General features: G+C 52.0%; 4 protein-coding genes, 1 long non-coding RNA gene and 2 other non-coding genes across 11 annotated transcripts; 5 read left to right on the forward strand and 2 right to left on the reverse strand.

The window, feature by feature from the left end:
- Window positions 1-26,465: 26,465 nt before the first annotated feature.
- Window positions 26,466-39,649, forward strand: PPP1R26 (protein phosphatase 1 regulatory subunit 26). The gene is made up of 2 exons (XM_075056084.1): window positions 26,466-26,778; window positions 30,107-39,649. The coding sequence occupies exon 2, from the start codon at window positions 30,168-30,170 to the stop codon at window positions 34,218-34,220; it is 4,053 nt and encodes a 1,350-aa protein (XP_074912185.1). The 5' UTR covers window positions 26,466-26,778; window positions 30,107-30,167; the 3' UTR covers window positions 34,221-39,649.
- A 124-nt stretch (window positions 39,650-39,773) lies between these two features.
- Window positions 39,774-41,617, reverse strand: PIERCE1 (piercer of microtubule wall 1). The gene is made up of 3 exons (XM_075056086.1): window positions 41,378-41,617; window positions 41,222-41,300; window positions 39,774-40,980 (listed from the first exon to the last, which is right to left on the reverse strand). The coding sequence occupies exons 1-3, from the start codon at window positions 41,488-41,490 to the stop codon at window positions 40,795-40,797; spliced, it is 378 nt and encodes a 125-aa protein (XP_074912187.1). The 5' UTR covers window positions 41,491-41,617; the 3' UTR covers window positions 39,774-40,794.
- On the forward strand, window positions 41,618-43,585 carry MRPS2 (mitochondrial ribosomal protein S2). The gene is made up of 4 exons (XM_075056085.1): window positions 41,618-41,731; window positions 41,821-41,883; window positions 42,129-42,258; window positions 42,651-43,585. Exons 1-4 carry the CDS (start codon window positions 41,704-41,706, stop codon window positions 43,192-43,194), a joined length of 765 nt encoding a protein of 254 aa, XP_074912186.1. The 5' UTR covers window positions 41,618-41,703; the 3' UTR covers window positions 43,195-43,585.
- Window positions 43,586-44,117: 532 nt separating this feature from the next.
- LOC142043489 (uncharacterized) lies at window positions 44,118-49,693 on the forward strand. 3 transcript variants are annotated; one of them, XR_012654055.1, is made up of 6 exons: window positions 44,118-44,157; window positions 44,431-44,614; window positions 45,159-45,215; window positions 46,034-46,083; window positions 47,269-47,318; window positions 49,281-49,693. It is a non-coding gene; the product is annotated as an uncharacterized LOC142043489 (long non-coding RNA). The 3 variants fall into 3 exon arrangements; XR_012654057.1 differs by having other exon boundaries at window positions 44,431-44,602; XR_012654056.1 differs by having other exon boundaries at window positions 44,133-44,173.
- Window positions 45,413-45,545, forward strand: LOC142044101 (small nucleolar RNA SNORA17). The gene has a single exon (XR_012654203.1). It is a non-coding gene; the product is annotated as a small nucleolar RNA SNORA17 (small nucleolar RNA).
- On the forward strand, window positions 46,124-46,257 carry LOC142044102 (small nucleolar RNA SNORA17). Its single transcript, XR_012654204.1, has one exon. It is a non-coding gene; the product is annotated as a small nucleolar RNA SNORA17 (small nucleolar RNA).
- A 2,029-nt stretch (window positions 49,694-51,722) lies between the features above and the next one.
- DIPK1B (divergent protein kinase domain 1B) lies at window positions 51,723-59,649 on the reverse strand. 3 transcript variants are annotated; one of them, XM_075054716.1, is made up of 6 exons: window positions 59,455-59,649; window positions 56,963-57,085; window positions 56,377-56,511; window positions 54,052-54,159; window positions 53,680-53,856; window positions 51,723-53,050 (listed from the first exon to the last, which is right to left on the reverse strand). In XM_075054716.1, exons 1-6 carry the CDS (start codon window positions 59,515-59,517, stop codon window positions 52,238-52,240), a joined length of 1,419 nt encoding a protein of 472 aa, XP_074910817.1. In that variant the 5' UTR covers window positions 59,518-59,649; the 3' UTR covers window positions 51,723-52,237. The 3 variants fall into 3 exon arrangements, with proteins under 3 accessions (XP_074910817.1, XP_074910815.1, XP_074910816.1); XM_075054714.1 differs by lacking the exon at window positions 56,963-57,085; XM_075054715.1 differs by lacking the exons at window positions 56,377-56,511; window positions 56,963-57,085; window positions 59,455-59,649 and adding an exon at window positions 54,414-54,487.
- Window positions 59,650-65,416: the final 5,767 nt, after the last annotated feature.

A 65,416-nucleotide genomic window follows, 5' to 3' on the forward strand; every position in this document is an offset into this window, starting at 1 on the left:
ACAGGCAGCACCTGCGCACTGATTTGCACGTAGGATTAAAAACTGTTCCGAGGAACAAGAGAGAGAAGCACGTACAACCTAATTTCTTGTAGGGCGAGGGTAATAACATTGATTAATATTATTCTCCATAAATGGTTTTAATCAAGCCTCACAGAAACACTTGGCAGCGGCACCGTGTAACTTGTTACCGGTGATAAGTTGCCCTAACTCCATTCAAACTTTGGGAGCAGAAGCGGGATGGAGACCTTTACCGGGCGAGGAAGTCTGGTGGGACGAGCTGGTCTCTCCCCTGAAAACCAGTGCAGAGTCCGGCCCCGCTGTCTTGTGCTGGTCTGGAGGGAGCTGCAGGGATGGAGCAGAGGGGCTGAAATGATGTCTCCTTGGGGCAGACCCTTCTTAGGGCTGGCTGAAAGTGGGGGACTTTTTAATTTTAATGGCTGCATTACTCCAAAAATAAGTCTTTTTTCAAAGGCAATGACAAGCCCAGCCCAAATCCTTGGCTGCTCAGGCCAGCTTTTCAGCTCCTTGGCACTTTTTAACCTTTTTGAACCCAAATTTACGTTTCGATTGAAAGGAGTGAGGGATGTCGACCAGCTCAACATAAGCAAACCAGACCAGGAGGTTCAACAAACTGCTGTTCTCCTCTGGAATATATCAGAGTTAAGGGGGAGCGGGGTGTGCAGGGGAGCGAGGATGCCCCAGTACCGGGTGCACGCAGCTGATTTCTGCTCTGTATTTACATCCCGCTGCATCCCACAGCATCCATATGGAACAGGGCCACTAGTGAGGGAGACGTGAGCAACCAGAAAGTTATGGTTCAATTGGAGAGAATAAAGGAAACAACCAAGACGATAAATTAATTTCAAGAGGGAGAAAAATTCATATCTTTTACTGCTCTCCCAACAAAAACATAAAACAAACAAATCAAAGGGCTGGAAGTGCTTCCAGTCTGGGACATGACCTGACTGAACAACAGACTTTAATGTGGAGGGAGCTCCCACGAGGATTAAACCGCTGATAATAAATTATTGAGAAATATTAGGCGGCGAATAGGCCTGATGCCAGATTGATTCACAGCGACGTTCATGAAGAACAAATGTAAAAAAGCAAAAAAACCCTGAAAGCAAACAAAGTGCCAACAAGACCGTGAGCTTTGAGCCAAGAAAAAGGGAGCAAAAGCCTCACCCAAAGGCTGTTTTGGGGCATGAAAGGGACCTAGGCAGAGGCTTTTGTTCACATGGAGGATCTTCAAATCCCCAGGGACACAAATGGGCAGCAGAGCCCAGCTGGGAGCAACTCAATGGGGAGCAAATCGGGGATTTTCCCGCATCCTCATCCTCTCTACCTTGGGCAGCCCCAGCTTTCCTCCGTAGGAGGAACCGAGCCCTGGGCTCTGGGTTTTCCTCGGTTTGGCTGCAAAAGCTGCTGAGGAGCAAGAAACCTGCCGTGTACTCGCGCTGCCGTGCACGAGCATCCCGGGGACACAAGCATCCCAGGGGCACGGGAGCAATCCTGCCCACTTGCTGGCTGCCTTCCGTAATGAAGGGAACAAAGGAGCCACATGCAGACTCAGCCATTAAAGGTGGCTCGATGAATTTAATTTAATTTTTTTTTTGTTAATGCTGTTAATCACCATAGGCGCACGTCAGGAGCCTTATGCATATTTAAACTGGGCCAGGAGCCAGTGATTTCTTGTATGCAATTTCCTAATGTTAATAATGTTTCCATTAGACATATTCAGGAAATCTGCCATTTTTTGTCCCCTTCTGGCCCATACTTTTTACTTTTAATTATGACCCAGTGTCAGCTATTGAATAGGTTGACACATTTGAAGGGTCTGCAAAGATTTCTTTTTAATAATGCAATTTCTTCGCTGTAATAGCCCTATAACTCGAGTAATTAAAGAATCATGCAGGCAGTGTGCTCTCAGATGCTGCCCATTCATTCTCAGCAAAACTTGCTGGTGGAAAAGATGCTCCAAACCAGGAGAGATCCAGGAAAAATCCAACAGGGATTGTTGCTACCCCCTTCTTTGGAAAAGCGGAGGTGGGTGCCACTACTGCATCCTTGCAGATGATGCTCAAGCTGCAAAGGGGGGTCTCACCCCTCTCGCCACCACTTATTACCCCAAGGGATGACCCTGATTTACCTGCGGGTCTCTCTCCCCACTCCATCCCATTGCCCCTCAGTGCAGCTGCCCTGGCAGCATCGTGCCCCCACGGGGGATGGCCGGGGGGGGACAGAGCGGAGGGACACCCTGGCAGGGCTGCCTGAGTGGTTGGCAGTGGGCTGTGCTAAACGTGGAGCATCCCAAGGAGAAGGGAAGGGTGCTGGTCCTGCAGAACATCCCCCGGCTCGGGGGCACGAGCCCCTGCTGCTGTCCTGGGTGCAAGGGGAAGGTTTGAGCCATCGTCCTGTGTTGGTGGGACACTGGCAGCGCATGTCCCCTCCCTGGCAGCCACGGCGGGGAGGTGACAGATGTGCCAAGGGAGCCAGCCGGCCGGGTAATGTACCATCAGCCCCTGGCCAAGCAGTGTCCTTTCCTTCGCAGAGCTGCTTGGAAAAATTAACTTTGGGACATGAGGAGGCTCCGAAACAAGGACTCATCCTGCCTGCCCCATGCATGGCCCCACCAAGCGATGCTCTGAGCACTGCAGGAACAGGGGGGCTCATCTAGGGCTGCTGCCTCTGAGCTTTGGGTCCCCCCCAAATAGCCCCTCACACCTCGTGTCCCCTTGGGTCACCCCTCGCCTCGTGCTAGAGGCATCTCTGACTGTCACCAGCCCCACATGAGTGACTGAGGTGGGATTAAATGATGACAACAGTCCCTCCTGGTTTTAAAACCCATGGATCTGGGCTTCAGGGAATTATTCCCCAGGAGCTACGGGGGAATGTTTAATTCATTCCTGTGTCCCAGTTGTCTGTTTGTATTGCTTTGCATCACAGTCAGTGATACATGCTGAGATTTGGGGGAGAATTGGGTTTTTTATGTCAGTGCTCTCCTTCTCCAGCCTCAGTCGCTTCGAGCGCCGCTGTTTGTTGCTCTCAGTGCTGCTTGTTTCGGTGCTGGTTTACATTGCCCCAACAGAAGCTCTCACTGATGAAGTCATGTAAGGAACAGAGCGAAGGAAAATCTATTGCTGAACGTATTGATCTGCACATTTTTTTGAGTCGAGGCAGGCTGAGATGGTGGCAGCTGCTCTCGATGTCTGCAGTGCCGGGGGCTGCCGGGGAGGAGATGGGAGGGAGAGAGGGTCCGGCAGAAATAATAACCTGCGAGGAGGGCCGGGATGCTGAAATGCAGAATCCTGCTCTGGGCTGAGGAGCAGCGGGGGTCTGTGTCCCCATCCCCATCCCTGTCCCCTTCCTCCACTTTTATGTACAAAGCATCACAGAGGGTCTGCTGGGTACATTGCATCCTGGGCAGCCCCTAGCCCCGTAGCTTAAATGAGAACCTGAGACCACCTTCGCAACCCCCCACCACTCCAAAAATTAAGGGTCAAATAAAATATAGCAGCAGAAAAAGCAGAGAGTTCATTAGAAACTGACTCCCTCGTAGCAGGATCTATCATTTATTTTGTACTGATGTGGCAGTCCACTGTGCTGACAGGATACAAGGAATTTCACCTATCACTTTGCTACTTAGAAAAATATCTATGAAAGTAAGAAAAGGAAAAGGCCCGGGGGCTCGGCGGGGCTCCTGCTGTTCTGGGGGTGGGTTATGGGGCTGGGAGCTGCCAGCGCCGGTGCTCTCTGCAGTGTTAACACACCGGTTTTCTGCTTCCCCCATTTTTCTCCCGACTGCTCAGCCGTGTGAGACAGCTCATTAGAGCGGCCACAGATTTGAGCAGAAGAGATGATCAAGTTGTATGGGAAAAAAATAAACCATTTTAAGAGTGGCTGGTTTCGGTTCACAGCTGTCTGTGGCGTTAATAACATAATCGCCGCCCGCCTCCCCGCTGCCCCAGCGCGCTGGCTGGGTGGAGAGGAAAAGTTTGCTTTGCCCAACGTGGCGCAGCCACATCTGGGGCAGGAGCTGAAAGGAGCAGCTTTGGGGAATAACGCTGAGTTTTGACTGATGGAGAGGAAGATTTGGGCCAGGGCTCAGGATATAAAACCTTTCTTTCTCTCTAGGGCACCTTCGAGTCTGTGCAAGGGCTTGGGAACCGGAGCCTCAGCTGTACAGCTCAGACGAGGCTCCCAGCAGCAGGTACGAGCCGGCACGCTCGGTCCCCGGCTCCCGCGCTGCCAGGCACGGCTCGGTGCGGAGCCGGGCTCTGCCTTGGCAGGCAGCGATGCGGCATGTTTCTCGGCTGGCTGCCTGGGAAGCGCCGGAGAGCCAGGCTGGTGACACCTCTTGGCTGTCGCAAGAGGCTTGGATGTCCTGGATGAATTTTTAAAATGTGGGGGAGGAAATCAAACAGCTACTGTTGGCTCAGGACTTCTTCAACGCCTAGACACCACCGAAGTCCTGGGGACATTCAGCCAAGGCTTACACTGTCATCGTCACCAAAGTCGCCAACTGGGGGACACACAGCCACCAGCACCCGGTGCCATGGATGCCAACGCTCGTGGGCTGGTGCCTTGCCTGGCACTGCCCCCACATTGGCACCTGGAAATGCTGTCCTTTCCCAGACTGTCCCTCCTGCTAGCTCTGCTCCCAGCAGATGGGTAGAAAAACCCTGATAAAATACATCAGACATAGGGAGAGGCCGGGAGAGAGGCTGCTCCTGCACAGGGCTTGTGTAGTGCTGCACCGTGGCCGAGCATCCCGCTGGGCTCCCACATCCCACTGACCCCTGCATCCCACCAGGCCCCCGCATCTCGCCATCCCCAGCACCCAGCCCACATCCACAGGTCTGATGAAACGTGAGAGCGAACGTAAAATTAACCTTTGTGGAACCAAATAGGGATTTTGCAGCAAAGAGCCATGAATCAGCCTCCTTGTTCAGAGCTGTTAGTGTCTAACCTGCCCTAGCTTCAGATACTCCATGCTGAATTTCATGGCAAGAAACATGTCAAAGGGACCAAAAAGCATGTTAATAAATAAGCGATTATCCAGTCCTCCCACCTGGCTTATGTCTTAAAAAGGAGCTGGGTTTGCAGGGCTGGGGTGTGTAATAGAAGTCAATTCACCATGCTGAAGCTAATCACCTGATTCATTCAAATTTCTCAATGAGAAGAGGCCTGGACCTGCTGGGGAGAGTGCTCTGGCTCTGTCCTTCTGGGGCACAGCCCAGGGCGGCCACTGAGGCCACGGTGATGGGTGCAGGGCTGCGGGAAAAGGGGAAAAGTCTGCACTGGGGAGAATGGAGAGGCTGTTTCTGGGGAGTGCGGGTCCGGGTATCCCATGCCTCATGTTTGGTAAGAGGTTAATTTATCTGAAATGCGGGAAAAATGTAAGGCAGTCTTTTCTTTTTAGCAACCAAATTTCAAAGGGGAAATGTTTTACTGTAAGATAAAAAATACCCCCACCGCCTTGCCAGCACGGTGCCCGGGGAACACCGGCTGCACACAGCTCCAAGGACCGTCCTTCGCCGTGGCAGCATCTGATGCTCAGGGTGGAGAGGAGCGGGATAAATCCCAGCTTCGCCAAGCGGCTCGCTCTGCTCAGTGCTGATATTAAAAAAAGAGTGAGAAGAGAAATGAAGAGAGCCCTGAGAAGCCCGAAAGGTAATTAAGGTAAAACTCGTTAATATTTCAAGCCAGTGCTGTGCCTATTACAGCAAAAGGCCTGGCTGAAGCCAGGGAAGTGACGGGAAAGAGCTTGTCTCGTTGCGTAACGGCACATTATGGGATCAAAGCAATAAAACTTTAGAAACCTGCTGAAAGCCTTTGCAGGGCGTGGGGGGACGGCGCCTCTGGAAAAGCCTGGGAGAGCAGAAAATAAAAAAGCTGCCAGTTCTTGTTAGACATGAATAATCACGCAGAAAAATTCCCTGCGATCCTCTCAGCGCTTTGCTAAGTCTCCTCTGGCCGAGAGGAGCCGGTACAGCGAAGAAGGCTGCTGCTCCTGGGCTGTGATGGTTTTGGGGGCCACTGGGAAGGAGCTCAGCCCCGGCTGGTGCAGGGGGGTCCCCGAGGGTGGGCAGAGCCAGGGAACTCCCCGGGACCCTCTGTGCCCCCCAGCATCCCCCCCCGAACAAGGAGCTCCTTGGGCATCCCAGCCCTGAGCAGGGGTGGAGGAGTTCAGCTAAATATCAAGGTTGGAGGGGCTCGGCTAATTATTGGCGTTGGAGGGGCTCAGTTAATTATCAGGGTTGGAGGGGTTCAACTGATTATTGGCATTGGAGGGCCTCAGTCAATTATCGGGGTTGGAGGGGTTCAATTGATTATCAGGACCGGAGGAGCTCAACTAATTATCTCTCGCAGGCATTGCTATTCCAGCGGCGGCAGTGAGGGCGGTTCAGCTCTCTGGAAGGCTCAATCTCCGTTTTAATCTCCACGAGGAGGGGAGAGGAAACGTGGCTTTTCCTCTGCTTTAACATTTTCCAGCCATCTCCCGGTCACTGCTGTCGGCACAGGCTGCTCGGCTCCTCCGACACCCCCGGGAGGGGAGATGGCAGGAGGTCCTGAGCGTCCCCAGCCCACGGTCGGTGCCTGTTCCCAAGACTGAGCCCACCACTGTCCCTCCCCAGGGAAACCCCCTCTTCTTTGCAGAAGAGCAGAAAAGCCCACAGTAGCCCAGTGCCCTGGATTTCCCGAGGCCACCGCAGGGCCTTATGGCAGCAGAAGGTCCCATTGAAGGGTTGGAGCTGGCAGCAGAGCTCAGCATCTCCTGGGATGGGGCTTCCCCAGAGGCTTGTCCCGAAACTCGGTCTCAGCCTCCTCTGTGATGCTCTCGATGCGGGCTGTCCTCCAAGTATTGGATTAGCAGATATGAGAGCAGGGACTTGCCGAGGTGTGGAGTGGATTACAGGCACTCCAGTGCTCTGGTACCCAGTAATTATTGTCCTAGATTTGCCAAGAATACATCAGCAAATGTTTGCCTCTTAAGCAGACAAACTAAATAAATATTAATCCCCCATTTCACATGTCTCTGTGTGAGGGTCCCACCACGGATGGGCTGGGGTGAGGGATGCCCGCATCCATCCCACGCCATACAATGTGTTATGCAGAGCTCTGAAATTCCCATCTTGTCATGATTTATTGATGCCAGAGATCTCCACTCTTCTCCTCTGCGGTTTCTCCGAGCAGAATGATTCCCAAATCAAATTGCGACATTTTCTATAGCACCCGCTCCCCTAAATGCACAAGGCATGCGGGTTAGGCAAGGAAAATAACACAATCACAGCAGAGAAATTACAGGATGGCTTCTTTATTTGTGCTTCAAAACAAGGGGACAGTCTCTCCCAGCTTGTGAAAGCAGCACGGAGCTACGCAGATCAGTGCTGCCAGCCACAGGGAAAGAAATTCGGGAGGAAATCAGGCAGCTTGGAAGGGGCTGCGGAGGGCGGATTTTCTGAGGGAGTCTTTAGGATTGGACAGAAACTTAAAATACATTGAAAACATATGATATAAGCTTTAAGGGCTGGCAAAACAGTGTGAAGGAATTAAGTGATGATTGGGAGCCAGCGGCTGGCCAAGAGGGGAAGCCCCTGTACCCGGGGTCTCCTCCCAACTCCAGCCCAGGCAAAACAGGGTGAAGGATCTGGCCTCGCTGGCCCTCCCCACATTAGGCAAGGAAAGCAGGGAGCTCATTTTCCTGCTGGGCTGGAGATGATACCCAGAATATTCTACTTGGATCCCTCCAGCCTCTGTGAAAACCAATTTCCCTTGCACCAGCAAAAGAGGGTTTTATTAACAGCAATTTGAGCTCTCTGATAAATCTCGGCAAGGCATAATTTCTCCGCAAATGGCATGTCCGCATTGTTACTACCTCCACCGCTCCTCGCTCTGAACCATTTAGGACAATACTTACTTGATGGAGTCTATTAAGCGGGATATTTTGGGATGCGCAACAATCGCTGTCGTTAAGCCTTCTCAGGGCTGCTTATTTACCGCGCAATGGCCCCGCGCGCGGGGAGCCGGCGGAGAGGACACTCACCCATCCATCTTGGGTGAAACCACCTCTTTTGTGGGCTGGATGCTGCTACCACCATGTCTTCGTGTCCTGATCTCAGGAAAATGTAGTGAAACGAGGCGGGAGGTGCGGGGAGCATCGCCGGGACCTCGCGGCAACACGAGCATCGGGCAGGCAGGGGGATGTGGAAGAAGCTCTTGGGTCACCTGGGACCCATCATCAAGGGCGCTTCAGGTGGAGGAGAACTGAGACTGCTGCAAAAGTGAAGATTTCCACCCATTTATTCGCAAGCTGGAGGTTTAGGGCAGGGGCTGACTGCAGAAATGACACGGCAGGAGACCTGCTGCCTTGTGAAAGTGGGGAACGCAGCCAGGGCGGGATCCTGCAAACCCCGGCTCTGCAGCTGGCCCGTTCCCCTTTTCCCTTCCCCGGGTGGGTGTGCAACCCCTCGGACCGACCCGAGCTCCTGGGAGGTGACTGCTGCTGCTCAGCCCTTCCCCAGCAAAGCCAGCGCTTTCAGAGAACTTGCGGGCCGCTCCAGCAGCGCCCATATATCTTTTTTTAATTTGAAGAACGAACAGTTTCCAGGAACTGCTCCGAAGTTAGAAACAATATGATGCTGCTGGTGAATAAGTCATGAGGGCTGGAGCCTGAATCTACATATTTATGTGCACGCTCCCTCATCTGGGGGGATGATTTATATAATTTATACAAGTGAGAATACTCCGATGCCAAACCGCAGCTGTCAGAGCCGCTCTGCCAAGGGTCCCGCTCACCCCCAGGCTGGGCTGGGCTGTGCCCCACAAGAGCCAAGCTGCCACCCCAGGGTCCCGCTGCAAAGCTGGCACAGACCCCCTGGCTTCGACCCACTGCCCGGGTGGCTCCAGGGACACACGGTCCCTGTGAGCCCTGCCGTCAAGTCAGTGGTTTCCACCTCCCAGTGCTGGCAAAGACACCAACTGGAGCTCTCTTATTAGAAAAATTTAAAATATTGCCAGCTGACGATATCTCAGAGCAGGGAAGTCAGCAGAGATCTATTTTCATATACTTTCCATACCAACAGTTATTATTTTTCCTTTTTCCTTTTTTAATTATTGAAAGTTTCTGCTTCAAGAAGCTCTCCCGTTCTCAGGGGGGAAAAAATATTAAAAGGGCCTTTTGCTAATCTCTGCCTTTTAATGTGTGGTGGAGTTGTGCAGCTATCCTTGGGAAAGCTGACTGCAGAGCACTCTGCCACCTCCCCCCCTGTTTTCAGCAGCATCAGAAAGTCCCGTGCCTTCGGGGTTTGCCTGCCATGCTCCCTGCTATGAGAGAAAGCGAACCTAATTAAATCGCAAAATTGCAACTGGCACTTTTCCTTTATTTTTCCTTTTTTTCACTCAGTGCTTGGCTGTGCCTTTAATTACCACCTTCAATTATTTGTCACTTCAAGGCCCAAGTCCCACTTTTGAAAACCTTTTTGCTTCAGTCAAGGGAAAATACTGTGGAAAGCATCAGAGTGCGGGGGGAGGACAGCTCAGGTGCGGACCCCCCGGGCACCAACTTAACTTAAGCAAGTGCTTAAGTGCTTAAGTTAAGTGCTTTGTAAGGCTCAGAGCATCTCCGTGCCTCAGTTTCCCCCAACCACCCACAGCAGGCTCTGCCCCTGCTGCTCGGTTGGTCCTTTTCTCTAGGACTGAAGCCACCAGCATCGTCACCGCCCTGCGAGGACACGGGCATCCCCGCTCACTGCCCAGTGGCGACCAGCACAAGCACCTGGGGTCCTGGTTGGGGGGCACACAGAGACCCCCCCGGCCCCTCCTGCCCTCCCAGCTGTGCTGGAGCCAGTGGCAGCCCACCACCTCTGCCCTCCCACCATGGTGCCAGCAGCAGAAATGCCCCCAAAGACTTTTTCCCCCCTCCAAGCACTCCCCAGGACCCCGCCGTGAAGGCCAGCCTGCGAGAGGGGAGTTTAAAGCCAGCAGCGCCTGCGAGTCCCGGGGAAGGTTTTCTCCTGGAGAAAAGTTTCCCGAGCAGGAGGCTTGACAAGAGCCCCAGGCAAGAAGAGGTCTCACCACGATCACAAAAACATCGAGGACTTGGTTGGAGATCAAACGCCTTCCCAGTCTGCTTTCAAAGACCGCTGGGGTAGCACTAAGAGCCTGGGCTTTCTCTCCCAGCAAGCATCCTCCTCTCCTCCGTCCTTCTGAAGCACCTCCGCGCTTTCATGTATCCATCAGTGCCCCCTCCCTGCTGGCCAGAAAAATCCAAAACTGGAACTAAAACCTCTCTGAGATGCTCATGCGCTCTCGAGCCGAGCCCTGGCAGCTGCCAGACCTGCCCGCAGGCTGCCCGCCCCTGCACAGCAGAGGGAAGGATGGGGAAAAGCAACACGATGGCACATTTGGGGTAGCCCTTGCCGCTCCCCAGCAGCCGGTGCCCGGATGCTCGGGCATCACGGGATGCTGAGCAGCAAAGCCAGCGCTCGAGGACCACTGGGATCCCAAACTGCTGGGGTTCCCGGCTCGGAGCGGCACAGGGAGCTCCTGGGCAAGGTTTGCTTGTGCACAAGGAGCAGCCGGTGCCCGGCCCCTCGCTTGCCTGTGCTGGGGAGCGGGGCTGAGCACAGCCGGTGCCCATGGAGAAGCATCTGCCCCGATGCCCCTGATACAGATGCTCGGCGTGCTCAGATTTGGGGGGGTGTGAGCACAGCCCACCCGCTCAGCAACGAGCGGTGCCTCTGGGCTTGGCTTCCTCTTGGCTCCAGGCTCTGCAGCAGCGGGAGATGGGTTTTCCATCCCAACCGCCTTCCTATACCTCCTCCAGAAAGCTAACCCCCCCCCCGCCGACCTAACTCCCTGCCTTTGGGCCCTGTGGGTGGGCAGCTTCTACCTGCTCCATCTCTTTCTGTAAGATCTGGGGGGGAAAAAAGAAGGAAAAAAGAGCTTGTGGAAGGAGCAGAGAGGAGGAGGATGCATTTCCCGGTAATGAGTCCTTTGCATCAAGTGAGGAAGGGGAACTACGAAGGATTAGCACAGACATGAAAATTAAGAGTCAGAAGTAATTAGAAGAGCCTGGATCGCCGCTTAGCCCCAGAGGAACCCCTGATAATGGTGTGGGTGCTCATTAAAGAGATATAATTAGGACTCTGAAGCCACTGATGAGCCACTCTGCATCCCCAGCACCGCAGCCTCCGCACAGGCGGCTCCCACTCCCCCCTCTCCTCTCGCAGGACCCTTCGCTCCGCGGAGCTGAGGCACACGGCAAATCCCTCCACAGCCCAAATCCTGCAAAAGCCTCATCAGAGGCGATAGGAAACGAGGAGCAAACCTGAAGCATCAGCATGGCGGGCTGTCTCCCCGCCCCGCTCTGCCCCGCACGGCTGCAGGCAGCCAGCACCGAGGGGTCGCTGCCCCCATCCACATTTTGCTTTTTGCAATGAGATGCCAACACCCGTGCGATGGGTTTTTGGCCTGGGGCAGGCGCAGTAAGCAGCAGCAGGGGTTTGCAAGTTATTCCTCGACTTGTTTGCTACCAAACTGCGCTCAGCTGCAGCAGAGCAGGGCCCAGCTCATCTCCTCGGGCAGGATGCGACCCCAGCTTGCACGGCGTAAGGGACGGCTGGAGCTGGCCTTGATGATGCCAATGGGGGACTGTGTGGGTCATAAATCCCAAAATGCTGAAATACGAAAAGTCGCGTGTGTGGGGCTATTTTGGTACTTGCCGAGAGGCTCGGGCGACGCTGCACAGCCTCGGGGAGCTGCTGTGCTCTGGGTTCAGCCCATGTGGCTTTGAGATGCTTTTTGATGAGGCTCTAAGGACGGAGCATTAACCCCGGAGGGCAGCTCGAGCCCTGCAGGAGCAGGCGACACGTGGCAGCAATAATTGAACAGGCCCCGCTCACACCCCAGCTGGACGTGACCCTTGGGCTGCCGAAAACTGGCGACACAAAAATGCGATGAATTGTTTGAACACATGATGAAAACCCTTGAGGGAGCTTCAACTCAACAGGATGTTGTGAGGCTTAATTAATTTATGTCCAAAAGCACTTTGAGGGCATCAGATGAAAGAGGTTATTATAGGAGTGCAAAGAGATCCTTTATCCCACAAGATGGAAGCAGGAACAGCCCCGGCCACGCTCCTTCTTTAAAGAGCACGGGCTATTAGCACAAAGGCCGATGATGAATAGGAGCTATTTTATTTTTTTATCTTATGGAAATGATCCTGCAGCTTCTCGTGATGACACATCATCCTGGCACAAGAGGGCATGGAGGGGGAGAAGCTCCTGGTGAAAAACAGAGCTAATTATTTCTTCCTAAAAGGCTGCAATGAGCAAATGTTAGAGTTTGGATCAAAATTCCCCCTCTCCGCAATGCGCCTGGGAGCGCTCGCCTCTGCTCTGGTATCTCACTGAGCTGATTTAGGGCATCCTGGGGGTCCCCCACCACCGCCAGCTCTTTGAGGAGGGTGAAAAGAAACCCTCAAAAGATGACGGGGAGTTTGGTGGGGCTCTGCCTCGCCGGTGCTGGGCAGCCCAAGAGAGCCAGGCTTACATCTCGCCCTGGGGCATCCCGCCGTCCCCTGAGATCCCGCAGTCCCTCGCTGCCACGTGCTCTGCTGAGAACCCCCTGTCCCTGTCTCCTCCTTTGTTGTTTTGAGGCAGAGAGACATTTTGGGTACCCTGGGCCGGGGACAGAGGATGCCACCTCTTGGGAGGTGCCAGTAGGCATTTGTTGGGAGACAGCGAATGGCCAGAAATTGGGGCTTTCCTGCTGGGATAGGCAAAATGGGTTAGAAATCAGCCCTGGCCACACGTGCAGGGTTGTTTTTCCTGTCTCCTTCCTCAAGCCGGTGCCTCTCTGGCTGTCAGGGCAGGATCAAGCCCTTTTACATCTTACTTTTGTGGCTGTAGATCTAGGGAATTGCAACCTACAAGATAGATTCCTTCCCAATCACCCTCAGAAACCCCCTGGAGAATTAAAAACACCCCCACGCAGCAGCCTGAAGCACGCATAGCACCCCTGTGCAAGCCCTTGCACTGCTCGGAGGGGTCAGGAGCACCCATCCTGCCCCAGGTGAGGAGGACCAGGGAGCTCGGGGTTCGGGAGAGCTGGCACGGGGACAAGGATGGGGACAGGAGGCACCGTGGGGCGGGAGCTGCACAGGTTTCTCATTACACTGCTTTTGCAGCAGAGGCATGTTTAATTGCAGCTCCACGGCAGAGATAATTGGTAGGTATGTGTGTCGTCCTCGTGGGCGTTGATTTTCGTCGGCTGTTTATGTGAATGGGGCGAGCTTCTGCTCTTAGGGTGATGCTTCCCGGCTGCTGAGACACCGCGGGAAAGGCACACATCCAGCCGGGAACACCTCGCCTTCGCTGCGGGGAGACCCCCCCAGCCGCCCCTGCATCGCGGAGCCCACCGAGGCAGCAGCGCAGGGCATCTCCGGGATGGATCCTCCTGCTTCTGCCGCGTCGGTGGGAAAAGTCCCTCCAAGGGCAAGTCTTTCTGGCGCCCTGACCTCCTGCATTTGTAGGGCAGGTTCTCTGGCGGGGAGTGGGTCCTCCTCGGAACCCAGTTGGGTGCAGAGTGGCCCTCCAACACCCCTGCACAGCGTGGGTCCGTGGGTGGGGAGGTCTCGCGGATGCAGTTGCCATGGAAAAATAAAAGCCCTCGTCAAGATTCAGAGGAAGCTAATGAAATAATTAACAAGTAGCAAAAATGAAAGAGGAGGATCGTTGCGGTGCTTCTGCTCCGTTGCCCAGGGTGGGCAAGCTGTGGAGGGGAATTGACCCTGAAAGTAAAGCAATGGAAAAAGCAGGGAAATAAATCCCGCCTAAATCTGAGCAGGACCATCTTCTTGCTGGGGCTGGGATTTTCCAAATTTTGGTTTCTTTTCTGTCCAAATAGTAGAAATGAGAACTCCAGGAGAAACTGTCTCCACACAATAGAGAAAGCAATGGCACAGCCCGCTTCTGACCCAGGCTTGCAGTGCAGGCGGTGAGGGACACCAGCCTGGGATGGGCAGCCCTCATTCCCCCAGCACAGGCCCATGGGATGGAGGATCCATGTGGCTCCATCAGACCTTAAGCCACATCTGGGACAGGGCGTCCGTGAGGGTCCACGCAGCTGAGAGCCAGGGGGGACACTGGGAGAACCCCCAGTTGCATTCGTCTGAGGAGGCTGGGCACTGTCACGGCAAGACCAGGTTTTGGAAATCATGAACATCCCAATGGCAAAAGGCATCAATGGGAACACAAGTGCTCTGTCCCCCTGAGGGCTCGCTGCCGGCCTCGAGCAGGGCACTGGCTGGACACACCATCTCCACTGTCAGCCGAAAGCTTCTTTCCACCCTGCTATGTAATACAGCATCAGATATATCTCTGCACCAATTTATGCAGCATTGCAATGTGCTCCTTCCATCTCCTCTAGACACCATTTGGCAGATCTGTGCTGTGAATGTCACAGCAGTCTTTCATAATAACTTCTCCCACCATCCCATCAAGTGCAATGAGACGGGTGTACCATCTGCTGGAAGCCATGCCGCCATGTGCAGAGCCGCATCCCTCCCTCGCTAGAGAAACCCTGAAACCCTTTCCCTGGGCCCACTCGGCATGTCTCAGGGTGTAACAGATCTGCACTTAAGCAGTCCTTGCATCTCTCCTGGGGGGGGGCAAGTGGCTCCTTTTTGTCCCCCCCTGCAGATGCCCCTCGTGTCTGCAGCAATGGCCCCATGGGTCAGAAGGTGACCAGGTCCGTGGCTTAAAGAACCTTCTCATGTGTGTCTTTACCACTCAGCCCCAACATCATCTTCCAGGGTAAAACACCAACAGGATCATCTCTGTCCACAAGACTCCTTCCCTGAAACAAGTAAGCGGCAGTACTTCAAGCCGTCATGGGCAACAGACATTGTAATCTGATTTTCTCGGGCAGGAGCATGTCATTCACTAGGGCAGAAAGATTTGATCAACTTTGCTGAGACGGGTGCTCTGCACAGAGCGAGCAACCTCTGCAAAAGGGGAACTACAAACCTGGCAGTGCCAAGGAGAGGGCAGCTCGCCCGGAGACGAGCTCAACCCCGAGCCCATCGCCGTTTCGGACTGCTCTTGCAGCCACCTCTGCCAGCCCATGTCACCGCCGAGGCTGACATCCCCCAGGGACCAGGGGAGGGAAGGGGAAGGGTTTGAACCTCCGGCGGCTGAGGGTTTATCCCAACTTCGAAAGGCAGACAGGGCAGGGAGCAGCGAGAAGCACCCGGCATCCGCAGTTCTTGTTAGAAGGAAACCAGGTTTTGAAATGCTTTTCAAAAGCTGATTAAAAAGTGTTCCTTGAAGAAAGCACCTCAACAAGAAAGCGGCTCCTTGCAGGAGCATTAGGCATCGCCGGGGCGGTCTCCTTTTGCTTAGGCTGTACAAAGTAACAACAACAAGGTGATTTATACCTGCGTTTGCACTGGAGGTGGGAAGAGTCCAGGCTGGAAAGGCAATTAGTGCAGGAGAGAAAAATCTCAGGGCACTTTAATACAATTTTGTTGTTGATGTTGTTGCACTCAGCACGAGCTGGGAAAGGCCAGCGTGGTCCTTGCCCCCGAGGAGCACCCGCTTTCAGCAGTTTAGGTAATGAGAAAAAGTGTTTTCTGAGAGAAAAGAAGTGAAATGCTTTTTTTTCTTGTGAAGCACTTGCTTTCTCTAAGCTGCTTGCAGCATTTTTCATAATTAAAATACATCTATAATGTCACCCAGTGCTTTTTGATACTTGTTCTCTCTAAAAGTATGATTTGGATCAATGAAAATGTCCTAGGATCTTACGGCAGCAACCTTGCTCAGCATTTTTTTTTTCACTTGAAAGAAACCCAAGGGGAAGAAAGGTTCATGGTTGTGTGAGAAGAAGGATTTTCCAAAAGGGCTATTCCCCACCCTGGAAAAAAGAGTGATAACAACCTCACTCCAGAGTTTCCCACCAAGGCTGATTTGCATAATTAACACTAAAATTAGTCTTCATTCTGTCCCAATGATTAGGACAGCTTGCAAAGGGAGCCTGATGAGAGCAGACCTTCGCCCAAGGCAAACTGGGTCCCCACAGGGGACGTCCCCAGGTCCCCGACACTCAGCCACAGGTCCCTGGTGGAGCCGGGACCGACTTCATGCCTCGTGATCGTCAACCCCGAGCGCAGCCAAAGCCTGGCATGCCCAGGCACTCACACAGCGCCAAGAGCAATGATAATAGCAGTTAGATTTGATTTTGCCTTGAAAATACACTTTAATCAAACCTTATTGGATTAGCATTGAAATCCGAGCATTGCTGGAATGGAGAGCTGCCGCTTCTCCACCACAAAGTCCTCCTGGCTTTTCAGCTGGGTTCTGTTTTAAACATGCCTCCCACCCGCAGCAATTGTGCTCGGAGCTGAATAATTATGAAAAGGGACTTTAGTGCCAAAGTGAAAAAAAAAAAATACAACTCAACCCCAGCCCCCAAACCTGCGAAGACTCAGCCGCACTCGTGCTCCAGCGCACTCGGCATCACGAGGATTTTATTTTTTTTTCCCCCCTCTCAACAAAATGTCAAAAATGTACTTAATGAGAAGTTCTCCTCTTACAAATGAAGCAGTAATCTGTCAGAAGGGAAAATCTGCTGTAAACTTAAAGCTCATCCCCTGACTCCTTGCCAGCATGCATTACAGCTCGCTGGCAGCTGGGCAGGCGGCGGGGCCTGAGTGCCATCTACAGCGGTCGGGGAGAACTAAGAAATCCAAAATCCTCCTGCGGCTCCAGGCCCTTCCTTCCCTCTGCTCATCCTTCCCGCTGGGAGCACGCTCCCTGACCTGGCTGGAGACAGAAAAGCCTGGATGGGTTTTGGGGTGTTTCCCAAAAATTAGGATGAGAATGCAGCTGGCAGAGCTGCAGGAATCATGGCAGGGATGCGGAGCAGGTCGCCAGCAAGTTAATCAGCTCTCTGGCAAAAAAAAACCCTGACCTTTAATGATTTATTTTGCAACCCATGCTCACAGCGGAGACTTCATGAAACACACCGGTGCCCATGCCACGGGGCACGGCGAGTCCCGCACGTGGTTTCTTCACCGGTGCGAGGAGGAGTCGGGGCGCGGGGCTCTGCTCCAGCTTCGGCACCGTGGGCAGCACGGCAAAACACACCCAGGCAAGCTGCCGGCGTGGGGAGGAGGAGATCCAGTCGAGAGCCACGCTATAGCAGCTACCAGAAAGATCCATGGGAGAACATATGGTGTGTTTTTAAATGCACCCATAACGTTTATTTAAAATACAGTCTCTAAAGCTTGCCAGCAAAGCTTAATAGGAGGAAATCTTTCTTTATGCTGGAATCTCTCCTATTGTTTCACTCAAATCATTAACCTTGTATTTATTTGGGTTTAGCCTAAACAAATGGGGAGTATTGCAGGGAGAACTGTGCCTAGGATTCCCCTTAAGTCCGCAGGGTCCCAAATCCAATTTGCTCAGCTCGCCGATGGCTGTCCTCACCTGCTCACAGGGGCTGGCCAACCCAGCTGAGCCCACTCTCTCCTGACACAACCCCATAAGCCGTAAATGTCCTGCTGCTGCAAGGAGATGGCTCTCCTTCCTACAGTGGTGGCCCTGAAGGAGAAGAGCATCTGCGTGTGTGTGTGTGTCCCCTTCTTGCTGCCACGGGATGGGTGGAGAGGCTGAATTTCCAGGTGGGACGATGCGGTTCAGCGTGTACCAGCCTCGAGCTGCCCGTTGCAGGGGCTATTCTCCTGCCCGGTCCTGTGGTTTTGGCAGCCGCATCCCTCTTCGCCTGGAGATGAGTCAGGGGATGGCAGGCGAGCGGGGTTTCTAACAAAAGACTGTGATGGCATTGCGGCTTCTCCGGCCGGCTTAGCTCTGCACCCGGCATGAACGGAAAGAGCCTGACTGTGGCAAGGCACGGGGTCACCCCCAGGATCTGTGCCCCTCTCCTCTGCCTTCCGCTGAGCTCTGCCAGCATCTCCCCCGGGCACTGCCGGGATGTGCTCTGCCAAGGACAGAGATGCCAGGAATAGCAGGAGATGGATTTCTCATCCCCTCGGTTCCACGTAGCCCTGTGCCCACGGTTGGCAGAGCGATGATGCTCCACAGGTACCTGGCAGAGACCCTCGGGTGAGTAATCTGTGCGGGTCTGTGCCCCGCAGCACCCATCCTGCCAGTGGGAGAGACCTGGAAGGGGTCGTGGGGAGCTGGGAGCAGACCCCAGGGCTGGCTGCACCCCACATTCTGCTTCAGGGTTTGGGGTCTGGCTGCAGTTCGGTGCTTTTTTGGTGTTCAATGGCAGTTGCACCATCTAGAGGAGAAACGGGTAGCAGTCCCAGAGCAGAGGCCAAATCCAGGCAGGCAGAGGGGCTGTAGGAAAAAGATGAGCAGAGCAGCCTGGTCGTGAGCGAGAAGCAAATCCTTCTGCGAGGCACGGTGTGAGGGATTTCAGGGTCTCATGAAAGAGCCCAGATGGCCCATCTTTGCCAGAGAAAGGGAACAGGGGGAATAGGATTCAAAGATGCTGGCCCTAGCTGCTTCACATGTGACTGATCTCTGCTGGCTGCAAGGAGCAGGGCAAGGGAGAGGGGAAAAAAATAAATTAAAAATCCCCAGTCTGCAGTCAAGTTGACCGCACACCCCCGAGCTGGGAATCAACAGCCCTGAAAGCAATTTTGTCGCTCAGCTGGACCTGTATTACTCTTCTCTCTCTGAACAGATGTGCCAGTGACACTCATATGAATTACCACGGTGGAGAAGCGAGCGGGTGATGAAAAGGCCCCCCCTCATCCTCCCACCCTGGCAGCAGAGCTGCTCCTTTCTGCGTTCCCAGCTCCCCTTTCCGCAGGATGCTGAGGCCAAGCTGCTGCCCGGCGCTCCAAACAAGCAGCAGGTTTCTGCCAACGGCAGCTCTTCCCTTGCACTGGAGATCTCCCCAGAGAGAGATATGGGGACCAAACCATCAGGACCATACCCACAGGTATCCAGAGGAAAAGGAGGCTGCACGCCATGGGGTTGGCTGTGCCAGCAGCACCCACCAGCCATGCAGGCACCAGCTTGCAGGACCCAGGGGTTGTCCTCTGCTACCCACCAGCTCGCCCACCGCCTGCCCTGGGGCAGCCAGATGAGCCCACGCTCTGGCTTGCGTTGCCCTTGCACAGGGTGTGAGGGTTTCACCCTCCTGCAGCATAAGGGGATGTAGGAGCTCCATTCCCACTGATATTTTTTTTATATTTTTTTTTCGGTACCACTCAGGCCCCTGCAGATTGTGCAAGTCACAAGGAAACGTTGATCATATCCCAAATACAACCACTAACACATCTCAGCTCTCAATCTGCCTCGTTTGCTGACACCCAGTTTCCTCCTCCTCCTCCTCCCACGAGCTCCTCACAGCCGGTTCCTTCCTCCCGGTCTGCGGCACGTACGTCTGCAACCTGCTCCGGCTTTCCCGTCCCACGCACGGCTGCACGCACAGCTCGCCCGAGGCGGTGCTGGGAGCCTGGGACGCTGCCTCTGCTCCTTGCCTTCCATGCTTATGGATTTTCTGAGCCTCTGCCAAGCTGGATGGCAGGCAGGGAAGTCTGGCCAAGGGTCAGATCCAGCCTTTGCCCTGTACAGCGTAGGTACAGCAAGGAGCAAGCAAGATGCAAATGGGAATGGTTGGGGTTGTTTTTTTTTCTCCTCTGATTCTCCCAGGCCAGTCAGGGCAGCGCCAGGTATCAGTGCATCGTTAGACCTTCTCTGTGAGCCACATTTTGGGTGAAGGTTTGTAGCCCCATGCTGTCCTCTCAGCTTGGCAGCTCCCAGCCTCCTGGTGCCACGGAGCCAGCTGCCCTAGGGGTGCTGGACAGATGGGAGAGGGTTTGAGTCATTCTCCAAGGAGCTCAGACCACTGCCAGGGGATTCAAGACCAGGATGAGGAAACACTTCAAAAGGGCTGTCTGTTAATGCCATCCGCACAAGCCCCATCCAGGAGAAAGTGCCTCTCTAAATACCATGTTTTTCTTAAGGCTTACCAGAAGGACAGGATTTGATCTCCTCCTCTGTTTCCAAAGCTGTTATGGATTTGTTGCACTGAAGGCATTTGCAGCGCCCAGTCAATACTCCTCCATCCCTGACAGCTCTGCGGAATGGGAGGGTGAATCTGATGCTGCACTTAGTCCAAAATTACCGTCACTGGACATATGCCATGGCCCTAAAAGCCCCATGTAAAAGCAGGAGTGCACATGGGAGTGAATGTGGAGTGTGTGCAGCTGCAGCTAGCACAAAGTAAGGGTGGTCAGGGCTTCTGCCCTCCGCCTCTCTTGGCTGCAGCACTGGGAGGTGACTTTGGCCCACAGGGAGAGCAGAATGAGGACTGGGGAAAAATAAATACTTAAAATAACTTAGCGTGTTTGCCAAACGCTGTTTCAACCAGCCTGAAACTGCTCCTGGGAGGTCCCTTCACCCTGCAGAGCAGCACAGAGGCTTTCGCTCCGTATGGCTGCTCTGCTGAGGGTGATTTGCTCTGTGCTGGTTTGCTGGAGAAGAACCCAAGTCAAAGGATCGCACGGACTCTCTGGCCCAGCATGTTTTTTCAGTTTGAAGAAAATTCAAAACAGTGGTGATCTTTGGTTTGATCCAAAACTCATTTAAGGAAGCATTTTGACTGCTGAAACAAACAGCAGTTGTTTGCAAATCCTTAATCAAAGCCTACTTGCGCAAAGTGCATTTTGCAATTGCAAAAGCGTTGGTGAATGAGACTTGCTGCGCACTGCAGCCCCGGTCCCTGCCTTCCCCGCTGCCTCCCCCAGCGTAACCGGGCAGGCAGGGTCCCGTGGTGGTAGCGTGGACTCAACCCACTCCACAGGCACCTTGGGGACAAGTCGCTTCCTTTGTGCTGCTCTTCCATGGGAGACTTTGAACACCCGCCTGTTGCCCTGCTGTGAATTCACTGCAGAGAGGTTTCGCTTGTTTGCAGCCAAGAGAGTCCACGGATGCTAAAAATAGAGTACTCCTTGAAGGTGATCTGAAAAGCTTTCCTACGTGGGAAGATGCCTTTTAAAAACACTAGCTTAGAGCTAACAAGGGCTGGGACGGTGCTCGGGATGGCTCTGCCAGGAATCAGGAGTTGTTCCACAGAAGTCACCCGGCAGTCCCCTGCCTCACGGGTGGCTGCAGGGATGCTCCTGAGCAAGCAGCTGGTCAGGAAAGTCGCTCTGTAAAGGCAAGACATGGTAATTGCAGATGGACAAGTCCATGACTGTGCTGGGGCTTCTCAGCAGAAGTGTCGGAGGAGCAGTAATGAGGGGAGCTGGAGCGCAACGTGTTTTCTTTTCCTCCCCCAGCCCCCTAAAGCTCTCAGCAATTGCAGCGCAAAGTCAAAGCAGAACAGTTTGCTTTTGAAATACATAGCGAGTGAAGCATCTCAGTTTCATTATGGCTTTTCTTCGTGTAGCTGGGAAGGTATCTATCCCACTGTGCATCTTTGATCTTGCCCTTTAAACAGGCCATTTTAAAGCTCACAGACCCCTTTTCATCACCGTCCACCTTGGCTCATGGCACCTAATGCCTGTGTTTATATCCTGGCTTGTGGCTGAAATCAAAGTGTTGCCGTGGGAAACTCTGCACATGGCTCATTAAAAATAAAAAAAGGACTGACTTTCTGTCTCTGAATGAATCCCCCGTGTGTTCATCAGCGCTCCCAAGCCCTGAGATGCAGGAAATAGCTGAGATGTCCCGGCACCTTGCGCTCACTCTGCTGGCATGGCTTGGCACCAACCTTCAACACTCAACTTCAACTGCTCATCCCTAAGAGGATGATGGACGAGGTGGAAAGAGGCCCGTCACTGCTCTGGCAGCTCCTCAGTGACCCTGCAGATCCGTGAGCAGAAGGAAGGAGCTGACCTGAGGAATGCAATTACACGTGATCTACAATATAAACACACTGCAAAACCCTGCAGTATTGGGGCAGGAGTCGCTGCCGGTGAATGCTCAGCCTGAAGCCCCAGGATGAGCTGGCTGTGGCTCTGGAGGAACCGCAGCTGGTAAAGCATGGCCCAAGGCCAGAAAGTCCCCATTTGGTGGCCCAGTGAGCACCACACCACCCAGTCTGCCCTTTCTGGGTAGGACCCCCAGGTGAGCGGGCAGCCGGCACCCTAGACAAGCCACACCAGCTCCTGGCTTCTCATACTCTCTTCTCTTCGAAACCCCAGAAACTGGAGGAGACTGTGCCGATAACAGTCTGACACCTAATGGGCACAAGCAGAATTGTGACAAGAACAGGATCCAGCTGGAAATGTCCTCCCGGGAATACAGACAGCATTGCCTCAGAGCAAAGGCCACAGAGCTGGACGGAAAGGGAAGACTTGGGTGAAGAAAACTCTTAAGAGCCCATACAACACATTTCCGTGATTGTAAACATGAAAAACTTGTAATTTAACCTAGATAAGTATGAGTTGTATGAAAACTATTAAAAAGTTCTAGGTACAGAATATGAGAGAGGTGCTAGCATTTCCTTTGACATTTTACAGCTCTGTGCTAGCAAGGAAAGGTCAGGGTTGCAATCAAAGCACTTAGCACTAAATGGTATTTCTCAGGTTGTATTCTTATGCCAGATACACTGGGAGTTGCCACTGAGAAGGAACATCTTCAAAACCAGACAGTTGTGCTCCACAGAGACCTTCAGCTACGTTTTGTATAATGGTCGGTAATGAACGGGATTTGACTTAAAAACACTAAATGTATTCTGTAACTGTATCTCTGTGCGGTACTTTCCACTGGATGTGTTTCATGGAGCCAGTGGGTCTCGTCTTAAAAAAATCTGGCATCCAAAAGCAATTTATAGCAACGGTGTCTTCTAAGGCAAGACACGGCAGAGCTTCCCGGGACTGAGCTCCACTGAGAACTGCCCTCGGACCTCCTCCTGCCCTCGGACCTCCTCCTGCCCCAGATGCTGCTTCCCCGGGCAGCATCCAGCCCTGCTGTGAGGAAGCTCACACCAGCTCTGCTCCATTCAGAGGGTAAATAGAAATGTTCAATATCCAGCGCTGTTTGCCGGGCATCCCTGCTCCTTTTTTTCTAAATTAGATCTTTCTATTATAACTTCGAGGCCTCATGAGTCTCTTTGGCATTTATTAAATAACAACTAAACTCTTCAATTTACCGTGTTACTACATGATCCAGCTGTACTCCACCTAATATGCCACCTGCAATCAGACTGAAGGAGCTGGACAGGGCAGGAGGACGTAGGAGCAGGGCCACCACCGCGACCTGCTGCTCCAAGAGACCTGCTGCCACCCAGGACGTGCCCAGTGCTCACTGCAGCTCCTAGCATGAGCAAATTCATGCAAGAGGGAAACAAGTGCTCAAGCCACACCTGAGCCCTGTTTTGAAGCAGAGGTAAGAAGCCCACTTGATTTATTTTAAATGCTGGCACTACTTTTTCCAGAACAGTTTTGAGCCTCCTGAAGCTCAGTGGAGCTACAGGATATACGGACCCCAAATACTGACTGAGCTCAGGGTTTAGATTAGACTCCATCCACCTCCTTTCCCGCTGCTTCTTCCACCAAAAACTCAATGCCCACAGCAGGATTTCACTTTCATGGATTGGTTTTGCCCCAAAACCCAAAGACATGCTTGGGGAACGCAAAACTGCCAGCAGCAGAGGAAAGGGTTTGCAGAACCTGAGGTTACCGACTTCCCTCCTGTCCTAGACACGGCTGTGCCCTTGGCCAGCATCAGGTATGACTCATATTCCCAGTGAAACAGCAGCGTGGCAGAAATGCCTGGTGCTTTAACACGGCTCCATGTAGGAACTGTAATTGGCCATGAAGCCACAGGTTACCTGACAACAAGGAGCTGCAAGGTGAGTCCTTTTATTCTTACTATTTTGGTTTTAATCTTGCCCTTTTTCTTGCTGGGGAAAAAAAGAGTCATCACCTGAGCTCCGGTTTCAGCCTCTGATAACCCACAGCAGCTTTTACCTCTAATGTATCCAGAGCCACCCATAATGAGCGCCTGTTTCTACCCCCTGCAATAAGCTGCAAATGGGATGAGCAGATCCTGAAGTCAGGGAAGATGTTTCATTTTGATAACATGAATGTTTCCCTGCCATTCCAGCCATCCTAACAAGGGGTCCAATTAGTGCTCGTGACTTTGTCATCCGTCCAACGGGGACACAGGGACGGGGACCACTGCTCTCATTTCCACAAAGATCGTGGATCAGGAAGACAAATCATCCCTAATGGGACCTCGGGGAGAGGCTCTGCTCTTCTTTCAAGTCAAAGGCTGCACATGGAGGCAACTTGCTCAGCAGAGCCATAAAATGCCACCTCCACTGGTAACAGCAGAGCTCTCCAACAGCAGCCAGCCTCCCCCCTTCCAAGCAACTGCATGTGCACAAAAACATTTATCAGGCTTCTGGCCATAGCTTTGACTTTAATTTTATTTTTAAAAAGCATTCACATGTAAATTGACTTGGCCCGAGAGGATACATGAATACAAGAGCCCTTTCTTTGCTCTGGCGTGGCATTAGGAGGAACATGGTGAAAGGAGCAAAGTTTCCTCACCTCCGGGCTGCAATTCTGCAGCTAAGGAAAAGCAAGTTCATTGTTTCCTTCTGCACACAGATGCTGGCTGTGCTGTTTTCAGCAGTCTTGTTCAAGTGAGCCATTTCAGAATATAAAAGCATATTACATATCCCAGGGACAAGAACACACAGGCGAATGTCTTATCGGCTCTGTTTTATCTATTGTAAGAGCAGGAGATAAATTAATATGAGTCTATAACTGTGTCTGACGGTTTGAAGCATCATCCTGTCCCACATCCCCAGGGTCAGACCTGGTTTGGTAGGTAGAGGACTCCTGGGGAAACAAAAATTTAGAATGTGAGGTTGGAGTCCAGGAAAGGGCACAATTCCTCAGGGCATGAAAACCCACGTGCTCCCCAAAACAAGCATGTCTGTGGCAAAAGCAGGTGGAAATCCGTCCCACAGCACTCGGCATACATCAGCTCCATATCCTGTGATGTGTTGCCACAGAGAGAGCACAAAAACATCTGAAGAGCCTTGCAGCCCAGAGCCGCAGTGTCCGGCACCTACCCCGCACCGATAGCCGGGACGGGGACAGGGCAGGTTCAGTCTAGCCATGTTGCCAACTCCAGCAGCACCTTCTCTTTCTGCAAGGACAGAACAGATTCACCTTGGAGCCTGGCTAAATTCTCACCAGTGTTCAACACCGCATCAGAAAACTACCCTCTAACTCTTGAGTTAAACTTCTGAGCTATGCCGCGACGTGCTGTCAAAGCTGCGGCAGAAACGGCAACATCAGTCAAGTAAGGTGTCTGGAGCTTTGAATGAAAAGTGACACAGAAAATGAATAATTGTATGTGATAACACCTTTTAAGGGTAACGGGCCTGATTCTGACATCCACCACGTTCTCATGCACTGGCAATAATGCCCCTTATGGCAGAGGAGCCCAGTGGGGTGTGAGCACGGTGCCTCGTCTGCACTGCCACAAGCTGTCACCCCATTTTCACCGTGGGACCCTTCATACCTGCTGTTCTCCACTGCTGTTCACTTGACATCTAGCCTGAGCATTGCCCCTGTGATTTTGGCAATACCCAGCCAAAAGGCGCTGGTTTCCTCTATAGCATCAAAGGTGTTCAAGCACCACGGTGAGGGGGCGGGAAATGCACTGGCAAAGTGAAAATAGGCAGCACTTTGGGTTAAGGCACCAGGGTTTTGTTTGCCAGAAACTAGGAATGGAAATGCTTGTGAAGTTTTACAAACCGAGAGCTATGACTCATTCCACGCTTTTTAGTGAATGAGCAGGTCGAAGCGGGCGTCCCGAAAGGACGGATTCTGCAGCTTGGCTCCACTCAGGGAGCACAGGGCCGGTAGGACACGGCTGGTAGCACATTGTTGGGGAAAGCCTGCTCGCCAGCAAAACAAAGAAACAGAGCGCTAAAACTTTTCTGTTTCTCTACACAAAATCTCCAACGTCCTGGTAACTCCAGCAGCCAAAGCACCGACCGCTTCAGCGTCCGAAAAATCAGGCCTCGGCTCTCTTAGCCGCAGTTCTAGTTCTGCATCCCCAAACTTTGGGTTCGGGACAGTCAGTGGCGTGTTTTGCCGACGTTTTGAGTTTTTCCCACCCATCGCACCCCCATCGCACCGCGGAGGGGAGCGCGAGGAATTAATTCTCCTCCTGCGCGTTGTACTCGGCTCTTGTCTCAAAAGTAAACGGTAAGCGCGTTTTCAAAGTCCCTGCCGGGACAGAGCCGGTCAGCATTTGCAGGATCCGCGTTTGGGGCCCAAATCTTTGCCCTGGACTCCGCAAAAGGCCCCAGCTCCACAGGGCCGGCGGGGTGCCCCTTCCTCCCCGCGGCGGACCTTCCGCTGTCAATCGTTGAACGGGCTCCAGCCTCCCGCCCCTACCGCTCCGGCTCCCGGGCTCCGCCGGAGCTGCCGCGCCCGCCTTTGTGCCCCGGCGGCGGGGCCGACCGGCCCGGCCCGGCCCGGCCCGGCTCGTCCCCTCCCCGCCGCTCCCGCGGGCAGAGCCGGCGGCCGCCGAGGGCCGGGCGGTCGCCCCCGCCTCCCCGGCGGAGCCCTGCGGCGCATGCCTCCCGCTCCCCGGGGGCAGGGAAGGAAGCGCCGCCCGCCCCTGCACCAGCGCGGCGGGCAAGCGGCCGCGGCGGAGCGGAGCCCGGCAGGAGCGGCGAGACCGAGGGCCGGGCGCCGCCGCTACCACAACCCTTTCTCGGCCTTTCCCCCTCCCGCCCCGCGGCGGTCGGCGGCAGGTGAGCGCCGGGGAGGGGGGCGGACGGGGCGGGCAGCGGCGCGGCGGACGGGGCTCCGCCGAAGCTGACGCCGAGGCCCAGGTCCGGGCCCGGCGCGGCCGGCCGAGGGCGGCGGAAGGCGGGAAGGGGGAGCCATGGCGGCCGCGGGCAGGGCCCGGCTGGCCGCGGGCAGCGGGCGGGGCGCCCCGCGGCGGTGGCCCCGCGTACGCCGCCTCCGGGCGTCCCCCCCACCCGGGTGGGTGTCCCCTCAGAGCCCCTCTGCGGGCGCCCCCCGGGTGGGTGTCCTCTCATGTCCCCTCACGGCCCCTCTGCGGGCGCCCCGCGGGTGGGTGTCCCCTCAGAGCCCCTCTGCGGGCGCCCCGCGGGTGGGTGTCCCCTCATGGTCCCCCGGGTGGGTGCCCCCCAGGTGGGCGTCCCCTCACAGCCTCTCTGCGGGCGCCCCGCGGGTGGGCGTCCCCTCACGGCCCCTCTGCGGGCGCCCCGCGGGTGGGCGTCCCCTCACGGCCCCTCTGCGGGCGCCCCGCGGGTGGGCGTCCCCTCACGGCCCCTCTGCGGGCGCCCCGCGGGTGGGCGTCCCCTCACGGCCCCTCTGCGGGCGCCCCGCGGGTGGGCGTCCCCTCACGGCCCCTCTGCGGGCGCCCCCCGGGTGGGTGTCTCCTCAGAGCCCCTCTGCGGGTGCCCCCTGGGCGGGCATCCGCTAACGGCCCCTCTGCAGGCACCCCGTGGGTGGGTGTCCCCTCATGTCCCCTCACAGCCCCCCGGGTGGGTGCCCCGCGGGTGGGCGTCCCCTCAGAGCCCCTCTGTGGGCGCCCCCCGGGTGGCTGTCCCCTCACGGCCCCTCTGCGGGCGCCCCCCGGGTGGGTGTCTCCTCAGAGCCCCTCCGTGGGTGCCCCCCAGGTGGGTGTCCCCTCCCACCCTCCGTGGGTGCCCTCGGGTGGGTGCCCCCTCAGAGCCCGCACCCCCTGGGTAGGTGTCGTGGCCTGAAGCACTGCTGGGGCGGGAAAGTTCATCCCAGTCCCGTGTAATTCTTGCAGGGCGACTGCAATCCCAGTGTAGGATAACGAAGGCACCTGGCCCTTTCCTGGAAACGGTGGAAATAGGTTAATAGGAAATAAGTTGGGTTGGTTTTTTTTAATGAAGGTGGGAGCTTAAGTGTGTTAATTGCATTTCTTCAGGATAATTAGGTATTCTAATTTCTGTCTTTTTGATCCTTAGCTGCTTATTACAAGGAAAAATGGTTTTGATTTGTGTTTGCCCTAGTGAATGTGTTGGAGGCTACTTTAGAAATTGTGTATTCATTCACATGTTTCTGTTTGGGTTCTGACCCCTGTTGTGTCGGGCTGCTTGTGAAGGGCTTCCCCAGTTATGGTTCATGGCCAAATACACGAATGGTCAGGAGCACTGTGCTTTACTGGTGCACGTAGAGCAGGAGTCAGTCTAAACTCCCTTCAGTTGACTAAAAGGTGGAAGTTCCAGGTACCAGCCAGTGAGGAGGGATGTTCTTGGTTGCCACACTTAAAATTTTAATTCTGTTGGAATGATGTTTTGAAATGAATTACCACTGAGGAAAAGCAAAACAGAAATGGAGGTTCAGAGCTTGGGTTACAATGTATTCTGCTAAGATGTTCTGCGGCAGAGAATCGGCAAACAAAGCGGCAAAAGTGTTATCAGTGGTGTGTTCAGAGCTAACCGCTCTGCAGAGGTCATGTAAGGCATGTTCAGGCTGACCCTGCCTTGGTCAACAAGGCTTCAAGAATATTCTAGTCTACGAACAAGATGGCAATAAAACTGCTACCTGAGCACAGGTCCCAGAATAATTTTGACAAAAGCATTTGTCATGTTCTGTGTTGGAGCACCATGCTCTTTTTAAAAGTGATAAAGAATTTTCTTCCCTGGTTGTCTGTTACCTTATTCTCAGTAGAAAATATACTTACAAGTTTTAAAGAGTTTAGAATCACTAATTCTTTAAAATATTTATTGCCACTGATTAATTTGAAACCAGAACTAGAGAATAATTGACAAAGGCAAGGTCAGAGAGTATTCAGAGGCAGAAGCATGTCTCTGTAGGTCGGTAGAGTCCAATGCCACACTGCAGTCGGGGCTCGCTGGGTTTCTGTGGCTTGGAGAACCACGCTACTGCCGTAGTTTTTTGTTGGGGTTGCTGTATGCCTTGTGCCAGCCAGGTACTGTTTTGATCCTACCAAGTGATGCTGCAGGTGAAACCATCAGCCCTCTTGGGGCTGCATGGAAGTTGTGGACTCTTCGGGGTGTTATCTGGCATTTTCTGGATGACTTTTTTCACTATTCCACAAAACAGGGCTTCATTCTGTTTGTGTTTTCTACTATAATACGAAGAATAGTTCATAGTCTTTATCCTGCTTTTGCAAACTCCTAAAGATTTGTGTTTACCAAGAGCTTTTATCCTGCAGTGAGGCCAGAATGATTGGTGTCTCAGGGTTATTACTGTATAGTATGTTTCAGAAAGAAATAAGCTTCCTTTCATTCTCTTTGAGCTGCCCGAAGTCCCTCAGTTCTGTGTGCTTAATACCAGGCCAGAACTGGTAAAAGCTGTCTTGGGTTAGTGTGTGAGTCCAGGCATGCTAACACAGTTACTCTGCTCTTTGAATAAGAGTTGGTTTGTGTTCCACCATCTCACATCATGGGCAAGCTTGCTTCACATCCGCCCATTATATACCACGTGGACATAGCTAACATTGTTTTTGTTGTAAAACTGAAAAGCTGAGCTATGCATGGCGGGAGTTCTTTAAAAAGGGCAATTATGCCAAAGGAAACACAGGGAGCAGAATATTTTGCAGGGTTCTCCGCTCCCACCGATTCCACTTTATTATGAAAGACTCCCTTAAAATTCTTCTTTCTCTCTTGCCACAAAGTTCATTGCAAAAATATTCAGGCAACATCAGTGCAGAAGGGCATTGCACACGCCTGTGCACTGAATTATCATCAGAGTGATTCTTTGTGGGTCTTGACAATCCATGGGTATTTAGGAGCATGTGCAAAAGACAGCATGACCTTCAATGAAAAGGGCAGGAAGAGTTTCGGAAGTGAAGATAATTACCTGAATTGGATTATGGTTGTGCCAGAAAATACTGAAAACCACAAATGATGAGTGCTCTGTCTTGTCCTTAATGGCAGTAGTGACTGATTTACCCACTAAAGTGATGGTGAGGAGTAACTCTTGTGATTATCTGGCAGAGTAAGTCTGAGCGTTAATAATTTACAATTTATGTTGCCAGTATTATTACATGGAACTTCTAGAAGGTAAATGCGTAATAAAAAACATTTTCCTCTCTTTTTGTTGTTGTTGTAGGATGGAAGAGAGACCAGTCTGAAAAACTGTTCCGTTGTGGACTTTGCTGTTGTCTGCTAGAATGTTCCTTATGAATGCTTCTCCTTTGGTAGCTCTTCAAACAAAATGGGAGTCCTTTGGACCAGCAAGGAATTGTAGATACCCCGTTTGCTTCTCTGAATCTGAAGGGGACGTCACTAGAACCTCTGTAAGTGCAAAAGTTCAGATGATCATAAACAACCTGCAAAGTCAAGAGTCTCCCCTGGGTATGAACAATGAGTATGATTGTATTATGCAGAAGAAACAAAAGGGAGAAAAGGGCACTAGTAACAGAGTCGCATCTAGCACCACATTGCTACGGAAGCATCCTCAGTATACCAAGTGTGGATGCCCTGCTGATTCGGACGACACTGAAGTGGAAGAGAATGTGGGGTTTGGGACTCTCTTGCTTGATTCTGATAGCGACGATTCTGTTGACCGAGGTATAGAGGAAGCCATTCAAGAGTACTTGAAAGCAAAAAGCAAAAGTGACCAGTCGTTGCAAAGGAATGCAGAGTGTTCTGAGAATATAAGCAGAGACAAAAGGTTTAAGAGAGAATTCTCCCAGAACAAAATGGCTAGTAACCTTCTCCCTGTGAAATTTAAAGCTGAGATGCTCTCTGAAGAGTACCTGACTGACCACCTGGGAATTGGTAAAAGGCTACAGCCTGCTTCCCCTCAGAGCATCAGTAGCGATGACTCTTTTGAACAGAGCATACAAGCTGAAATAGTACAGTTCTTGAATGAGAAGAAGCAGCAAGAAATTAGTAGATGTGTAATTGGGGAGGATAAAAAAGATTCCCATGTGAGACCTGTCCTAAAATGCAACAAAGAAACAACAAACAAAACAAGCTGTGGTGCTATAAAGCAAGGTTGTAATGCGCTCCTCTTGAGACACCATCCCAAGCTGCAGAAAACCAGCACACAGTCCAAGTGTTTGCAGTCTAAAATCCAAGAAGAGCCTAGTGATTTCAGCCAAGTGAACCAAGCGTATCTAGAAATGGCCACTGCCAGCCAGCCCTGGTTAGTGGAGCAAAATGAAGAAAGCGGAGCTAATTACTGGGAGACAAGGGGAGCGCTTATCAACGAGAGCATGCACACATCTGACTCAAGTAGCGATGATGGCATTGAAGAAGCCATTCAGCTTTATCAGCGGGAGAAAATCAGGAAGGAGGCAGGTCACAAAAAAGACTGTGTCCCTTTGCAGAGGGAACAATTTGATACAAAGGGAATGGCAGACATTTCTGCAAGCCTGACAATTAGCTCAACAAAAAGTGCCTCACCAGAAATCCATAAAAGCCCTGTAAGCAACAAGAGAAAAGAAATTAATTCAAAGTCAACAGAGTTAGAAAGCACCAGCAGTGAATTTAACAACCTGTTTAAACCACTGAAAAAAGCCAGACATTTTGCACCTCCAGAAAACAAGATTGCTGCTTGTGAGCTCACATTGCAGGCTTCTTGCAGAGCAGACACATCTGCAGAACTCATGTGTGCGGAAGCTATCCTTGATATTTCCAAGACAATCATGCCATCCCAAATGGGAAGTGACAACAAATCACTCGCTGCAGACTCCTTCTTTTCTCCCCAGCTTCTCTCATCCTCTCGTTGTGAAAGTGACAGCAGCCTTGTGGACAGTGATGATAGTATAGAGCAAGAAATCAGGGCTTTTTTGGCTCTGAAAGCACAGTCAGGAAACCTTGGAACAAAGCCTCCCAGCCTGTCACACTCAATCCAGATGCCTTTGCCTTCTGATCAAAACAGCCTCACTGGTACCCTCGAGCCTTCACTTCCCAAAACACTGAAGCTATCACTGAGTCGTAAAAGGAGACTTAAAAGGGAAGACAGAATAGTGAAACAAGGTGCATCAAAAACACCTGAGCAGCTGGAGACAGGACTTTTCCAGCCAGGTAACTATTCAAAATTTCCTGTGCTCCAAGAGGAGTGTGCCCTGAGCAGTCCTGCAGAACTCTGTGATGCTCAAAGGCTCAGTACTAAAGAGACTAGGCAGCAGCAGCTGATGTCTTCCAAACTGTCTGGATCTGACGGCAGATGTGTGGCCTTGCACTCTGTAAACCCTTTTATGCAGGTTCAGAGTAGCACAAGAAAGCTTATGAAAAATACCATCCAAACTCAAGAGAGGGATGGTTCAGATGATGAGAGCAGTTCTCTAGATAGTGACGAAGACCTTGATAGCGCTATCAAGGACCTTTTACGGTCTAAAAGAAAATTAAAGAAGAAGTCCAAGGACCAGAAATCTCAGTGCAAGAAGAGAGTCAGATTTAGTGAGACTGAAACTCAGCTGCTAGATGAATTTAGTAGCCTCCAACAAAATGAGTGGAAATGTAAAACTCCCATGCTACTGAAAAGCTGCCTCTCAAAACCTAGAAAAGCTGTGAAAGAGAATGCAATCAGAAATCCTCCAGACAACATAAATGTCAAACTTACCAATGAAAAACCAGAAACCATGAAGAACTTAGAGTTTAACTTACAGCTTAAAAAAGGATATAAACCTAAAGCAATTTCAAACTCGAATAACCTGCGGGTAGCAAAAAATAAAAAATGTACTTTCACAGCTGCGTCAGATGCTGATGACAGCAGTTCAGTGGACAGCGATGACAGCATTGAACAAGAAATTAGGAAGTTTTTGGCAGAAAAGGCTAAAGACTCTGCAAGCAATTCAGAGGTACAAAAAGATGATGCAACTCTGGACCTATTGAGAGTGACCAAACAAACTGCTAATAAAGGAAAAGCAAAGCAACAGCCAGTTGAAAATGAGATTGACCTCATGCTGGGTCAGAGTAAAAAGACTGAGGTATCTCAGCAAGCTGATGAGTTGAAGGACTCTCAGAGAACGGAAGGGAAAAGTGCAATGTTACATGGCAGTGGGAAATCTGCTTCCTCTGCAGAGAATGTTACTCTTCATACTACTGGTCAGTCAAAAGCTAAGCAAGGAGTGGCAGGGGTTAAAGGTGTTGCTGGTGTTGAGTTATCTGGAAATGCAACAGGTAAAAAGGCTGTCCCTAACACAGACCCTGCGCAGAAAATGCTTCCACCTAAAACCAGCAAAAATGGAGGTTGTAAAGTACAAAAAGTAATTAATGCAAAGTCTAGATCTAAAAGAAAGAATACCTTTCACCTAAAAATCTCAAGTAAATTTATTGCAGGTCTAAAATATGCTCGGGACAGGAAGAAATCCATGCTTTTGAACAAAAAGCAGAAAGCAGAGCGTTTGCTTGCCCAGAGCAGTGTGTTAGGAATGGAGGTAGCTTCCCAGGATACAGATGTACTTAACCAGGGAAGTGGAGCCCCCTTGCCAAAAGGTGAATTTAGTGAGGAGACTATGACAGCAATAAAAGAATCCAGTTCTCAGAAGCTCACTGTGGAAGTGCCAAGTCCCGGTGTAGCAGAAACATGTGAAAGGCAGGAGGCTGCTCCTTTGTATATCAAAGAGGAAGCAGAGGGTTGCAGAAAGGCTAATGCTTCAGGAGATCAGTTGGATTCACACTCGAGTCTCCCCTTGCAGGAACAGAGTGTGGCAGCAGTAAAAGTAGATAAGGTTTGCAGAGGAATATCCAAAGCTGAGAACACACAGATGTGGATTGAGGAAGGAGATATCCACAAAGAGAGCAGGGCTGATTCAAATTTAGATCACCCATGCCCTGAACACAGTACGGCAGTGGTAAAAGCAGATAAAGTCAGCAGAGATGCATCTCAGCAGAGTATACATGCATGCAGTAAGGGAGAGGATAACCAGCAGGACAAGAGGCCAGATCCAAGTTTAGGTTGCCCACTGCAAGAACTAAATGTGACAGCAGTAACAGTGGATAAAACTAGTGGAGGAGCATGTACAGATAACAGTATGCAGATGGGCGTTAAAAAGGAAAATGTTACATGCCAGGACAGTAACAGGCAGGAAGAAATTCAGGTATCCAGCTCCAGTTTGGAAGGAAAAATACCTGTCCTGCAGAATAGGGAAATTGCTTGTGAAGTGGACCAAGGGCAAGAAGTTTTAGACAAAACCTGTGCAAAATTTACTGACGTACCTGCAGGGGACTGCCCAGATTCCCTCTTAAAAAGAAAGGTTTCAGATATGTAAGTACTCTTTTTTTTTTTTTTTTTTTTTTTTACAGTAACAGTCTTTTTGGAAAATAACTATCATTGTAATTACCTTGGTAAAACTTGAGACATGAAAAGATAGACAGTGGGAGAATGCTGATATCTGTATATCATATACACACTAATGTGAAAAATGCTTCTATTTAACAAGGATATCATGGATAAACATACATAGTTTTTCTAGAATTTTGTAAATTATTTAAAGTGCTCTAAGGAAATATTTTTTATAATGATTTTTAGGGCTTGCATTACTACAGGATGCTGTAGTTACTGTAGATAAGAAGATACTGGCTAATCACGCTTTAAATTATGAGGCCTCTAATCATATATCAAAACGAAACCTGTTTGCACACAGAATATATTTGGCAATCTGTTAAGAGATCCTAGGAAAACACAGCATTTGATAGCAATGCTGTGCTTTTGAAGCAGGTTATCTGACATCTGTTCACATTCAAGCTGCCTTAGGACAAGCCTATGTCGTGGTTTTATGCTGGGGTCTCAGTTCTCCCACCCCGAGGGCTGGTGGTCGAGTTCAGTAAGCAGAACTTCAGTGAAGTCAGCAGAGCTGTGGTGCGGAGATCCATCCTTGAAGATACAAATGCAAATTCAGGTAAATAAAGTGGATCAGTCTCTCTGCACGTCCTGTGTAAAGCGATCTCAGCAGCTGCTGAAAGTACCTTTTGAATACCCAAAACCTCCTGCTAGCAGATGATTTCAAGCACAATTGCAGTTCAAGAAAAGTGAAGGAGCGTGTCTGTTCAGACAACATGATTTCTGTGGATTTCGCTAGATTTACGTACTGTTGGGCCTGCAAGGCTGAAACAATTCCTCGTTATTCTCAAGTCTCATTTTGATGCCCTGCAGTTACCCAGAAATGGCTTTTGATTTCCTGAATGAACTTTCTTGAACCGAGTGCCCTTACGTCCCTTTTTGAAAAGTGGTTTCTAAAATGTTACATTTCTGTGAACTTTTATTTTCATTTACAATTTTTGTGCAATAGAACAAAGCTAGGTTTGCTGTAGGAAGTCCCTAATGTAAAACGCCAAGGATATTTTCAGCACTGTTCTTTCATACTGGTAACGCTTTCTCTGCCTCCATTTCCAGCAGCCAGAATAAAGCAATTTTTCACTACCATCTTTTTATTTGTACTAACTTTAAATGGGATTGAAGTAGCACATACTTATCACAAAAAAAAAGTGCCCCCACACTGGTTTCACGGAAAGATCCAAAAAGTGTGAATTTAAGCTGTTGGCTGGTTGTTTTCACTTGTGTATAGTGAAGTCCTTTGAGTAGTTTGTTCTTACATCTTGTCCCTGTGAATTGATCCGATATTCTCTTTATCTAGCCTTCTACAGAACTTCTCTCAGCCAAACTATCACTCAGTATCACTTTGTTTCTCAATCACTTCAGCAGTCTTCCTGGAGGCTGGCCTTAATATTGCAAAATGGAGCAAAAGCAGTCAAGAAAGGATCCAGTATCGCGTAGTATCCCCTGGTGTGATTGCGTTTGCAGAATGTTGGCAAACTACGATGTAGCATAGAGTAGAACAAGTAACTGTGGCATGTAGAGAAATAAACAGCATCCTTTGTGTGTTTATACTGTTGTGCAGTTACATTTTAAACATGTTTATAGTGGTCACTTGACATTTCTTACTGTCCGGCCACCTTTTTATAGTTCTTGGGTTGGTTGGTTGGTTGGTTTGTTTAAAAGATCAGTATGCTAGATCATCTCATTTTTGTGGTAGGATACTTTGGAAAAGTGTTTTTTACTTAGCTCACATGCCTGCAGTCAGTCTACACAGGCATATATTTTTGTCTGCCTTGATTCAGTTGCAGGATTTGGGCCTTTTGTTTGGAATAGGTAAATAGGCTGGTATTTTAAAATAGAAGTTTTCAGAGTACCTTGCTTTAAAAGGATTAAACTGTATACTTAATTTTAATAGAGATGATGGAAGCACTATGTACTGTTTGTATAAAATAAGCTGAATGTTTCTCCTCAAAAGTTTTCAGTAAATCAACGTTAAGACTTAAAAGGTGTCTTGTGCCCCTGTCGATGTATCTGTGTTCTCAATACTACTCGTGAACTGATTCGCTGTCAGTTTAGATGCAATTCTGATTACCATGTGCTTTAAATAAAACCTGAATTCAAACAGCACTTTTTTAAAATTGATAAACTTGATTTGTATATAGGAAATGGTGTACATTGATAAGTTTATAATGTTTAATAAATGGGGTTCTGACCATGGACCGTGAAACCAGAGTGCTCCTATGGTTTGTGTCATCATCTTTAGTGAGTAGTATTTTTGTGTTATCCTTTTTTCCCTCTTGACTGTAGTCAGAAGATGTAATGTAATTCGTTTGTGCCAGTAACGTTTGTGAGTGAAGGATGTCGCCCTTGCAGACGATCACAGCATTTGTGTTGGCCCAACCTAGCAACAGGATCTTGGTTCACCTGCTGCTCTTGCTTCTTGTCTCCTATTGTCTTCAGCCACTCACTGTCTGAGACTGTAATCTCCTATGTGACTATAGCATGTGATTTCCTTGTGACTGTGAAACAGAATTCAGATCTTTAAAGACATGTCTGTTTAAAGGAATGTTGTTCTTAATAACAAAAAATTAAGAAGGAGGGTCTACAAAGCACATAGGCAAAAAAAGTTGTGGGTATTCTAGCAGGTGAGAATGGTGCTTGTCATTTTAGCAAAACCCTAACAGCAGTTTTCTTTCCTCGTGTTTGTGGTCAAGAAGCGGAGTCTTTCCTTGAGCTTGCCCCTCTCCATTAGCAGCAAAAGGGTTAGCAAAAGGGGTTCCTTGTTTTTGAGGCAGAGGTTGGCAGGTGAGATCTGTGATTCAGTTGGAAAGCATTCAGTGTATTTCTAAATGGCATCCTCTGTAGCGCAGCTTCTGCAGCCTCCAGGATTAGCTCGTGATCCTTTCTGCCCCACTGTCAAAGACTGGTGGTGGAGAGTCTAGGAGCCCTCGATGGTGCAAGGAGAAGATGAGTGTGCTTTCTTGCTCACAGGTGACATTGTGACACCCAGCACTGAGGTTCTCCTAGAAGGCAAGGAGTCTCTGAGCTAGTCTTCAGGGTGCGAGGGAGGGAAGGAAAACTGTTGTTTTGACATGCAAACCTGCCTGTCACCCTTGGTGTTTCTGTACCAATATGCTGTGGGTATTCCCTTCTACCTCCAAGTCCTTCCAGTTGTCTTTGGTGTCAGCAAGTAATTTTTCCATACTTTGTCCCATGAGAATTGCTGACTTGCCAAGGAGGAGCGAGCACCCACAGGGGATGTAACTTAAATAGTTTAGTGTCAACGAACATCTCTGGAATTGGTGCCACAGCCATAAGAAAAGTGCCATAGCTCTGCTAGCAGTATGGTCATTCTGGGTACAGTTCTCATCACTCATTCAAAAAAAGAGAAGTCTGGTGTCTTGGAGGAATAAGAAATCGCTCTTACACATTACGGATTAACGGTTGAACAGCTGAGGAGTAGAAAGATTGTATTGAGTGAGAATAAATTAATGAGCAAGAGTCCCAGGCATGTGGTACCAAGTTTGGGACTGCAGTACAAATCTCTTGAGGTTGAATCTTGATTCATGCAGTACCAAAAGCATTTTTTTTTCTTCCTATTGATACTGATCATAACAGGCAGCCAAAAGTAGAGCAGGCACGGACTATAGGCCCCTCCTGGCCCTTTTCAGAACTCCAGTGATAGCTCTGGTAAGTGCCCAGAACAAGCTCCTTTTTCCATTATTTCAACCCTCCTGGGGCATTAACTTGATACTTTATCTATGACAGTAGATACATGCACGGAACCATGAACTCAAGTCTGCTCAAGCATGTAAAGAAGTTACTTTTTTTAACGAGTGCTGGTTTATATTTTTAAAAGATGCACAGTGATTTATTTTTTTTTCCTTTTTCAGTCAGAGCACAGGACTTGCTAATTTGGATGTTAAGTTACTAAACTACTCAGTATATTTTATTATGGTTACTTGTTAGTTACAGCATCCTGACTACAATACCAGAATTCTCAGACAACTCTGTGCTCGCTCAGGACTTTGAAAATAGGTGTATTGTTTTGTTTTTATCACAGTGACTATTCTTCTGTCCTTCAGGAAGGGCAATCTTCAAGGATCCTCAGGGGACCACAAGGACTACCTTAATTTTTTATAAACAGTTCTTTGCTGCTATTTTAGGAACATGTGTTTCAATGTGCAGCTGCTTTTTATACAAGGAAGGAACACACCATCTCTGCCCCCATTTTGTTTATTAATGTATATGCCTTTTAATTTTACAAACCTTTAAGAACTGCAGTTTCTCTCGGTTTGATAGTACAGCCTCACATAATTTTATCTGCAAATGTGAAAATCTTGTTTTCAAAATACAGAGTAGAAAGAGACTGTATCAGGTAGATTCTCTGCAGTAAAACATGCCATCTTTAGGATGGTATTTTGAATTTGTACAGTATCTCAGGACACAGTCTATATGAAGGTGACGTAAGGTACGCTGCATGCAAAACTGTTCAAGGGAACTGGTTTTAAGCTCAAGAATAAAACAAAAAGGGAAGAAATTAAGGCAAGGAAGAAAAGAGGTGGATGTTTTTAGATGAAGTATGAAAACAGGAGGAAAATATGTGACAAAAGCCACTAAATGTCTATTTTTAAGAGGCAGTCTTATCCCTAAATTATTCCACCTGCAGAAAAATCTGTGGATAAAAATATATGTAAAATTGTCACAACTATTTATATTAATTCAGCTCTTGATGTTATTTTTCATTTCAGGAGAAGAGAGGGAAGTTATGAGAAGCTCAAGGTATTGTGTAGAGTCTAATAGAAGAATAACAGTGAATGATAGAGGGTTGCTTATTTATTTTCTTAGGTTAAATATTAAAAAAGTTAGCTTTTCAGGCCCATTTCTGCTTGGTATATTTACTTGTTCCAATGTATTGGTGTGTTTTCAGCAAAGGTGAATTTAGGCAGCTATTCTTCTGTTTGAGATAACCAAATGCATTGCAGTGAAAACTGGAACTGTTTGGTAGGCGTGATTGAAATCTTGGGGGGGGAGGCCAGGAACATGTAGCTACGCTGGGGTTTGAATATTTAGAAAAAGCACAAGTACAGGCCTGCTCAGTTTTGGACTTGAGATTTTTGCTTAGTGACATTATTAACTAAACAGAACACCTCTACCTTGCAAGTATGTTTAAATATATCGTCGTCATGCTTCCTGTGCAGTTTATAAGACTATATAAAAATGACACAAACAGGGAATACTTCTAACATGAAGAATATCATTTGCAGGGGTACTTGGACATATTATTACACTCATTTTTTTATTTTCTTAGCAAACAGCTAGGATAGTATTATGCTCATTTTAATGTATGCTATCATTATGTTATACCTGTAAGGTAGGACCATTTCTCATCCATAAACAGGCAGACTAGTTTCTCTTCAAGACTAGTTTTTAAGCAGTTACTTTACTGTCTAAACGATGCAGTTTCACTGGCTGTGTAACTACAGTTGTTACAATAAAACTCAAGAATACATTTTCTTTTTGATTAGTTGTTTTTATTTGAATAATTTCTTAAAACATGTATATTTGAGAGGTAAGAGAGATGAACATGTTTTCAACAAGAAATCCAAAAGCTGGAAAACATGCAGTTTGGTTATTCATTAAATAGTACAGAAACAGTTTAGAAATTGTAAATTCTAATATGTGGTGCATGAGCCAAGAGTTTAAAGGATCATTAGTGACAGAGAAGAGGTTAAGGGAACATACATATATATGTAATGTGTATTGTTCTAGTGTTTATAACTATATGCTGCCTATAAATCAAGTAAAGTGGTTCATATGAGCTATTCAACTGACATTTAATCAGTCTTAAACTGCTTTTCCCCCAAAGCTAAATTTGTGACCTTAACTTGGTGGAAGTCCTGTTTAAAAAACAAAAACCCCAAAAACATGTAACAGTTTGTGTTGGGCAGGGGGGGTATTAGAAATGTACTGCTACATTTAACCTGCTAATTTTGTAGCTGTTCATCACATTGTAATAGCAAGTCTTGCATTACCAAGGTGAAAGATTTTTTTTCCCCTGTGTTCAGGAGAAAACTTCTCATTAAATCGTGACTTACATGGTTAATAGTGTGAAGCACGTGTGTTAATCTGCTGCCAATTAGTGGGCCACATGAATTCTTTTCCTGATGGTCTCTACGGTTTTACTCTCCTCAGTGATAACAACTGTGACATCCCAAGTCTGCGTTCAGGAGAGGTGACCTGAAGCCAAGGGTTCTAACAAGAGTGCCCTGTCCCCGCCTGATGGCACAGGGCACGACTATAATGGAAACCTGCCTTATTCTTGATGAAATAGCCATTTAGCAGCTACGGTGCAATGGTGTAGTGCCTGCTGTCATGCTTTCAGATGAGGCTTAGCAACAGATGTAGGGTAAGGTCAGCGGCGTTGTTTGCTTGCTCGTGGTTTTGTTTGGTTGGTTTTGGTTTTGATCTAGGCGGCCGGCAGTATATCGCAGCGGCCTCGTGCTGTTGTTGGTACTGCTGCAGATCTAACAGTGCGACGGGCCGCTTGGGTTGTAGCTGGGATGGAAGTTGAGGTGGTCGTAGGCGGTGATGAAGTTGTCTGGGCCGGTGACGTGGCTCTTCTCCAGGGAGGTGTTGAGCCCGTTATTTCTGTACATGCCACCCTGTGCCAGAGTATTCGAAAACGCATGCGAGGTGACGTGGAAGGAGGTCTGCGAGAGTGAGAAAAGGGGAGGAAGATGTTGTTAAATGCCAAAACAGCGGTAGCACCTGCCACACACAGAAGTTTGGATGCAACGATGATGGCATCTGCTCCGGGGGGGGGGGGGGGGGGGGGGGTGTTGCCAGGGGATGGTGCAGAGGCCAAAACTTTGAGGCGCTGTCCCCAAAACCCCCGGCTGAGCCCGGGGTGGGGTAGGGGGGTCCCCTCCCTCACCCCACACCCCTACCTACCGGCACCTCGTGCACCGTGGGGGCTTTGCTGCCGTAGACCCGGTTGGCGGTCCGGTACCGGGGGTGAGACTCCGGCTGCCTGCGGGAAGAGAGCAGATATGGGACCGGGGGTGCCGGGGGGGGTTGGAAAAACACCTCCGCGGGGTCCGCGCTCACCCGTAGCCACGGAAGCAGGCGGGCTGCTGGAAGCGGCCGGGCAGGCCGGGGCTGGTGCGGTAGAAATCGCTGGTGCGGGGACCGGGGCTGCCCGCCGCCGCCGGGCGGGACATGGGGAACGGGACGGGGCCGCTCGTTGCCCGGCGACGCGATGCTACGGGCGGGCACCGATCGCTCCGCGCACCGAACCCCGTCCCCGCCCCGGGGAGGAGGGCACACGGACCGGGCCCGGCCCCCGCTCCGCCGCGCAGGAAACGGAAGGCGCCGCTTGACCTTCCTCCTCCTCCTCCTCCTCCTGCTCGCCCTGCGGCCGCCGGGCACCGAGCATGGCGGTGCCGCGGCTCCTGCGGGCAGGTGAGCGGGTCTTTCCCTTCCCAGCCCGGCCCACCCGTGTGAGCCCCCTTCCCCGTGTGACCCCCCCCCCCGTGTTTCTCTTCCCGCAGCAGCCCCACGGCTCTACAGCAGCGTACCGGCCCCGGCGACGGCAGTGGCGGCCCAGCCCCGCGGTAAGTGCTGCCGCGCACCGGCCCCTTCCCCGGGGAAAAAGAGGGGGGGGCGTCCCCCGAGGCGGGCCCCTGCACCCCCGGCACCTGGGGCCGGGCGGTGAGGGGTGTCCTGGCTGGTATCGCCAGGCCCTTGTTGCGGTCAAGTGGCCGTGGGCGCATCAGGGTTCGTTCTCCAGTCCCGGCTCATCCCCTGCAAACGCAACAAGAGGAGACAATGATTTATTTTTTTTCTTTCCTTCTCTTAGCTATGGATGACAAGCTGCTGTCCGAGCCTCTCAGCCACCCCGACTTCTTCAACGTGAAGGAGCTCTTCTCACTGAAAGATCTCTTTGATGCTCGGGTGCACCTGGGGCACAAAAAGGGATGTCGGCATAGGTGAGTGACCCTGTTTCGCGATCCAGCGCTTGTTGACATCAGGAGTGTTTCCCTAGGCCGTGTCAGCCTTTGGGGGTTGCACTAGATGGGCCTGGGTCAGGAACTGCCCACACAGACCTGCATTTCTGCCTGGGCACAGTTACTGCCCTGCAAAAGTACAGGGACCCCGCTCAGGTGGGCACTGAGCGGGGTGTGAGACCTGCAGCCCCCTGAGGCCGGGTAGGACAGACGCTGTGCACAAGGGTTCTCTGCAGAGAGCACCTCTGGAATTGGCTGGGAGTTGGAGTGTGGGAAGGGTTCAGTGGGGCCACGCCACGTTCAGAAACACTGCTCGATGCCTGTAGCACCCTGTCCCTGCGTCCCCTTGTGTCGCCCTCCCTCTGCCGCCGCAGGTTCATGGAGCCCTACATCTTCGGCTGCCGCCTGGATCAGGACATCATCGACTTGGATCAAACGATGCAGCACCTCCAGCTGGCCCTCAACTTCACCGCCCACATCGCCTACCGCAAGGGCATCATCCTCTTCATCAGCCGCAAACGCCAGTTCTGCCACCTGGTTGAGAGCACGGCACGGGAGTGCGGGGAGTACGCCCACACCCGTTACTGGCAGGGTGGCCTGCTCACCAATGCTCACATCCAGTTCGGGCCCGGCGTCCGCCTGCCCGACCTCGTCATCTTCCTCAGCAGCCTCAACAATGTCTTTGAGCCCCACGTGGCCATCCGGGATGCTGCCAAGATGAACATCCCCACGGTGGGAGTGGTGGACACGAACTGCAACCCCTGTTTGATCACCTACCCCATCCCTGGGAATGACGACAGCCCCACCGCCATGGAGCTCTACTGCAAGCTCTTCAGGATGACCATCATCCGCGCCAAGGACAAGAGGAGACAGAGCGAGGTCTTCAGCGAGCTGCGGAGCAAAGCGGAGGGCAATTAGAGCCCTAGGGACAGGCTCGGCCGTGCCCAGCAGCTTGGTGATGGGCATCCTGCTTCGCTCCCGCGGGCGCTGTGGGACTGACCCTGCACCAAGAGCACCAGCTTTTGGCAGAGCTGGGCTGGTTGTGGAAGGGACCCCCGCCAGCTCTGCCACAGCACAGAGATCCCGCGGCGGTCACAGCTGTGGTGGGTGTCTAGCTCAAAATACAAATTGTCCAGAGCAATACAAGGGGAGACGGAGCCAGGCCAGACCCGGCTCCTGTCCTTGTGTTTATCCCTGTTGCAAGGAGGTGCCTCGGTCCTGTGGCCTTCCGACTCCCAAGCTGTGACCTCACGTGAAACCACTTGTATCTCGCGCCTCTTCTTGACAAATAAAGGCCCCTGTGATCCTTTTTCTTTCTTCCCTTGTGAAATGGGAAGCTACGGGGGAGTCTCTGGCAAATGTTTATGGTGATGGGATGGGGGGGTGAAGGGTATCCCCAGGCTGGGGACCCTCAGAACCTTGCAGACCAGGGTGGTGTGGGGGGATGCGAGGCTCGCCGGTGCCGGTGGGTCACAGGGTTGGAGGGTCCCTATTTTGTCCCAGCATCCAACCTCTGCTGTCACCGTGGGGCATAGGGGACCGCAGGGTGCAGCTGAGAAAAGGGAAATCCAGCCCCTAACACACCTTGTGTCTCTGGAGGAGGGCTCAGGGCAGTCCTACAGCGTTGGGGGTCAGGCCCAGCGTGGGGAAGAGGTCTGAGCCAGGGGTCCCGGTCCCGGGTCCGGTGCGGGTCCCGATCCCGGGTCCCGATCCTGGGTCCCGGCACTGGCCGCTCCCTGCTCTGCGCCCTCCCGCCCAGCAGGGGGAGCTCTCCGGAATCCGAGGCGCTGCGCGGATTGTCTCCGCGACGCTTCCGCCCGCCCGCCCTATATAAGCGGAAGGCGGGGAGGAGGCCGCCCTTTCGGCTGGGCGCCCGGCCGGGTGAGGAGCGGCGGCGGTGGGTCCCTCTGCGGGGAGCGGGGCCGGCCTCTCCCTCGGTCCCGCTCCGTCCCGGCTGGGTGACGGGAGGGTCTCTGGTTCCCCTCGGGTGGGGGAGGCCGCAACCGCCCGCGGGTTGGGGAGATGCTTTCGCCCCCTCAAGCGGGGAGGCTTGGGCCGACGGGGAGGCCTCGGGCGCGGGAAGCCGGTACCGGCCGAGGTAGGCCCCTTCTGGGCAGGGCTCCTGCCGCACTGACCGCCGGCTGCTCTCCCCAGGTCCTCCTTCCCGCGCAATGTTGCAGCGAAGCTTCTTGAAAGTGGCGGCGGCCGGTTCCTCTTCGCTTCTTCTCACCCGTCGCTGAACGAGGGAAAGCTGCGGCGTGAGGACATGGCTGCGGACCGCCAGGACACCCCCCCCCCCCCTCCTTTGTGCAGGAGGAGGAGGAAGGTGTGTGTGGAGGTACGGGTGGTTCCTGTGTCCAGCTGGGTGGGCTGCCTGGTCTAGCTGATCTGGGTGACACCCGCCAAGAAAATGAGGCTTTAGTCCCCAGTCTTGCCTGCTCCCCCTCCCCAGGTTTCTGGGCCTCAGACGGGACAAAACGGTGCAGCCACGTGGCTGGAGACAGTCAGGGAGAGACCCGTAGGTCCCCTGGGCCCCGTCCGGTGCTCAGTTTCCTTCAGGCACTGCGATATTCAGTGTATGTTATAAACTGATGTATAGGAAGGTACTAGGATTAAGGTGAATAAGGCAAAGGGATGTGCTTCCAGTGAAGGAGGGGAGAAAATAGAGGGCTGCCACCTTTCCAGGTTTTGAGGGAAATGTTTAAAAACCGATTTGAGTAACTAAAATGAAAATATTAAGCAAATTAATTTTTTTCTTATATTTTAATCTTACGGTTTTCTGCGAAGTGGTGCAGTTCACAAAGAAGCTTGTTATGCAATCAGCTGAGCACTTGTTTGTTATTAACTGCATTCTTCCTTTCTTCGTATTTGTCTCTCTTCAGCCTGGCAGAAGACAAAGGGTGAAGTGAAAAAAGATTCTGTGCCTTGAAAAATGAAGGGTAAGTGGTGCTTAACACGGAGGCTGTCCAAGTAAGCTTCAGCCACCTTGGTAACTCTTAAGAGGTGTGTTACATTTACTATCTACACGTGCACCAAATACCTTTGTAATACTACTCTCCGAGTAGGTGATATAATCTTGTTCTTATAAATACCTTTTAACTATCACCTTTTTCAGTCTTTGGGGGCTTTTTTTCAACCTGCCACAGGCGTTGCAAAGGTGGCTGCTGTGGCATCTTTGTGTCATTAGGTGGCAGAGAGAGACAGGCTGTATTCTACGCTCGTTTGTTCTGAAACCCGTGAGCATTCAGAGTGATTGATAGCCTGACATTATTTATAAATAGGGTGGTTAATAGGAGACTCCTGAGAAACTAAGCCTTCCCTATTATTTTTTTTTAAATTGCCTTAAATGTGGGGCTGTACATAATAGAACGGAAAGGTGTTCTGTTTGATCTGTAGTGGCTGTGCAGCAGAAAGGCTGTGCATGGCTTTCTGATTATTTAGCCTTGAAAACGGTAGGATCCTCTTGGTACATAGACTTGTATTACAACAGAATGAGTTGAAGTGATCTGTCTAAAGCCACTTGGCAAGTTGGTGACATCACTGGGAGCACATCCTGGGAGTTGCATGCTGCCAGCCCCGACCCTATTCCTCTCCGAAAGTAAAAATATGCCTGTGCTATGCATTTATTTCTTTACCTTCCCTCTCGTACTGGGCCTTTCAAATTTCTGTTGTCAGTGAAACAATAACCATATAACTAGGCTTTGAAGCGTGTCTAAATATATAAAATAAATGGTGTATGTATCTTCCACTTTTTCAGAGAAAGCCGTGTGACATGGCAGACCCAGGAGGTCTTCTCAAAGACCTGAGGTGAGCAGCAGCGGATGCAAGTTCCCCTGTTAAATAGCTCCATGCCCCAAGTCGTGTTGCAGATGTGGCTGTAGTGCCATGTTTGTGTCATTAGGTGGCAGAGAAGAAAAGGCAATGTCTTTGCTAGTGCTCTGAAACCTGTGAGCACTCGGGAATGATGAACAACCTGACAATTATTTCTTGCTTTTCCTGTTTTTTTTTCCTTTAATGTTAATCTTAAATCATGAAGGATGGACAGCTGTGGAGGGACAGGGTACAGAAGCTAGCCCTGTCCTTCAGTGTGGCAGACAGTCATTCTCTTAATGAATACCTTGTTTATGTGACAGATAAGAGATGTAACTGATTTTTCTGCCGTCATGTTCTATGTTTTAGAAGTGAAACTTCTATGTTTTACTAACACACTGTGTTAAAAGCTAATTCAGATTTCTCGCATATCATATCTTTTATTGTTATGGAGGAATGGCAAACTCCAGCATTATTTATTCTAATAGTCCTGAGTCCTTGGAGATTTGCTCTCCTGACACGTTAATATCATTAGAGGTCAGAGATGAAGAGGCTTCCTGTGCCCGCAACTCATTAACTGCTCAGAGATTAGTAGCTTGACAATGTTTCCATGTGTACCTCTTTCTCCAGAGAATCAGCGGAAGATGGAGCAATTTTAACAGCAGCAGGGGAACGTCCGTTCTTTTTTTTTGCAAGGACAAATAGAAGCGACAGCTCTATTCTTGAATTCTATTTTTGCCTTTAACAGTCCTTTATAGCCTGCAAGACATCCTTGCTGGCTGCCTGTTCTGTCTGTTAAAGGGCACCTCTTGAGTGTTGCAGGGTTTAGCATTACGTAGATGCCAAGAATCACACCAGGCAGTGGAGGAGATGGGGGGAAAAGGCACTCAAGTTTGTTGTTTCCAACATATTGGCATGATCTAGAAACAATTGGGCATGGATTTAGCATGTGGAGAAAATTGCACCCTATTCCCAACACTAATAAAACACTCAGCCAACAGCATCTTGACTTCCAAGGGTGCTGACTAAGTTTTACCAGAAGATGCAGTCGGCAATCTTCTGAAATGCAGCTTTATAATCATGCTTGCTTTTGGGGTGGGGCGGGGAACAAAACAAATAAAACCCAACCCAACACTCCTTCCCCCAAAAAACCCAAACTGAAGGTCTTTTTCCTTCTTACAGTTACTTTTGAGAACAGGACTGATTTCTGGGACTTGCTTCAAATATTGAAGGTATGTATTATGTCACTTCTTGGAAATGTACCTAACCTCAATGCATTACCAAAGCAGTCAGTGTCTGGGTAGAAGTCCTTGGGTTGGTACATCTTGTCCTTCTGACTTCTTATGGGACACAGACAAATAAAACAAAGAATGTTACTAGTGCATACTTGCAGAAAGAACTAAAAATTCAGTATTTCTTCATCTTTTTTGCTGACAAACCTCTACTTCAGGTGGAGTGCTTTTTTTAAAGTCCTTCTAAACTAACTTTCAGTAAGTGCAGCAGTGGAATGCTTTCCCCTGCTCTTTCCAAGACAAGATCTAGCCTCCTTGTGCATCATGTTCTAGCTGGTAACACAGCAGACAAAAAGCAAAAATATAATTGAGCACAATGTGACTTTTTAGTTGGTTTCCGCTGTGTTTATATGCTAGCATGATGGCAAAGGAACTTGACCCCCAAGGCAGTGATCTGCTAGGGAGAACAGGTATCAGCATATCCTAATAGCTGTGTGTGTCACTGTCCTTTCTCGGTGATGTGGCACACATGAGCCTCTGCTGTGCCAGTGTTATTAAAACAAGTGATGAGAGAAGCTCTGGCTACACATAGATAGTATTGTGAAACTCTGAGAGGCTTTGCAGTGACTAATAGCTTGACAAATCTGGCAGTGCTAAATGGTGGAAAATGTCCTCATTAAATGGGCATTATGAGGGCCAAAGGTGCCATTAACCAAGCGGGTAGCTGCTGGCTGCAAAATGAGCCATTTAATTGGGAAAAGTCACTGCCTACCAGCAGTGGCTTTGGAAAAGAATGCTAATAAGGTTGTTGGGGATATGGTTATGCAAAGAGGCATGCCTTAAGATGTGATTCTTCTATTTAAATTTCCTGACTTTCTTTTAACCCTGAAATACATATTTGAGTTTTTTCATCAGACTTTACTCGCATCAAGGGTCCTGTAGGGGTGGTGAGTGCCTAATGAGTCTCTCTTTAGAACTTTACTGTGTGAGGCATAGGATAGCTATTAAAATTTTCCTAATAGCATTTGCTGTTAACCATCTTCCCAAGACTGAGCAGCCATCCCAGGCTATGAATATTGCTTTACTGAAAGAATTACCTGGCTGCCAGCTGTGGAAAAGATGAATATTTTGTATTAAAGTGGTTTTGAGAGAAATTAAAAATCTTACTGCACATTAACTTAGCCCTTCATCATTTAGAACTGGTTTATGTCATGGCTTTGAACACTGGAATAAGCCCAGCTTTTCTTTCTCTGCACTATTAATAGTTTGCCTTTGCATTAAAGTTGGCAAACTCACCTTTGATTTTTAGGGACCCTAAGAGTGAAAGAGTAACCACGAGCAGGCTCCAGCTATCATGCTGTTAAATTATCACTTTCCTAGACTTGCCAGAGTGCACTGTGCTTAGCCAGAAGACTTTTTTCAGAACCTTTCTGATGTAGTGGCAAATAACCTCTCCTAAAGTAGTCTCATTTATTAGTGCCATCTGCTTTCTGTCACTGCTTTAGGTCCTGATCCACATAAGTTTGCAGGCACTTGGCTTCTGCTGACCGCAGTGAATACAGCTAGTGTGAGTTAAGGTGTTCCTGGGGTTCTGGACTGAAGTAAATTGCTTTCTGAAGTTTACTTGTGAATCCTGATAATCGAGCCCAGCTAATGACTTTCCTAAAATTTGGTTTCATTTTATGAAGCTTTTTTATTTCCTCTGGGCTGTGAAAATTCTTTGGACGGTCCCAAGACAAACCTGATGTAATTCTTCAATTAGCTGAAAATGTTGCCTCTGAAATGAAAAGCAATTCTCTGTCCCAACTAGCTGTAGTGCCTTAGCTCAGGTACTGTACCATAGTGAACAGCAGGGCTCGGGATGGTATGGATTAATTAGCTGCTCTAGTATTGACACTTATTGCTAATTTTTGCTGGCTGTATTTGAAATTGTCTAACATACTGGGCTTTTTTTATTTGCAGATCGTGCCTTGAGTTTTAGAATTTCTAGCAAACCTGGCTACAGCAAAATAAATGGTTGGCAGTGTCTGCATTTGAAGATTTCTGAAACTTCATCTTTTCTCGCACATGGGTTCAAGCACACTACAGCCAAAGTGCATGCAATGCAGCTTGTGGTTCTGAATGTTTGCTGTAACCTGGGTACTCAACTGTCTGTCTAAAAAAAATTACAGCTGTTCTGCTCCAAGTGGCCCTTCTGCTTTTGCTGTACTCCTGTTGCATAGCCGTAGGAGTTACAATCTTGCCCTTCTCCCAGTCATCTCGGCTCATATTCTAAAAGCACTGTTGTTTCAATCTGTGTTTTCTCTACATGGTTAAGAAGGATTTAAAAAAGACAAACCTAAATAAAGATGCCACCTACAATAAGTCTGAAATAATTGTTTGTGTATTTGTAGCACTGCAAGTAGTATTAATTTTTAACCATTTTAGGATTTAAGACTTTTATTTGTGGATATGAGAGCTGGGATGTTTTTTTTACTTTAAACAATGAAAGGCAGAAGTCTTGCTTACCTCCATCCCCTTGTGGCACAAATCTGTGCTGCCAAAGCAGCAGCATCTGGTGAGATCAGGTTGTCAGTCTTACAGTGTTCTGGCTTTTCCTCTTTTTCCAGCTAATGTGGGAAATCTGGAGACAGCATGAGTGTAAAATAGCTTTGCCTGTAGTCATTTTTCTCCCATATTGCAGTGTAGCTTGTAAACCATAAGCACGTGTCTGAAAACACTTGTGCTTTTTATTAGTGATGAACAAAACTTGGTGCTCTTGGGGTGTGGGAGTCGCAAGTGATGCCTGGAGTGTCCACTGCTGTTGCTGGGGTGTGCAGATTAATAACGTGGTAATGTGACAGTTCTTGTCAGAAGTGTCTTTGTTTGAATAAAGCTGTTTGGCTAGTTCTTTAAAGTACAGGGGCTGTCTTTCTCCTTGAATGTCATTCTGTGGATAAGCAAGGAACATGGTTGTTTCCCTCTTTTCTAGGTGCTTACCTGCTGTTTTATCTAATACTGCTTTTGGGGATGGGAGCAGTGGGGATTAAGTGTAGTGGGAATGCTGCTTACCTGGACAAAATTTACTAGTAAATTACAAATGGAGAGAGGAGGGTGAAAAATGGCTTTCCTGAAAATCTGAGGAGAGGATTTGGCATGGTTGTTAGGTTCCTTTTTCTAATAGCAGAAGAAAATTAATTTGTCAGTGGAGCTGGTTGCCATGGGAATGCAGGACAATAGACAAGGAGCTGGGGTGGCTGCATGGAGCCTCATTACTGAATTCCAGTCCTCGCCTTTGCTCTCCACCAAACACTCCCGTGCAGGTGAACCTGCACCTGCACACACCAGTGCTGTGCCTGGAGGTGGGGCCTTGACCACCCCTGGACTGCTCGTACTGAATTAAGGGTGACTTCGAGGGGCTGAGGAACTTGCCACCCTTCAAACACAGAAACCTTAAAAATGCTCAACCTTCCCACAGATGAGTTATGTTGTGAAGCCAACTCCTCTGTGGGAAGTGAGCTGCGCTGGCTCCCTGCTAGATTTAGAGCACTGTTGACACTGAAACATTTCCTCCATAAATAATACTGAGAGGTAATGATGATCCTATAGAACTAATAGAAGGAAATACTGGTATCTCTCCTCCAAAGGCCTCATAAATTTGCAGGCATGACACCACCGATTGCCTTCACAGGCTATATATACTGCCAGATGTATTTTTTTTCTTGGTGATTGTACTTCAGATACACGCTCCACTTCACTAAGCAATTGTTGGCAAGAGCACTGGCATACGGTCCATCAGCAGGAATACGATTGTGCTGGGAACACAGCAAGCTCGGGGTAGTTTACATACTCTACCCATAGTTTTAAAAGGTTGCTATAATTGAGTATTTAAAGGGAATGGACTATATTTGGAGACCTGGTAGTATTTACACGGTCAAACAAATGTCTTGAAACCAGCTGAAAGCTTGCCTGGAAATTCATTTTAATAATGAGAGAAGCACTGGATTATTCTGGTATTAATCTTTAACCTCAGCAGTGCAAGCCCAGCTTAGTTTTAGGAGAATTAAACCGAGAGGTTGGCTTATCCCTGCTCTAAGTATTGTGGGAAGTAACACACGGAACACATACGTTAACCGGTCAGGATTGTTCACGTTTAGCCCTTTTCCTTGGCCCTAGATGCTTCAGAAGCCGACACGTGAGAGGGAATGGCCTGTGCTGCCAATTTCAGACCGCGAACAGGAGCAGCTGGGTGGGAGCCTCACACAAGCCATCACATCACCGTCTGGGGTCAGGCACTTAAAAAAGGAGTGAAAGAATTGCCAGGATTCTCCACTGTGGAAAAGACAGCTTATCTGCTTCCTAAATTACAGCTGGATCTGACGGTAGATGACTCAAACACTTAAGGAGAGACTTTTGAATACGGAAATCTACCTTTTTCTCCGTTTTAGATCACAAGCAAGCTGGTTACTTAAAAGGCTGCTGTTTCGCTATTGATGTACTGGTGTGATTCACGTAAAAGCTATTTATTTACATCAGAGACGTTCATCAAAAGAAGATGTGACAAGTACAGCATGAATGATTCATTCTCATCTCTCTGCACTGCTTTCCTGTTAATCAAGGAACAGTTAGATGCGTCCAGCTGGGCTCCGCTTCCTTATCGCTTTCCGTGTCATCTTCTTCCCCCAAGCCCGTTCAGCCCGGCTCCTGCTGTCCCAGCTCCGCAGCACGCTCTTGCCGACTGTATCGATGATCCTGCTGGGCGGTGGAAGTCATGATGCTTGGTTTTCCATGAAGGAGAAGGGGCTGCAGCTATGCTGAACTCCCTGTGCAGGGTGGGGTTTTTTTTTCCTGTGGGGGAGAGGATGGAGAAACAGGCCTTCAAGCCTTGGACTTTACTCCAAGATTGCAGATTCTAAACTCCAGGGCCGTGCTTCCCCCCGTTAGGAATATTTGGTGTTTGAAATCTTCTTCCAGAGCAAGGTCTTGAGGTTGTTCAGCACGAGGGAGTGGTGCACTTCCATCTGGCTGGCCAGGCCACTGAGGGTCATGCAAGTTCGGAGCTGTTTCTGCAGCTCTTCTTTCAGCTCCAACGGTGCTCCGTACAGCAAGTAGTCCTGCAGCAACCCGCAGACCTTCGCCAGGTTGGGCTGCACCACGTCGCTTTTGCACTGCTTCATGAGTTTGTCGCATGTCGCCATGCAGTCCTTCCCGTAGGTGCAGTCCACGTTCTGCTCACAGTGACGTCCCTTGAGGAAACCCCTGATTGTCATCTCCGTTGCCACCTTCCTCAGGTTGACCATTTTGAAGTCGTATTTGTCGTTGTAGCCCACGTTCTTAAAGCTGGTCTCGCAGATGTAGAAGTTCCCGTAGGTCCCGTGGAATATCTCCTCCACGAACTCCAGAAGGCCGATGGCGATCTTTGCCCGCCGGGGCCACGCTGGTGCAAACCACTGGTGGATGATTTGGTGGACGACTGAAGGCAGCAGTGACTGGAGGAAGGGGGGGACATCCACTCCGTAGAGGGAGGTGTGGGGGATCTTCTCGGTAACATAGAGGTCCCCGCAGTGCCCCAGCAGCTTGGAAGTGTGCTCTTTCTCATGCAAGGACAGCATTAGAAGAAACTCATTGAGCTGAAGTAGCGCCCAGATGGATTTGGCCTCTGCTAAAGACACTTTCCCATCCCGGTTCACATCTGCTGTGGTGATGATCCGGCTCACCAAGGCTGCAAGAGAAGGCTGATCTCCCAGCTTGGACTGTGAACAGAACAAGAAGTGGCATCAGACCCTTGCAGCTCTCTTTGGGCTTCGCATCACAAAACTGAACTGGAGAAGCAAAGAACTGAGCTTGGGAGAGGACGAAACGGCCACCATGCTCGAGCAAATTCAGTGCCATACCATTGTGTATGGTTGAATGGATTCAGCTCCAGCAGAATTTTACCAGATTTGGGGCTGCTCTAGACCCAGATGGGAGCAAGGTTTTGAGAGCAAAGACCGGGCAGCGCTGCTGTCCCACCGCTGCAGCAGAAGCCCTGCACAGGGGTAACTGCTTCAGCGGTGCCAGCACTGCCAGGGCTGCCTGTGGGCTTGTGAATAAGCTCTGCCCAGCACCGATGCCACCCACAGCCTCGGTAGAGTGGCCTCCAGGGTTGCTGCTACTAAACTCTTGCAAATAATTCCTGCGTGGGAATGAAGGTTTTTCTTGGCTAATGCAGCACTTGCTCTACAGAACACAATAAGGAGCCCTGCCCAACACCCAGCAGCTAATGGGGGAGTGTGAGCCAGAGGAGCTCTTGTTGAAGGGGAAGGAAAGATGCATTTAGTCTTTCTGAATCACGAGTGCCATCCCAGGCCCACAGGATCCCAGAGGGACCCTCTGCACTGACCTTCAGGAAGTTGAGGAGCATTTCTTTGAACTCATCCATTGATGTCCCTCGTGTCGGCTTGTCAAAGAGGACCACGTCCCTCTTGGGCACAGAGTCTGGGTGACTGTCTGCCTTCAAGGCTTCTTCAATGCCACATTTGATGATCACCTCCCTCTCCCTCCAGAGCCCACTGTAAACCTACAGCAAAGGAGAGGGGATATGGCTGAGACAGGAGAAAAACAAGAGCAAGTGCAGAGAACTAGTTTCTGGTTTGGTTTGGGTACCAGGGATGGGGTGAGGAGTAGACGTGCAGGGAAGAGGACATCTCCCGGGTTTGATGCTTGCACCCATTCCCTGCTGTGTGGTGGTTTCCCTGGCGGGGCAGAGACCTACCTGCTGGGTGGGAGAGGAGGAGAGGCAGTGCTGGAAGAGGAGGCTGCGCTCCTCACACAGGTCTTTGCACGTGGAGCCAGAAATGATTCCTTTCTTGTACTGGTCACACTGCAGAGGGGAAGGCAGAGAGAGAAGCTCAGCAGGGGCAGCTCCCGGTTCATCCAAAGAAGACCGACAGATCGAGGCACATTCCCACAGCTTATGACCTGCGGCACCCCAAGCACACGCGCTGGGGACGTGCAAGCCCCCCCCCAGCCTCCCATGCTGCGGCCAGCCCTGCTCCCGTCACCTGCCGTGCCCAAACTCCTCAAGCCCCGTTCCTGCAGCAGGGCTGGGGCCAGCACTTTAGTTTTTCAATTTACCGTGAATAAGCTCTGCCCAGCACAGATCATCAATGCCACTGCATCCCCGGTGAGCCCATTTCCTCTGAGTTCATGTGAGTCTCTTATGCAAGAGAAAAACACCCCTTAAAAGAGGCACATCTGATTGCAAACCCACCTAGGCTGCTTGGAGGCAAGAACAGTATCTCCAATTGCCGACCATTTCTTTCCTTCCTGGGATTCCAAGGTCCTCAAGCACAGAGGGGCTACTCAGGGTCACCACCCCCACATCACTTTGGCCTTGGATTTGGCAGCCCGCAGGGTGCCACCAGCTGCAGGGCACACCGACCATGCCAGCACAGCATTCAGCTGCCTTTGGGCGACGTCTGCACCCTGGCAGCCATTTCAGCCAGTTCGGGGTGTCTGGGGGAGAGGGGAACGCCTGGCACGCTCAGACTTTCATTGGGGAGCTGTAGTGCCAGTTGCTCAGTCTGGCCCCTTCCAGCACCCCCAAACTCCCCACTCTGTCTTCCAAAGAAATCCCAGCCCAAAATCTTCTCTGCTCTAAGACCCAAAGATTTCTACTAGCCCCAGAGCAAGGACTTTAATGGGGGAGACATGGAGAGGAGTGTGTAGGAGCAGCTGGGGCTGAGCCCCAGCCAAACGGGCAGCAGCTGTGGGCAGAGCTCCCGGCTGCAGGCAGGGCCCTTTGGGTGCCTTGGGCAAGGTGGGGTTGGGCTGGCAGGGACCCCCCCTCCCTGAGCTGTTGGAGGGACTCCAGGGGAATTTGCTCCCGAGTGCTCCCGCTGCAAGTCCAGGGGGTTAGGGGAACTGCCAGGGCCGGAGGAGAGGGCAGCGTGGGGCTGGGTGAGGATGAGGATGCACGGGCTCAGCGGAGCAGCAGCCCCTGCTGTAAAAATGGGCTGGATCCGGTCCAGGCGGTGGCAGGGACAGACGGTGGCTCTGATCCACAAGCAGGATGGCTGGGTTGGGAGCTGGAGGCATCCCTGGGCAGGAGAGGCTGCAGCTTCTCAGCGAGGGCACAACAGCCTCAGGGCTGAAAACAGGAGCTGCAGAAATTCACTGCATCTTTTCCTTGGTGTTTTTTTTTCCCGACGTGGATGGGAATTAACCCTTGGACCTGCTCACAGGGGAAACAGCCAGATGCGGCATCTTAAACCCCAAGCTCAGAGCAGGAATTAGAGCCTGGGACCCCGTGGTCAGAGTCATGCAGAAAATCAAATTAAACGATCGTCGCTGTTGTTATGGCAATTCCTGCCTCCCTTCTGTGCTGAAGGATTGATGAACGAGGCATTTTCAGACAGAGCCCGGCGTCCCCCTCCTCACCTAGGCTGGGCAGGCGACCTGCTCCCCTGCCGTGGGGCTCACACCGCAGCCCCAGAGCAGCCCCACTTGGCTGCCAGCCCTGGGGATGCTGTGGGGAGCAGGCTGCACCCCACCGCAAACCCCAGGCAGGGGCAAAACGCATCAAGCCAAGCTCTCGCGAGGGGCCTGCTCTTTGTGCATGCTGGTGCTTTCTTTAGGGCACGCCAGCAGTTACAGATAGGCACCCGTGGCCTGGCTGCTCCCCTTTTTTCAATGGCTCTGGGGAGGTCGGGGGGTGCTGGCGCGATGCTCTCCCTGCCCGCAGATCCTGCTCTGACATTGCAACTTCATCTCCACAGACATTAATCTGCCCACGTCTGTCTGGCCTGCCCTGGCCTGCTTCCCTCCGACATCTCATTAAATTGTTTCGCCATCGCCCTGGCAGGATAAGGTCACCTCTCCCGCACCGAGCTCCGCGTGATGCCGGGGACGGATCAGCTGCCAGGAGGGCTCCTCGATCCAGCTCTAGTGCAGGATGCTGCCCCGGCGCTGCCTGCCCGGCTGCAAGGCATGGCACAGGGCTTGGGGGCGGCTGGAAATTGGGGTCCTGCAGCCCCGCTCACCCCGGTACCCCAAACTGGGACCAGCACGGCCACGGAGACTGCTGGCCACCACTCACGATTATCATCCGGCAGACGTGGCCGCGGCAGAGCTCGGAGTAGGACGAGTAATGCATGTATGCCACCCAGCTGCCCACGAAGATGCCCAGCCACACCACCAGCAGGTATTTCACCTTGATGCCCGGGAGGCGACTCTGGAAGGAAAAGAAAACGCTGGTGAAGGCCAGGGCTCTGCACGGGTTGGCGGTGGCTGGACAAGGACGACTTCTTTTATACAAACCAACCTGAGCGCTGGTGAAACCTTCAGCCTTTTTTATATATATTCACCAGTCTATTATGCAACTCCTGCTGCAAGTAGGTCACTTAAAATTCCCTAAAAGCAGGGAGATTACAGCGTTGGGCTGCGAGGAGCTGGATGCCGCGCATCCCCGTGCCTGGGAGCTGCAGCCGCGTGTGCCCGCTCTCCTGCCAGTGCGAGGAGAGACCCGCTGCCCTCTGCAACCCCCGGGTTCACCGTCAGGGCTGCAAGAGGCTCTGCTCCTGCCCGGGGAGACCCTTCTCAGCAGATCCCCCCCCTTGCACAGCCCCACGGACATGGGAGGCTGCCACTGCCAGCTCCCGTGTGGGAGCGGGCGAGTAACAAACCTGGAAGCGCATGGGTAATACTCCGTGCAAACAACTCAGAGGCTCGCAGCGTGATTTTGTTTTCCTGGCTTCGTTTCTTCCCCTCTGACCCTGCAACAGCAGCACTGCTGTCATCTGGCCTCCCTGCAATATAAGTTGTTTACCTGACCCGTATAACATGGCGCAGTTCCCTGGCAGTTCCTAAGGGCAGGGAGTTAATCCTTGCGTCAAACACCCCATTCCCTCCAGTTTCTATAGATAATTCCTGCTTCACAGCAGGCCAAGAGAGCCCTTGGCCAGTGGCCACCTCCAAACCCTCCTCTCTCCTTGCACCGCATGAGCCGGTGAGACCACGACCTGCTGCTGGGATAGGGCTGGATCTGAGCGGATGCGGCACCGTTACAACCTGCCAGGGATCCTCGCTTGAGTCTTGTAGCCCAAAACTGCTCCCACCTCCAAAATGCCTCCACCCTGGACCCTCGCCAAGCACCGAAAGGGTTTTGCCCCATGGATGGCAGTACCCAGAGGCGGTGGAGCCTCCTGCCCTCCTGAAGCAGCGGCTGCAGCCAGCGGCTCGGCTCACCCTGGACCCGATGAATGGGCTTCACAGGAATCGGCAGGCAAGGGTGAAAGCAGGCAGGTCTGCCTCGAGATCATGACATTTTGCATGTTAATTGGAAATGCCGAAGTGTGAAGCAGGCCACGACGCCCGGTCTGCCTGTCGAGCAATGGCACCGCTAAATAACGCCTGTTAAAGAGAACCCGACCATGGCAAGGACTTGGCAAAGGCAAAGGATGGGTGGCTGCTCCTGTGAGCTGAAAACCAGCTTAAGTCCCTGAAGTCAGACATACACCACTGCGACCAGTAAGATCCTCACCAACACAGCAGCCCCCCAAAAACTGCCCAGTGGTGGGGACGTGACCCACCAGGTCCCCTGCCCTCAGCAAAGGGGCCCTTTCCACGGACTTCCAACTAGAGACACGTCTTAGGGCAGCAAAGCCCTGGAATGGCCAAAATGTCCCTTTTTGCTTATTCAGACCTAAAACCCATCATGTTCCTGGGGCAGAAGGGGGGGTCAGGACTGCGACCGCAGCACGGCATAGGGAGCACTGGCTTCATCGTCCCCTAAATGGCAGAAAGAAACGTGGAGGTGGGGGACGCGTTGCAACGAGATGTTCCACTGGGCTTTGGTAATATTTTGGATTCATAGCTGGTGCTGAGGTTTCCTCCAGGGGCTCAGTCTCAGGGGATGGGGGTCTTCCCTGCCCGCTGCCTTCCCTGCCCACCGCCTTGGCTGGCAGCCTGCGCCAAAGGGTGTTATCCTTCGCTTGTGTGAGTTGCTGTGTTTAGTTTTAGGGCGACTCTGGGGGACTGGGAAGTGACTTTGGGCTGGAGCTGACTTCAAAGGCAAAATGGATGCAGCATCACAAAATCCTGCTCCATCCCCGCCGCTCCCTTGCAGCACTCTGAGAACACGGGGGCTGTTTCACGGTGGGTCCCAGCAGCGGGGACCATGCCAGAGCCGGTGTGCTCCCAGGGGCGGCTTGGCATGGCTGTCACCCCCCCTCCCGTGGGGTATCTGTGCAGGTGATCCCGGCGCAAAGGCTACCCCCAGCTCCCACCCACCCTCGCCCTGCACCCAACTTCGCCCTCCCTGACAGACCCAGTCCCCAGCCCCTGCCCACCGCCGCAGCCCCACGCAACCGCTCCTCAGGCCTTTTGTCTTGGAAGAAGACAGCTTGCGGGGGCGGCTCAGCAGCCAACTGCCCATCTCCCCTGGGAGCAAAGCTGCAGCACCCATCCAGCTCTCGGCTGTCCTGGGGACCCACAAAGCCACCCCTCTAAAGGCTCCCCTCGACCACGCAGCCCTTCCCGCACCCGGTGAGCCCAGGGCTTTGCTCCAGCTCTGCACCCACCTCCTGCCAGCACCCTCTGCCCACCAGATATCCCCTCCCGTGTCCCCCCTTCTCCCCTCCAGCGGGATGACCTCTCTGCTCCAGGACCTTCACCAGAGTCAAGGTTTCTCATCCCACGGCTGCAGAGAAAACACCCAGGACAGCATCCCCGGCCCCGTCACCGCTGGGTCCCTGGAGCGCTGAGACAGATCCCCAGCATCCCCCCCCCCCCCTCCTTCCCCCTGCCAGCTCAGGGATGGGAAGAAGGGGAAAAAAAAAGAAGAAAGGAAAAGAGGGAAGGAGACATCCCTGCCCTGCACTGCTGCATCGGCTTCTCCATTCACCGATGCGGACTGATGGATGGGGCTGCCCTGGTGCCCCCCCCCCGCAGCACCGCGGAGCGGCTTATGCAACCGCCTGCGGCTCCCGGTGCCGGTCCAGGTTCCCCCCGGGTGCCGGTCCAGGTTCCCCCCCCCGGTACCGCTCCCCGACCCCCCCCAGCCTCCTTCGCCCCGGACCGCGGCAGAGCATCCCTTTGTGCACGGCCAGTGCCAGGATGCGGAGACGGGCATCACCGACACCCCCCAAAAAACCGGACCACCGCCCCCCCCCGGTACCTGCAGGCCCTTGGAGAGGGGACAGAACAGCACCAGATGCACCAGCCGCCGGATCCTCCGCATGCTGCGGGCGCCCCGCGGCCGCGGGCCTCAAGCTCCGGGGGGCATGGCCGGGCTGCCGCGGCCCCCGCTTCGCCACCGGGTGCCGGGGTTTGGGGGGGGGGAGGGACACACGCGGGACACGGCACACACAGAGCGGGATTTGGTGGGAGGGGGGAGGCGGGGGCCGAGCCGTGCCGCCCGCTCGTAGCGCCGCAGCGCGCCCGGCCCGGCCCGGCGGGGCTCAGCGCGGCTCCGCCCGGCTCGGCGCGGGGCGGCGCACGCAGCTCCGCCGCAGCTCGGGGAGGAGGGGGGCTGCCGCCGGCATCGGGTCGGATCGGATCGGGTCGGGTCGGGTCGGATCGGACGGGTTCGGCCGGGCTCGGCTGGCTCGGCTGGGCTGGGATCGGACGGGTTCGGCCGGGTTCGGCTAGGTTCGGCTGGGCTCGGCTGGGTTCGGCTGGGCTCGGCTGGGTTCGGCTGGGTTCGGCTGGGTTCGGCTGGGCTCGGCTGGGCTCGGCTGGGTTCGGCTGGGTTCGGCCGGGCTCGGCTGGGCTAGGCTCGGCTGGGCTCGGCTCGGCTCTACTCGGCTCGGCTCGGCTCGGCCCGGCCCCGCGGTATCAGTCCTCACCCCAGCCGTCCCGGGAGGATCGCATCCCCACCGAGTCAACCCAATTCCCGGGTTCCCCATTTTATAGGGATCCTAAACCGGCATCCCAGCCCACAGCCCCGCGGTTTCTCCCCCACCCGGGGATCCCGGCCCCAGGTTCATCCCACCGTCCCTGGGGTCCCACGTCGGGTCCCCCAGCCCCGGGGGGCAGTTGCTGACCCTGGCAGAGCGGGGGTTCATGCAAAAGCCGATCGCCCTCAGCACTCGCAGCAGCTCGGGTTTTATTTAAAGCTAGTTCGGGTGGCAGCCTGGAAAAGCCCCCTCCCCGGTCTGCAGCCTACGAGCACGGCCGGGGGGCTGCATCCCCCCCAAAACCCCAGGGCTGAGGCCGGCCATGGCCCCTGCTCGTTCGCCTCTTCGCCGTCTCCCTTCTCAATCTCGCAGCGGCTGTCCCCCCTGTTTGCATTGCAGGGAAACCTCGAGGCAAGACAGGGGCTGCTTTGTGTCCGGCACCGAGGGACAGCCTCTCATCCAGGGGGGCTGCAGTATACGTAGGCGAGCTAGAGCAAGGGGGAAAGAGAGACAAAAATATGATGGAAAACGGTCTGGGAGGGTCAGTCATGAGGCCGTTGTTTAAGATAATTCCTCTCTCGCTGTTAGTAAGTCTTCGGATGATCCATTTGTCCCCTTTTCGTGGTTCAGATTGCTTCCTTCCATTTGAATTGGGCTTAAAATGACCTTTGAAAACAAGCTGGTCGCTTCGTACCCAGCGGTTCCTACTCGGTGTCGAGCACCAGGTGCCCAAGGACTAACGAGCAAAAGCCTTTGCTGGCCTAATCTGAACAGCAGTGATAAATTATGAGCATCACAACAAAACCGAACCAAAACACCCCAAAACCTGCAGCTTGTTTGCTGCCTTCTTTTAACATCGAGGAGATCCCTGCTGCTGTCACGCTGTGCAAAGCCAGCGCAGCACCCTGACCTCCACACTCGCTTCGGAACAAGCAGACGTTGCCCGCGGCGTTGCTTCAGTAACGGGGCCGGGTTAACGTCGCCTCGTCTGCCTGCAGCTCTCGTTCGTGCAGGTTTTTACGTCCTGCTGGAGCCAGGATGGTTCTCTGGAGCTTACACAGCTTATTTATAGTTTTAATTAGCGCAGTAAAAAAGAGAGCCTCTGTGATTTATTTTTTTTTTATGGTGGGGTTGGTAATTTGGAAAACAGCGGGGACGGGAAGATGCATTGCTGGGTGCTCGATAGCTGAGCCAGCTGTGAGGATGAGGAGGGTCCCCAGGGGTCCCGCTGCTGCGACACGCTGCTTTCTTTCGCAGCTACAGGGAAATAGCTCTTCTACTCAAGCACCAATAAATTCTTTATTTCCCTCCCAGCCTGAAGATGGTTATTTTCACGCTCGCCTGAGCCTTCCTCAGCAGGATTTGGCTCTCACCACCCTTGGTGCCACCTCGGGAGGCTGAGCAGCAGCAGGCAGCTTTCCTGCCCTGCCTGCCCCGGGCCCCTCACCTCTGTCCTGAATCGCGGCTGCCCAGCCCCATCACGATTAAGCATGGAGATGCCTTTTGGTATTTGTCCTGCCAGGGCAGCTGCCTGCAGTGAAGTCCCCACTGTGCCCGTGGCACAAATTCTCTCCCGCTGCCTGGGCTCAGCAGAATCCCACGCTGCCCACAAGCGCTCCCAGGTTCACCCTCCTGCTGCGGCTCCCTGCGCCTTGAGCCCTGATTTTGGGGGGTGAGCAGGATTAAACCCTCATCGGGGATGGGAAATGACACACCTGGGCCAAAGATGAGAGAGGCTTGAAATGCCACGGACCTCTGCTGCGGGGCTCGGCAACTTTCAGGGGTGGATTGTCCGGAGAATCTAATTAGGAATGAGCAGGCCCTCCCGAGCCGTAATACGCCAAGTAATTAAGTGATTAGTATTGATCGTTGGAATGCCTAATGAGCAGTTATCACTGAATGATTAATTAATCCAATCAAAAGAGTAATAAAAATTCTGCAGGTGTGATTATATCTTATATTCAATGCGCAAGGGCAGTGAGATCTCTCCCCGTGGTGCCTGTCTCCCGTTTATATCCCAGGCACATGGAGGACCTGCCACCAGAGATGCTCGTATTACCGCCCCGCTCCCACAGCCTGGGCTGCCCCTGTGCAAGGGGTCTCTCCCCTTCCCAGAAATCTCCCGGCACTGCCAGGCCAGGCTCCCGGCAGCCGGCAGGCATCCAGCGCTGCTCTGCGTGGCATGGAGGTGAGGAAGGTGGTCCCCCAGGAGCTTTCAGCATCCAGTAGATGCTAAAAGCAGTCAATGCTGATGTCCTCCCTGGGAATCTTTCATTCACTCCCTTGATTAAGTCGCTTCAGTTTCTCCTGGGTCACTCAGCCCACGAAAGCCCTGCTAATCTCCGCTAAACCCACAGTGTGCGGCACGCTCGCCTCTGATCACTTCCCAGCCATGCGGTGGCTCTGCAGGCACATCCCGGAGAGCGCTGTGCCCTTGGGACACGGGAGCTCTCAGGGCACCCACAGCCCTGTAATGGTCATTTACTGGCCCATAATATTTACCCAATTACACGATAACGTCATTCACTACTGAATAAATTATCTTGCCAGCTAGTGCTAACAGCAAAGTACAGAGCAGCCCTGACTTGTGAGCGAGGACCTCCACCCACCCGTCCCTTCGTCCCCTCCGGAGCACCCCTTGCCTCCCACCTTCCTCTGGGTGGGATGTCAGTGGTGGGTGACAGCCGGGGACGGCGTGGCCCAACGCCATCGCCCGCGGTGCCCAGAGCCGCTGCTTGGCAAGGGGGTGCAAGACCCAGAACTGAAAGCGTGGCACGTGCTCACCCCCTGCTCACGTTCTCCCCTCTCCAAGCAGTGCCGTCAGGATCAGTCCCGTGCCCACGAACCAGAGGGATTTCTGTCCCGGGGGGCTGTGATGACACCCGGTGTTCCCAGGCGCTGCCGCAGCTCAGGAGATGACGGATCCGGGCTCTAATGCTCTTTTCTGTGCATCCTTTAAGGATTTGAGGCTGATCGCCCGCGCTTCCTGCGTGGCAGCCACAGCTGGCTCCGCACAACGCTGTCAGCTGCCTCGGCCTGCCTGACGGGCCCTGATGGGGCTGAGCGCAGCGGTTATAATTAGAAATGCTAATCAGCTCTTGTGTTTCTGGCTTGACAGCCCTGCCACCCCCAGCACAATCTTCCCTCCAATCTGTCCTATGCTCGCCCCCTCCGCTTCCTTTCCAAATCCCTGCTACTTGTAATTAAGCACTATGGAATTGGGGGGGGGTGTCGAAAGCTGGGGCTGCTGGGGCTCCTTGCGTGCTTTGGGCCAGGCGTGCAGCCGCTGCAGAGCTCCTGGCTTGCTGGGGACGGTTTTGGGGGTCTCACCCTCCATTCACCACCAGCCCCCTGGACGGGGGACACTCCAGGGACACCCCTGCCCCTCGCCGAAAGCCGCGGCACTGACCCATGGGGTGTAAAATGGGCAGCCCCAGGGCTCCGCTGCAGGCAGCGCCAGGGTTAAAGGCAAAGGGTGGTGGCTGTGGCCGGGAGCCCTGCGGCTCTGCCAGCCCAGCGGCTCTGGAAGGGGAGCTGCTCTCATTAGGATTTCTGTCATGTGCCAACCAGGGGTTCTTCCCAGGCGAGGAGAAAAAGGAGCTTGCAAAGGAGCATGGACAAGGAGGCTGAGCAAGCAGATCCCTGCACAGGCTTAGCTGGTTAAAGGAGTTATTCATCGTCACGGCTTGCGGTAGGAGACACAACCGGGGGATTCCTCCCTCGTTGGTGCCCGCAGACAGCCCCTGCCAGCCCCCAGCCCCTCCGCACAGCTCCCCCCCCTCCCCGAGCCAGAGCACTCCTGTTGCTGCAAGAGCCAGGACATGGCTTTCTCCCTTGGCATTTGGCTCCCAAAGTCTGGCTTGGCAGGGGGGTCTTTCCTTGGAAGCAGGCACGGGGCTCAGCTGGCCCCAGAGGAGACAGCGGTGTGCAGGCAGGATGAGCAGCCCCGGCCGCGGTGTGCGGACACACAAAGTCCAGTGTGCTCCGAGAGGGACAGAATCCAAACACGCGCTGGCTCGCAGCCGGCCATTCAGCGCTCCTCTCCCTGGCAAACAAGAGCCGGTGGCAGTACGGCGTGGCACAGACCAGGCAAAGGCTGGAGGTCCCTCGCCCTACCAGTGCCGTTCAGATGCTCACAGACACCCCTGCAACCTCCTGGGGTCGTGCCCAGCGTGCTGCTGTGTTACCAAGGGGTCGGGTTCTCCCAGCTGATATCTGAACCGCATCAAGTAACTCACGGCATCGGTACAACGCAGTTGCACCGACATGGAGCAGGAAATTAATTTTATTCAGAGCTGCAGCCTGCATGGCCATCTGAGCTGTGAAATATCGCAGCATCTCTAAGTGGTGCTGTGCTGGGAGAACACATACACAGCTCTTGGGTTTTTAAGTCAGCCTTCATCTTCCAGGTGTTCCCTGTTTGTTAACCTCAGGTGGCTGCAGGAGAGAGGCTCCAGTTTGGAGGCTTGATATGCCAAAGAGCAAGGGTTTTCAAGAAGGCAGTGGCTGCCTGAGGAAAGGAGACCCCCCCCCCTCACCTCCTCTGCCCAGGACCCCCACACATGGCCACGCTTCACCTGGGGCAGGCACTTGCTTGCCACGGCATGTTACGGCACAGGCTGGTGGTACGCACGCGGGAAGCAGACAAGGGCTTCCCCCTCCTCCCCACACACTGAGCACCGCGATTTCTGTAGGAATGTAAATAGGAGAAACAAGGAGGTATCACAGAAAGGGGGGCCAGGAGGGACAGGGCATGATGGCTCCGGTGGTGATGGACTCGTGAAAAGGCTCTGGCAGCACAGGCAGATGACTAGGAAAGCTCCGGGGCAAGTGGGATTGGATTCATCACGACTAATTGACTCCCTCCAGTGCTGCGGTACAGGTTTCACGCATCGTGTGAGCGAGGTCCCAAGCATCCAGGAATTAATGAGGGTCTGACCCTGTCTGTGCAGCCACTTGAGTTTTTCCAGTGCAGACAGCTGGCTTAAGAGGCCCCTTTATTCTTTACATATCAGATCAATCGGGATGGTTATAATCTAGTCCTTGTGAAAGCTTGGAGCAGACTTTGCTGCCCAGCTAGCTCAAGGGGAAAAAAAGCAAGCAAGAGGGAGAGGTCATGATGAACTATTGATTGAGCAGACAGCGGTGCTGCTCCCAGAGATGGCTTTTGCAGTGAACTCGCCCGGGACAGTTTGCCTCTATATCTCTCACTAATGCTGCTCCATTGATCTTCCGTGACAG

The sequence above is a fragment of the Buteo buteo genome, chromosome 23 (genome assembly GCF_964188355.1).
Source record: "Buteo buteo chromosome 23, bButBut1.hap1.1, whole genome shotgun sequence".
NCBI classification, from domain to species: domain Eukaryota; kingdom Metazoa; phylum Chordata; class Aves; order Accipitriformes; family Accipitridae; genus Buteo; species Buteo buteo.

Bases quoted from the DNA above. Each gene is read 5' to 3' on its own strand.
- PIERCE1 (XM_075056086.1), bottom strand. From the start codon at position 41,490: ATGTCCCGCCCGGCGGCGGCGGGCAGCCCCGGTCCCCGCACCAGCGAT. The intron at 41,301-41,377 runs GTGAGCGCGGAC...CTCTTCCCGCAG, and splicing joins GCCTGCTTCCGTGGCTACGG to GCAGCCGGAGTCTCACCCCC. The intron at 40,981-41,221 runs GTAGGTAGGGGT...TCACTCTCGCAG, and splicing joins CCACGGTGCACGAGGTGCCG to ACCTCCTTCCACGTCACCTC.
- PPP1R26 (XM_075056084.1), top strand. From the start codon at position 30,168: ATGTTCCTTATGAATGCTTCTCCTTTGGTAGCTCTTCAAACAAAATGG.
- MRPS2 (XM_075056085.1), top strand. From the start codon at position 41,704: ATGGCGGTGCCGCGGCTCCTGCGGGCAG. The intron at 41,732-41,820 runs GTGAGCGGGTCT...CTCTTCCCGCAG, and splicing joins GCCGCGGCTCCTGCGGGCAG to CAGCCCCACGGCTCTACAGC. The intron at 41,884-42,128 runs GTAAGTGCTGCC...TCCTTCTCTTAG, and splicing joins AGTGGCGGCCCAGCCCCGCG to CTATGGATGACAAGCTGCTG.
- DIPK1B (XM_075054716.1), bottom strand. From the start codon at position 59,517: ATGCGGAGGATCCGGCGGCTGGTGCATCTGGTGCTGTTCTGTCCCCTC. The intron at 56,512-56,962 runs GTTTGTTACTCG...TTTTCCTTCCAG, and splicing joins TATTACCCATGCGCTTCCAG to AGTCGCCTCCCGGGCATCAA. The intron at 54,160-56,376 runs GTGAGTGGTGGC...TCCCCTCTGCAG, and splicing joins ACGTCTGCCGGATGATAATC to TGTGACCAGTACAAGAAAGG.